The sequence below is a fragment of the Petromyzon marinus genome, chromosome 68, assembly GCF_048934315.1.
Source record: "Petromyzon marinus isolate PM22_M1 ecotype Great Lakes invasive population chromosome 68, UKy_Petmar_22M1.pri1.0, whole genome shotgun sequence".
Classification (NCBI taxonomy): Eukaryota; Metazoa; Chordata; class Hyperoartia; order Petromyzontiformes; family Petromyzontidae; genus Petromyzon; species Petromyzon marinus.
In genome coordinates, this window is record NC_133734.1 from 2,584,688 (window position 1) to 2,649,282 (window position 64,595).

The 64,595-nt window shown below is 45.1% G+C and overlaps 1 protein-coding gene across 2 annotated transcripts; it reads left to right on the forward strand.

The window, feature by feature from the left end:
- The first annotated feature begins 15,117 nt into the window (after positions 1-15,117).
- Positions 15,118-60,295, forward strand: LOC116937962 (uncharacterized). Of its 2 annotated transcripts, none has more exons than XM_076054752.1 (4): positions 15,118-21,172; positions 52,043-52,281; positions 55,343-55,431; positions 59,077-60,295. In XM_076054752.1, the coding sequence occupies exons 1-4, from the start codon at positions 19,339-19,341 to the stop codon at positions 59,201-59,203; spliced, it is 2,289 nt and encodes a 762-aa protein (XP_075910867.1). In that variant the 5' UTR covers positions 15,118-19,338; the 3' UTR covers positions 59,204-60,295. The 2 variants fall into 2 exon arrangements, with proteins under 2 accessions (XP_075910867.1, XP_075910866.1); XM_076054751.1 differs by having other exon boundaries at positions 52,040-52,281; positions 59,077-59,571.
- Positions 60,296-64,595: the final 4,300 nt, after the last annotated feature.

Sequence of the window (64,595 nt, forward strand, 5' to 3'; positions counted from 1 at the left end):
AAAGTCGCCACCACGTAAAAGGGAAACAATAAAATAATAAAAATATAAAACAATAAAATTGTTGTAAAACAATACAATTATTAATCTTGGTTATTTGGGTAAAGCCACCACCACGTAGAAGGGAAACAATAAAATAATAAAAATATAAAACAATAAAATGATTGTAAAACAATACAATTATTAATGTTGGTTATTTCGGTAAAGTCACCACCACGTAGAAGGGAAACAATAAAATAATAAAAATATAAAACAATAAAATTGTTGTAAAACAATACAATTAATAATCATGGTTATTTGGGTAAAGCTACCACGTAGAAGGGAAACAATAAAATAATAAAAATCTAAAACAATAAAATTATTGTAAAACAATACAATTATTAATCTTGGTTATTTGGGTAAAGCCACCACGTAGAAGGGAAACAATGAAATAAAAAAATATAAAACAATAACATTATTGTAATACAATACAATTATTAATGTTGGTTATTTCGGTAAAGTCACCACCACGTAGAAGGGAAACAAGAAAATAATAAAAATATAAAACAATAAAATTGTTGTAAAACAATACAATTAATAATCTTGGTTATTTGGATAAAGCCACCACGTAGAAGGGAAACAATGAAATAATAAAAATATAAAACAATAACATTATTGTAAAACAATACAATCATTAATCTTGGTTATTTTGGTAAAGTCACCACCACGTAGAAGGGAAACAATAAAATAATAAAAATATAAAACAATAAAATTATTGTAAAACAGTAAAATTATTATTCTTGGTTCTTTCGGTAAAGTCACCACCACGTAGAAGGGAAACAATGAAATAATAAAAATATAAAACAATAACATTATTGTAAAACAATACAATCATTAATCTTGGTTATTTTGGTAAAGTCACCACCACGTAGAAGGGAAACAATAAAATAATAAAAATATAAAACAATAAAATTGTTGTAAAACAATACAATTAATAATCTTGGTTATTTGGGTAAAGCCACCACCACGTAGAAGGGAAACAATAAAATAATAAAAATATAAAACAATAAAATGATTGTAAAACAATACAATTATTAATATTGGTTATTTGGGTAAAGTCACCACCACGTAGAAGAAGGGAAACAATAAAATAATAAAATTTTAAAACAATAAAATTCTCACGACGTTTCGACTGCAACACGAGAAGCAATCATCATCATCATCAAGGTGTGAAAACCACAGCAAGAAAATTTGAAAGAAAAATAATATTGTTGTGGTTTTCACACCTTGACGATGATTGCTTCTCGTGTTGCAGTCGAAACGTCGTGAGAATTTTATCGTTTTATATTTTTTATTATTTTATTGTTTCCCTTCTCCTACGTGGTGGTGATTTTACCGAAAGAACCAAAGATTAATAATTGTATTGTTTTACAATAATTTTATTGTTTTATATTTTTATTATTTTATTGTTTCCCTTCTCCTACGTGGTGGTGACTTTACCGAAAGAACCAAAGATTAATAATTGTATTGTTTTACAATAATTTTATCGTTTTATATTTTTTTATTATTTTATTGTTTCCCTTCTCCTACGTGGTGGTGACTTTACCGAAATAACCAATATTAATAATTGTATTGTTTTACAATAATTTTATCGTTTTATATTTTTTTATTATTTTATTGTTTCCCTTCTCCTACGTGGTGGTGACTTTACCGAAAGAACCAAAGATTAATAATTGTATTGTTTTACAATAATTTTATCGCTTTATATTTTTTTATTATTTTATTGTTTCCCTTCTCCTACGTGGTGGTGACTTTACCGAAAGAACCAAAGATTAATAATTGTATTGTTTTACAATAATTTTATTGTTTTATATTTTTATTATTTTATTGTTTCCCTTCTCCTACGTGGTGGTGACTTTACCGAAATAACCAAAGATTAATAATTGTATTGTTTTACAATAATTTTATTGTTTTATATTTTTTATTATTTCATTGTTTCCCTTCTCCTACGTGGTGGTGACTTTACCGAAATAACCAATATTAATAATTGTATTGTTTTACAATAATTTTATCGTTTTATATTTTTATTATTTTATTGTTTCCCTTCTCCTACGTGGTGGTGACTTTACCGAAATAACCAATATTAATAATTGTATTGTTTTACAATAATTTTATCGTTTTATATTTTTTTATTATTTTATTGTTTCCCTTCTTCTACGTGGTGGTTGTTCGCATTGTTTTTTGCCATGTTTCTTGCGGAAGTGCGGAGTTGGCGTGAACACTGCGCTAAGCTTGGCAGCGTCTTTTGAAGCTCTAAAACGGTGTGGATTCTAAACGTGGAATGGGAAAATCGCAGGAACGCGGGGAAAAAAAACCTCCCACGCGACCACGTGAATAGAGAGAGAGAGAGAGAGACGCGGACTCCCAAGTATAGAGCAGACGTCAGGATCAGAATCGAAACCACGACCTCCTCCTGTAGCACCAGGCGAGGTCGTTAATATCTACCGAGACACCCTTTCGAAGAACACGTTTCCTCAACGCCCTGAGCCACGCACCCACACCCACGGTGGGACTGCTGTTGGCACCCACACGCACGCAACCCGAATGCTGAAACAGGAGCAGCAGTAGCACAAGGAACAGCAGCAACAGGAATAGCTGCAACAGCAGCAGCAGGAGTAGCACCAGCAACAGCAGCAGCAGTAACAGTAGCAGCAACAGCAGCAGGAGTAGCAGCAGTAGCAGCAGTAGCAGCAGCAGTAGCAGCAGCAGCAGTAGCAGCAGCAGTAGAAACAGCAGTAGCAGCAGTAGAAGCCCCCGTTACATCGATATAAGCCCCCGTTATATCGATATAAGCCCCCATTACATCGATATAAGCCCCCGTTACATCAATATAAGCCCCCGTTACATCGATATAAGCCCCCGTTATATCGATATAAGCCCCCATTACATCGATATAAGCCCTTGTTACATCAATATAAGCCCCCATTACATCGATATAAGCCCCCGTTACATGGATATAAGCCCCCGTTATATCGATATAAGCCCCCATTACATCGATATAAGCCCCCGTTACATCAATATAAGCCCCCGTTACATCGATATAAGCCCCCGTTATATCGATTTAAGCCCCCGTTACATCGATATAAGCCCCCGTTATATCGATATACTCCCCCGTTACACCGAAATAATCCCCCATTACATTGATATTAGCCCCCGTTACATCGATATAAGCCCCCGTTACTCGCAGCTCTTGTGCCCACCTCAGCAATTCTTGCTGTGGTTGTCCCACCTGATGATGGAAGCTTGGCGTGTTGCGTCCGAAACGTCGTGATTTTAAAATTGTTATTATTTAATTTTGTCTACGTGACTTTACCTGAAATAACCAAAGCGAGTGGATATCCAGAGACTCATATTGAACCATAAACACCCACAGAAAACCACACAGAAACCCATAGAGACCCATACTCATGGAGTCTCACAGAGATCCACAAACCCACGGAACCATAAACAAACACAGAAACCCATACAGAAACCCATAGAGACCCATACTCATGGAGTCTCACAGAGATCCACAAACCCACAGAACCATAAACACCCACAGAAACTCACACAGACCCATAGAGACCCATACTCATGGAGTCTCACAGAGATCCACAAACCCACAGAACCATGAACACCCACAGAAACCCATACAGAAACCCATAGAGACCCATACTCATGGAGTCTCACAGAGATCCACAAACCCACGGAACCATAAACAAACACAGAAACCCATACAGAAACCCATAGAGACCCATACTCATGGAGTCTCACAGAGATCCACAAACCCACAGAACCATAAACACCCATAGAAACCCACACACACCCATAGAGACCCATAGTCATTGAGTCTCACAGAGATCACAAACCCACAGAACCATAAACACCCACAGAAACCCACACAGACCCATAGAGACCCATACTCATGGAGTCTCACAGAGATCCACAAACCCATAGAACCATAAACACCCACAGAAACCCATACAGAAACCCATAGAAACCCATACTCATGGAGTCTCACAGAGATAGACAAACCCACAGAACCATAAACATCCACAGAAACCCATACAGAAACCCATAGAGACCCATACTCATGGAGTCTCACCGAGATCCACAAACCCACAGAACCATAGACACCCACAGAAACCCACACAGACCCATAGAGACCCATACTCATGGAGTCTCACAGAGATCCACAAACCCATAGAACCATAAACACCCACAGAAACCCATACAGAAACCCATAGAAACCCATACTCATGGAGTCTCACAGAGATAGACAAACCCACAGAACCATAAACATCCACAGAAACCCATACAGAAACCCATAGAAACCCATGCTCATGGAGTCTCACAGAGATAGACAAACCCACAGAACCATAAACATCCACAGAAACCCATACAGAAACCCATAGAAACCCATACTCATGGAGTCTCACAGAGATAGACAAACCCACAGAACCATAAACATCCACAGAAACCCATACAGAAACCCATAGAGACCCATACTCATGGAGTCTCACAGAGATGCACAAACCCACAGAACCATAAACACCCACAGAAACCCACACAGAAGCCCATAGAGACCCATAATCATGGAGTCTCACAGAGATCCACAAACCCATAGAGCCGTAAATACCCATAGATGCTCATTCTCATCGAGACCCATACTAAAACTAAACTATGACACTGACGGTGAATTAGAGGGGGGTGAGGGGGGAGGGGCTAGAGGAGTGAGGTATTCATCCAGCGGTGGAGTGACCCTGGCTGATGACACTGATGGTGAATTAGAGGGGGGTGAAGGGGTAGGGGCTAAGGTGAGTGAGGTATTCATCCAGCGGTGGAGTGACCCTGGCTGATGACACTGATGGTGAATTAGAGGTGGTGGTGGGGGGGGGGAGGGACTAGGGGAGTGAGGTATTCATCCAGCAGCGGATTGACAAAAGACCTCTGGGTTATTATTTATTCATGCGAAGAACCACATCCGTTTTGTATGCTCACAATCAATGTGAATATGCGATCGGGACAAGGGAACAGCAGCACTGTTTTAGCATGTGCTCGTTGAATCAGGGATTGATATGAACACGGATATCATGCAACGATCGCCGTTAATATATTTAAAAAGAAAAAGGGCGTAAAGTTGGAATCACCATAAAAATATATATATGTATATACCGGGTTCATCGTAATTCGCGAGTTAATCGCTGTGTCGATTCATTTGCCGTCGATCCATGGATCGAGTGATTACTTGACCTTCCCCTTCATTCGATTGGTTAACATCAGCAAGATCGGCGATTCCATAAGCAGGCCGCTTCCGTTCGCCGCGACGCGACCAGAGGCTGAGACGTAAAATCAAAGCGGACACTCGGAAGTGGGCGTGTCTTTGCCTATGTATGGGCGTCAAAAAACGGCACCTTAGCCAATCAAAGACGGGGAAATCAAGGGGACACGTGCCACTTGACCGTGACGTGACCATCTCGATCACGCCCCGCGCCGCACATCTGCCTGTCGCCTGATGAAGCTGGTTGTAATTACCGGCGATTTGTCACGGTACTCAGATTGTAAATGTTGTGGCTTGGCTCTCCAACACACCGGTGTGCTGCACTAGTACACTACACTATACACGACACTACTATACACTACTACACTATACACTACACTATACACTACACTACTATACACTATACACCACACTACTATACACCACACTACTATACACCACACTACTATACACTACACTACTATACACTTCTACACTACTATATACTACACTACTATACACTACACTACTATACACTACACTACTATACACTACACTACTATACACTATACTACTATACACTACACTACACACTACACTACTATATACTACACTACTATACACTACACTATACACTACACTACACTATACACTACTATACCCTACACTATACACTACACTACTATACACTACACTACTATACACTACACTATACACGACACTATACACTACACACTACACTACTATACACTTCACTATACACTACACACTACACTACTATACACTACACTATACACTACTATACACTACACTACACACTACTATACACCACACTACACCATACATGAGTGCTATGCTAGTAACTCATTGGGCCACGTTCTGTTCACGTGACAAACCTTCCCAATTGGCTCTGTCGGGTGGTGGGGGTTTAACGACACATTTATATATTTACGCAATCTTACCCAAAAAAAACCTCTATTATGGATGATATTTGTCGCCAAAGCCTGCTACATGTCAATCAGAAACGGCAAAGCCTATTCTTGATTTGTCATACGTTGATCCTGGCAAAAAGTCCCCATGTTGTAGCTGCTCAACGCGAGCGATGAATGATCTGATAGTGGAATTGTCGTTGTGCTGTTTCGCCTTTGAGCGCTGTTCTCTGCTCTGACACTGCCGGTGAGACTCGGCACAAAGGAAGGCTGTTGTCTCTGGTAGAGGCCGACCGAAACTGAATTTCTGGTGTCGGCCGATTCAGAAAGTTACAAATTTACTTTCGGCTGAAAGTTACTGCAGTCACGAAAGCTTTAAATCAAAATTTGGGCTGAAAGTTCAGAATTTACTTTCGGCTGAAAGTTCAAAATTTACTTTCGGCTGAAAGTTAAAAATTTACTTTCAGCTGAAAGTTCTAAATTTACTTTTGGCTGAAAGTTAAAAATTTACTTTCGGCTGAAAGTTAAAAATTTACTTTCGGCTGAAAGTTAAAAATTTACTTTCGGCTGAAAGTTAAAAATTTACTTTCGGCTGAAAGTTAAAAATTTACTTTCGGCTGAAAGTTAAAAATTTACTTTCGTCCGAAACCGAAAGTTAAAAAATTACTTTTGGCTGAAAGTTAAAAATTTACTTTCGGCTGAAAGTAAAAAAAAATACTTTCGGCTGAAAGTTAAAAATTTACTTTGGGCCGAAAGTAAAAAAAAATACTTTGACCGAAACCGAAAGTTAAAAATGTACTTTTGGCTGAAAGTTTAAAATTTACTTTCTGCTGAAAGTTTAAAATTTACTTTCGGCTGAAAGTTAAAAATTCACTTTGGGCCAAAAGTAAAAAAAATTACTTTGACCGAACCCAAAGTTAAAAATTTACTTTTGGATGAAAGTTAAAAATGTACTTTCGGCTGAAAGTTACAAATTTACTTTTGGCTGAAAGTTAAAAATGTACTTTCTGCTGAAAGTTAAAAATTTACTTTTGGCTGAAAGTTAAAAATTCACTTTGGGCCGAAAGTAAAAAATTTACTTTGACCGAACCCAAAGTTAAAAATTTACTTTTGGATGAAAGTTAAAAATTTACTTTCGGCTGAAAGTTACAAATTTACTTTTGGATGAAAGTAAAATTTACTTTAGTCCGAAACCGAAAGTAAAACAATTACTTTTGGCTGAAAGTTTAAAATTTACTTTCTGCTGAAAGTTAAAAATTTACTTTCGGCTGAAAGTTAAAAATTCACTTTGGGCCGAAAGTAAAAACATTTACTTTGACCGAGCCCAAAGTTAAAAATTTACTTTTGGATGAAAGTTAAAAATTTACTTTCGGCTGCAAGTTAAAAATTTACTTTCGGCTGAAAGTAAAAAATTTACTTTCGGCTGAAAGTTAAAAATTTACTTTCATCCAAAACCGAAAGTAAAAAATTTACTTTCGGCTGAAAGTTAAAAATTTACTTTTTTCCGAAACCGAAAGTTAAAAATTTACTTTTGGCTGAAGGTTAAAAATTTATTTTCTGCTGTAAGTTAAAAATGTACTTTCGTCCGAAACCGAAAGTTTAAAATTTACTTTCTGCTGAAAGTTTAAAATTTACTTTGGGCTGAAAGTTAAAAATTTACTTTCGGCTGAAAGTTAAAAAAATACTTTCGGTTGAAAGTTAAAAATTTACTTTCGTCCGAAACCGAAAGTTAAAAATTACTTTTGGCTGAAAGTTAAAAATTTACTTTCTTCCGAAACCGAATCTATGCCGAACGAGGCCATTTGCCAACTTTCGGCGCCGAAGCCGAAACCGAAATTTCGCTCGGCCTCTCGCCTCTGCTGTGGGCCAATCAGTTTCAAAACACAATGCCCATTTAATCATCAGAGCCATTTTGATTTAAAGCTTTCGTGACTGCAGAAAATTCATATTCTTAGCTATTTCGGCAAAGTCACGTTGAAGGGAAACAATAAAATAATAAAATAATAAATATATATAAAACAATAACAAAAAATTTCACGACGTTTCGACCATAACGCAAACGGTCATCATCAGGTGTGAAAAACCCTTCAACGTGACTTTACCGAAAGAGTTAAGAATACATCAGAGCCATGTTCGTTTGCATGTTCACCACAACACGCCGCGTGTGGTTAATGCAGCAATTTGATTCCTTGTAAAAAAATAAAATTACTTGGTGTTTGAACATCATAACGCAACTCCTGTTGCAGTACACTTTAAAGTTTAAAGACTTGCTTGCTCTTACACTGGTACCAATTATGGCGATCCCAAACACCTAAAACACTCACTCTTTGTCTTTTTTTCGGTAAAGTCATGTGGGTGAAAAATAAAATAAAATGAAAACAACATATACATATACAAACACAGAGGCAATTTCAACTGAGAAGATGGATTCTGGCTTAGCACTCATTGGAAGGATTTGATAAACCATTTCGGGTCTTAATTGATTGTTCACGCTTACGGTGGATTTCAGACAGCATACATTAATTTTTCGTCTCCCCCCCCTCCTCTTTTCCGAACATAGATGGACTCGTCCATCTAAACAAATTGTCAAATCGCTCTCCGTGGTGCTAACGTTAAAAATAAATAAATACAAACACCGTTAATAAATAAATAAATACAAACCGCCACTTCTTTCAAATGTTTCTTGCCGTTGGTTTTCACACCTGATGATGACTGCTTGTGTTGCAGTAGAAACGTCATGAAAATTTTATTGATTCATAATTATTGTATTATTTTATTGTTTCCCTTCTACGTGGTGACTTTACCGAAAGAACAAAGAATATGAATCACTGCAGTCACGAAAGCTTTAAATCAAAATTGTTTTAGTTGTTTTCCATGAAATAAATGGAAACAAACGAAATGTTTTAATTGTTTTTCATTTATTTTATTTTTCAAACCTACGTGACTTTACCGAAAAAACCAAAGAGTGTGAATCCTCGCAGTCACGAAAACTTAAAATCTAAAATCTAAAAGCACGCTCCTTGACACCGGGCATGTGGGCAGAGACACACGTACGTGTCTACCCACAAGGTTTACCCCGTATCCTTGTACGGGGAAATTGAGCATTCAGGTCGATACGGTGTACAGCCGTTTGAATGCGGGCAAAAACCAAATGTCTATTTTGTGTTTCTCTCCCTTGTGATGGGACTTTGTAGGATTAACGTTGAGATCTGAAAGGGCGCGGAGTGACCAAATATCGTCTGAATTGGTCTGTAATAAAGTTGGCACTGGTGTAGAAGAGGTAGGTGTAGTGGTGAGTGTGCTTGTGGTGAGCATACTAGCGGTGATGGTCTATTTTGTGTTTCTCTCCCTTGTGATGGGACTTTGTAGGATGAACGTTGAGATCTGAAAGGGCGCGGAGTGACCAAATATCGTCTGAATTGGTCTGTAATAAGGTATGGCACTGACACGGGGCTGACAGGTATTGTAAAGTGTAGTATATAGTGTATAGTGTAGTGTATAGTGTGGTGTGTAGTGTATAGTGGTGTGGTGTATAGTGGTGTAGTGTATAGTGTAGTGTATAGTGTAGTGTATAGTGTAGTGTATAGTAGTGTATAGTGTATAGTAGTGTAGTGTATAGTAGTGTAGTGTATAGAAGTGTATAGTAGTGTAGTGTATAGTGTAGTGTATAGTGTAGTGTATAGTAGTGTATAGTAGTGTAGTGTATAGTGTAGTGTATAGTGTAGTGTATAGTGTAGTGTATAGTAGTGTAGTGTATAGTAGTGTAGTATGGTGTATAGTAGTGAAGTATGGTGTATAGTAGTGTCGTGTATAGTAGTGTATAGTGTAGTGTATAGTGTAGTGTATAGTGAAGTGTAGTGTATAGCGTAGTGTATAGTATAGTGTATAGTGTGGTGTATAGTGGTGTGGTGTATAGTGTAGTGTATTGTGCAGTGTATAGTGTATAGTAGTGTAGTGTATAGTCTAGTGTATAGTAGTGTAGTGTAGTGTATAGGGTAGTGTATAGTAGTGTAGTGTATAGTAGTGTAGTGTATAGTAGTGTATAGTGTAGTGTATAGAAGTGCAGTGTATAGTAGTGTATAGTGTAGTGTATAGTAGTGTAGTGTATAGTAGTGTAGTGTATAGTAGTGTATAGTGTGTAGTGTATAGTAGTGTAGTGTATAGTGTAGTGTATAGTGTAGTGTATCGTGCAGTGTATAGTTGTGTAGTGTATAGTAGTATATAGTGTAGTGTATAGTAGTGTAGTGTATAGTGTAGTGTATAGTGTAGTGTATAGTAGCGTAGTGTATAGTAGTGTAGTATAAAGTGTAGTGTATAATAGTGTAGTGTATAGTAGTGTAGTGTATAGTGTAGTGTATAGTAGTGTAGTGTATTGTAGTGTAGTGTATAGTCTAGTGTATAGTGTGGTGTATAGTGTAGTGTATAGTAGTGAAGTGTATAGTGTAGTGTGTAGTGTAGTGTATAGTAGTGTAGTGTATTGTAGTGTAGTGTATAGTCTAGTGTATAGTGTGGTGTATAGTGTATAGTAGTGAAGTGTATTGTAGTGTAGTGTATAGTCTAGTGTATAGTGTGGTGTATAGTGTAGTGTATAGTAGTGTAGTGTATTGTAGTGTAGTGTATAGTCTAGTGTATAGTATGGTGTATAGTGTAGTGTATAGTAGTGAAGTGTATAGTAGTGTAGTGTATAGTGTTGTGTATAGTAGTGTAGTGTATAGTAGTGTAGTGTATAGTGTAGTGTATAGTAGTGTAGTGTATTGTAGTGTAGTGTATAGTAGTGTATAGTGTGGTGTATAGTGTAGTGTATAGTAGTTTAGTGTATTGTAGTGTAGTGTATAGTCTAGTGTATAGTGTGGTGTATAGTGTAGTGTATAGTAGTGAAGTGTATCGTCACTGTTGATGGTATCACTGCCTCCCTGTCCACGTTCTAGCCCGGCCAAGTAAACAAGAAAGATTAAATTAATAATTAAATAGCACCCCGCGGTGGGGGAGGGGAGGCGGCGGGGTGGGCAGTTTCGCGGGGTGCATGCTCGCACTCGCGGGCTTGCGCGTGCGGAACTTATTAATGCGCGGTGCATGTCCACGCTCCCGCACACCCCCTCCCTACCCTACTGCGTGACGCAGCGAGTGAGACTCTCACTTTGAACTCTCCCTTAAACTCTCCCTTAAACTCTCCCTTTGAACTCTCCCCCCTCATACTCCCTCTCGCTCTAGCGCCCCCACCCCGACTAACCTCTCTCACCTCTATCCTTAACTTTATTTTAATTTTTTTTCTAAGTCTCTCCTAACCTCCCCCACCCACCCCTCTTTAACTCTCTCCCGTATAACTCTAATTATTTGTTTTCTAACCCTTAACTCTCTTTAACTCTTTCCACTATAACTCTAATTGTTATTTTTCATACCCTTATCTCTCTTTACCTCTCTCCCCTATAACTCTAATTATTTGTTTTCTAACCCTTAACTCTCTTTAACTCTTTCCACTATAACTCTAATTGTTATTTTTCTTACCCTTATCTCTCTTTACCTCTCTACCCTATAACTCTAATTATTTGTTTTCTAACTCTTAACTCTCTTTAGCTCTTTCCCCTATAACTCTAATTGTTATTTTTCTAACCCTTATCTCTCTTTACCTCTCTCCCCTATAACTCTAATTATTTATTTTCTAACCCTTAACTCTCTTTAACTGTTTCCACTATAACTCTAATTGTTATTTTTCTAACCCTTATCTCTCTTTATCTCTCTCCCCTAGAACTCCAATTGTTATTTTTCTAATCCTTAATTCTCTTTAGCTCTTTCCCCTATAACTCTATTTGTTTGTGTTCTAACTCTTAACTCTCTTTAACTCTCTCCATTATAACTCTAATTATTTGTTGTCTAACCCTTAACTCTCTTTAACTCTCTCCCCTATAACTCTAATTATTTGTGTTCTAACCCTTAACTCTCTTTAACGCTCTCCCCTATAACTCTAATTGTTTGTGTTCTAACCCTTAACTCTCTTTAACGCTTTCCCCTATAACTCTAATTGTTTGTGTTCTAACCCTTAACTCTCTTTAACGCTTTCCCCTATAACTCTAATTGTTATTTTTCTAACCCTTAACTCTCTTCAACTCTCTCCTGTATAACTCTAATTGTTTGTGTTCTAACCCTTAACTCTCTTTAACTCTCTCCACTATAACTCAATTTTTTTCTAACCCTTAACGCTCCTTAACTCTCTCCCCTATAACTCTAATTGTTATTTTTCTAACTCTTAACTCTCTTTAACTCTCTCCATTATAACTCTAATTATTTGTTGTCTAACCCTTAACTCTCTTTAACTCTTTCCACTATAACTCTAATTGTTATTTTTCTAACCCTTATCTCTCTTTATCTCTCTCCCCTAGAACTCTAATTGTTATTTTTCTAATCCTTAATTCTCTTTAGCTCTTTCCACTATAACTCTAATTATTTGTTGTCTAACCCTTAACTCTCTTTAACTCTCTCCCCTATAACTCTAATTGTTATTTTTTTCTAACCCTTAACGCTCTTTAACTCTTTCCCCCTATAAGTCTGTTATTTTTTTCTAACCCTTAACTCCCCTCCAACTCCATCGTCTCTCTCTCTCCCATAACGGTAACCGCTCTAAACTCTCTCCGAACTCTCCCTTAACGCTCTCCTCCGCCTCTTAACTCGGGCAATAAAAAAAACCTCTCCCTGTAGACCTATTTTCACTCCCTTCCAACTAAACTCTCCCCTTTAGCCCTCGCTCTCTCTCTCAAGCCCTCTCTTGTTTTTTACGATCACAGGAAACAAGAAAGATGCTCGGTGTAGTCGGCACTTTGCTTCGTTCATCATTTCGGTTTTTTCCAATGCTTTGCTTCATGTAAACCTCCCCTCCTTTTTTAAATGAATGATTTCACGAAATATTTCTCGCTCTCACCCTCCCTCTCTACCCCCTCTCTCTCACCCTCTCTCTCACCCCCTCTCTCTCTCTACCCCCTCTCTCTCCACCCCCTCTCTCTCCCCCTCTCTCTAACCCCCTCTCTCTCTCTACCCTTCTCTCTCTACCCCTCTCTCTCTACCCCCTCTCTCTCACCCCCCTTCTCTACCCCCTCTCTCACTCTACCACCTCTCTCTACCCCCTCTCTCTACCCCTTCTCTCTCCACCCCTCTCTCTCTCTACCCCCCTCTCTCATCCCCTCTCACTCTCTACCCCCTCTCTCTCTCTACCCCTCTCTCTCTTCCCCCTCTCTCTCTACCCTTCTCTCTCTACCCCCTCTCTCTCCACCCCCTCTCTCTACACCCTCTCTCTACCCTCTCTCTCTCTACCCTTCTCTCTCTACCCCCTCTCTCTCTACCCCCTCTCTCTTTTTACCCCCCTCTCTCTACCCCCTCTCTCTCTACCCCTCTCTCTACCCCCTCTCTCTACCCCCTCTCTCTACCCCCTCTCTCTCCACCCCTCTCTCTCTACCCCCTCTCTCTCTACCCCCTCTCTCTCAACCCCCTTCTCTCTACCCCCTCTCTCTCTACCCCTCTCTCTCTACCCCCTCTCTCTCTACCCCCTCTCTCTCTCTACCCCCTCTCTCTCTACCCCTCTCTCTCTTCCCCCTCTCTCTACCCCTCTCTCTCTCTACCCCCCTCTCTCTCTCTACCCCCTCTCTCTCTACCCCTCTCTCTCTACCCCCTTTCTCTCTACCCCTCTCTCTACCCCCTCTCTCTACCCCCTCTCTCTCTACCCCCTCTCTCTCTACCCCCTCTCTCTCTACCCCCTTTCTCTTTACCCCCCTTCCTCTCTACCCCCTTTCTCTCTACCCCCCTCTCTCTACCCCCTCTCTCTACCCCCTCTCTCTACCCCCCTCTCTCTCTACCCCCTCTCTCTCTACCCCCTCTGTGTCTACCCCCTCTCTCTCTACCCCCTCTCTCTCTACCCTCTCTCTCTCTCTCTACCCTCTCTCTACCCCCTCTCTTTCTACCCCCTCTCTCTCTCTACCCCCCTCTCTCTACTCCCTCTCTCTCTACCCCCCCTCTCTCTCTCTCTCCCCCTCTCTCTCTCTATCCCCTCTCTCTCTACCCCCCCCCTCTCTCCCTATCCCCTCTCTCTCTACCCCCTCTCTCTCTATCCCCTCTCTCTCTACCTCCTCTCTTCCTACTCCATGTCGCTCTCTCTCGCTCACACTCTCTCTTAAGCCCTCTCCGCTGTCACCCCTCTCTTAGCTCTCCCCTAACTCTCTCTCCCAATATTCTCTCTCGGATGACACGCACATTCGTGATATTCTCTCTCGTTCGCACTCGCTCGTTCTCCACACAACCTCCCCCTTCTCTGTCCTTTCTTCCCCTCTGTACTCTCCCTCTCTCTCTCTCTCCCCTCTCCTATCCTCTCTCTTTCTCTCCTCCGTCTCTCTCTCTCTCTCTCCCATTCTCTCTCCCTCCCCTCTCTTGTCCTGTTTTTGTACGATCAGAGGAAAGAAGAAGTTGCTCGGTGTAGTCGCAACTTTGCTCCGTTCATCATTTCGTTTTTTTGTTTTTTTTTATGCTTTGCTTTATGTAACCCCCCCCCCCCCCCCTTTAAATTAAAGACCCAACAACAAAATATTATTTTCTTTTTTTACTGCTCTCCTTACCCCTTCCCTCTCTCACTACCCCCCTCTCTGCCCCTCCTCTCTCTCTCTCTCTTTGCCCCCTCTCTTCCTACTCCATTCGCTCTTCATGCATCTCGAGTCAGAAATTTTGTGACGCAGATAACGAAATGGATTCGCATCTCTCTCCCTCTCTTAACTCTCCTGAACTCTCTCCACCCTTTCTCCGTCAACCCCGCCCCCCTCTCTCTCCGTCTCCACCTCGAACTCTCCACCCCTCCCTCCCCTCCCTCCCTCCTTCCCTCCCCCTCTCTCTCCGCCCGCCCCCCTCTCGCTCCACTCTGCACCGCACGTGTTTCATAAAACATTGTGGGGAGAGGCGCGCAGACGCAGAGAGGAGAGAGAGACTCTGAGAGATACTGAGAGAGAGAGAGACTCAGAGAGACACTGAGAGAGAGAGACTCAGAGAGAGACTCTGAGAGACACTGAGAGAGAGAGACTCAGAGAGATACTGAGAGAGAGACTCAGAGAGACACTGAGAGAGAGAGAGACTCAGAGAGAGAGACTCAGAGAGACACTGAGAGAGAGAGAGAGACTCAGAGAGATACTGAGAGAGAGAGACTCAGAGAGACACTGAGAGAGAGAGAGACTCAGAGAGAGACTCAGAGAGACACTGAGAGAGAGAGAGAGACTTAGAGAGAGACTCAGAGAGACACTGAGAGAGAGAGAGACTCAGAGAGAGACTCTGAGAGACACTGAGAGAGAGAGAGACTCAGAGAGATACTGAGAGAGAGACTCAGAGAGACACTGAGAGAGAGAGAGACTCAGAGAGAGACTCTGAGAGACACTGAGAGAGTGAGAGAGACTCTGAGAGACACTGAGAGAGAGAGACTCTGAGAGACACTGAGAGAGAGAGACTCTGAGAGACACTGAGAGAGAGAGAGAGACTCAGAGAGACACTGAGAGAAAGAGACTCTGAGAGACACTGAGAGAGAGAGACTTAGAGACACTGAGAGAGAGAACGAGACTCTGAGAGACACTGAGAGAGAGACACAGAGAGACACTGAGAGACTCTGAGAGACACTGAGAGAGAGAGAGAGACTCTAAGAGACACTGAGAGAGAGAGACTCTGAGAGAGACTCTGAGAGAGACACTGAGAGAGAGAGATACTCTGAGAGAGACTCTGAGAGACGCGGAGACGCAAAGAGACTCATAGAGAGACAGACGCAGAGAGAAGAGCGAGACTCTGAGAGACACTGAGAGAGACGCAGAGAGACTCACTGAGAGACAGACGCAGAGAGAAGAGCGAGACTCTGAGAGACACTGAGAGACACAGAGTGAGATACACTGACAGAGAGACAGATTCTCTAAGAGACACTGAGAGAGAGACACACTCAGAGAGAGACTCAGTGAGAGACTCAGAGAGACACAGAGAGAGACACAGAGAGAGACTCAGAGAGAGACTCAGAGAGACAGAGATAGACTCAGAGAGCCTCTCTTGAGGGACACGGAGAGACAGAGATAGTCTCAGAGAGATAGACTCATATATCCAGAGAGAGACAGCGAGAGGAGGGACAGGCAGAGAGAACGACATAAATAATCGTAGACACAGGCTCAGAGACTCATTTAGAGACACAGAGAGACACACAGAGATATAGAGCATCAGAGTTCGTACATAGACACAGAGAGATTCATTGAGAGACAGAGAGAAAGCTGGACACTGAGAGCCACAGACAAACATAGAGAGACTCGGAGACACGGAGAGACACACACAGACACAGAGACATACAGACACAGAGACACACAGACACATAGAGACTCGGAGACACGGAGAGACACACAGACACAGAGACACACAGACACAGAGAGACTCGGAGACACGGAGAGACACACAGACACAGAGACACACAGACACAGAGAGACTCGGAGACACGGAGAGACACACACAGACACATATACACACAGACACAGAGACACACAGACACCCAGAGAGAGACTGAACGACACACACAGACACACAGACACAGAGAGACTCGGAGACACGGAGAGACACACACAGACACAGAGACACACAGACACACAGAGAGAGACTGAACGGCACACACAGACACACACGGAGACTTCTCTGAGTCCACTGATCATTAACGCAGCGGTGCGCAATAGCGATGGAGCTGCACTGGATACGATCTAAGGGGGAGAGAGAGAGCTAAGGGAGAGTTAAGCGAGCGTTAAAATCTTTAAATCGAGTTGGAGAGAGAGAGAGAGCTAAGGGAGAGTTAAGCGAGCGTTAAAATCTTAAACTCGAGTTGGAGAGAGAGAGAGCTAAGCGAGAGTTAAGCGAGCGTTAAAATCTTAAAATCGAGTTGGAGAGAGAGCTAAGCGAGAGTTAAGCGAGCGTTAAAATCTTAAAATCGAGTTGGAGAGAGAGCTAAGCGAGAGTTAAGCGAGCGTTAAAATCTTAAAATCGAGTTGGAGAGAGAGAGAGAGCTTAGGGAGAGTTAAGCGAGCGTTAAAATCTTAAAATCGAGTTGTAGAGAGAGAGAGAGCTAAGGGAGAGTTAAGCGAGCGTTAAAATCGAGTTGGAGAGAGCGAGAGAGCGAGTTAATGGCGCCGAATGAGAGTTCAGAGAGTGAGCTGATGGAGATGGATAGTTTAGAGAGGGATAAAGAGATGTTAGGGAGAGTTTATAGATAGCGTAGGCCAAGTTGGGAGCGCCAAAGGAGGACTTGGAGAGAGTTAGCAGAGATTAGCGATATTTAATATAAAGGTAATATCAAAGACTAACATATTAACTGGCATTGCTGATCAATGTTGACATTAACTACTACACTTACTAATCAACGATAATATACTAACGAGTACTACTAACTAAGGTTAACATATTGACGCGCGTTGGAAATCAATGGTCAAAATCGTTACTCGGATTTCTAATAATGGCACATATGTTAGCGGGCATTTCTCACCAACGTTAACAATAACTAGCGGTTCTAATCAATTGTAATATATCATTGAGCATTTAACAATACGGGATGGGATAAGCTGTGCTCTGTCAAGGTAACTTCAATAACTATCATTAACTACCACTATAACCAATGTTATCAATAACTACTACAAACTACCACTAACCAGTGGTGACTATCACTAACTACCACTATAACCAATGTTATCGTCAATAACTACTACAAACAATCACTAACCAGTGGTAACTATCACTAACTACCACTATAACCAATGTTATCGTCAATAACTACTGGAAACTTCCACTAACCAGTGGTAACTATCACTAACTACCACTATAACCAATGTTATCGTCAATAACTACTGCAAACTACCACTAACCAGTGGTAACTATCACTAACTACCACTATAACCAATGTTATCATCAATAACTACTGCAAACTACCACTAACCAGTGGTAACTATCACTAACTACCACTGTAACCAGCGTAAGCATCACAAACTACCACTACCACTGTAACTACAACTTTAAATACCACTATAACTCAACACAACTATTAACCTAAACTATTTACCAGGATCTGCAAGCCCGACCCCTATTCCTATCAAGCCTGGTATGTACTCACGAGCATAACTACCACTTAACTAGTACCCTAACAACCCTAACTTGCATTACTTATTAACACTATACTTTAAAAAAACTGGTAAACGTATCAATACTATTATTATTAGCAAACTAGCGTTTAAACTACCATACTAATTAGCGATACTATTATATCTCGCCTTGCTAAGACAAGCCTACCCGTACTGACGAGCATTACCTAACGACCATTGCCATTCGCATCCAATTCGTTCGCTCGCGCCGCTCATCAATGCCACCGTTTCTATAAACGGCGAAAGCTCCTTAAACTCGTCTGTACTCGAGTTTCCGCGCTCAAACTTTGTGCCGGTTTTTTTTTTTATGCAGCCCGATGGGCTGACCCGGGGCTTCATTCATTTCGCCGATTGTCTTCTTTGGCCGTGCATGAGCTTCAGCGGATTTCGAAAAGAGAGAGGTTGGGAGGGGAAGGGGGGAGTTGAGATGTGGGCGACTATGTTGAGTGGGGCGGGGTCAGGGGGCAGGGGCCAGGTCACGTGTGCACTTACCTGTTGTACACACCAGCATATTCCTTAACGCTGCACACGTATAATCACCCACCCACTTCCCGCAGTTGCTCATCCACTCTCCTATCCATTGCTTCGCTCACACAACGATACGCTCGTTCAACGACCCATTCACTCAATCGCTCTCTCACCTATTCAATTACCAATACGCCTGCCCACTAATTCACTCAAATACTCACCACTCGTTCAGCCAATCGCGTACACGGTCACCCACTCACTCACTCACTAACACAACCACTCACTCATTCACCCAATCGCACACTCACTCACTCACCTACCCACACACTTACCCATTCACTCATTCACCCCATTCGCGCGCACAGCCACCCACTTAATTGCTCACTCGGCCGCTCATTCACCCGCCAACGCAACCCGCTCGCCCGCCCACACGTCCACCCAATCACCCAAGCATCCACGCGCCTACTTGCCCACTCGCTCACCACCCATGAGCCCCTAACGAGTCATGGATGCTGCCCGGGTGATGATGATGTTTGTCACGGTCGCCGCGTTCCTCGCCCATGTCTCCACAGTGGCCCAGGGGGAATGTCTGAGATTCAGGCTCAAATCCTCGTCCCCTCCTCCTCTCCCCGATGCTGGGCTGAGAGTAGCAGAGTCCCTGGGCGTAGAGAACTCTGAGCAACTGGGGGAGAGGTCCAAGAGACTGAAGATCGCCGGGGGATTAAGAGAGAGGGTTGAGTCTAAGATGTTCAGAGAAGGTCCTATTGGACCAGGAGAAGGGTCTGCTGAGGTCTCTAGGGAATTGAGAGCGAGTAGCGAGTCTAAGATGTTCGGAGAAGGTCCTATTGAACTGAGAGAGGAGTCTGTGGGGTTTGAGATCTCTAGGGGATCGAGAGACACGATAAAGATATTAGAAAGGAACTCTACAAGATTGGAGAACCATTCATCATCATCATCATCTCCTTATTCTACTACTGGACTAATCGAGGACCCTGAGGGATTAACAGATAGAGGACCGCAAGAAGCTCCCTGGCAATCGAAGAAAGTGTCGGTGGGGCCAAGGGCATCCCCGCGGACGATTCGGCGAGATTTCCCGGGGTTGCGAGGGTTGTCCAGGCCATTGGGGGAAGGGTTCGGGGCGCTGTGGACCGGACGTCGGAAGGGCATCACAGAACTTCGCGACAGACCCGTGGGGGGGCCTGCGATGTTCCCGAAGGTACCAACAGTGGGGAGGTGGAGGACGAGGACGAGGACGAGGAGGAGGCCATGCGGGAAACCGTGGAGGGGAACCTGGGGCAGCAGACGTGAGCGATCAACCCAACGGTGGTCGCGCAAATCCCCTCCTGCTCCTCCTCCTGCGGTGGCGGCAGCCGCTGCCGGTTCCGCGGGGACAACGCCCTCGGCGTCTGTTTCCGGAGGATCTGGAGACTCCGCCGGCCTGGCGAATCCTTCCCCAACCGGTCCGAGGAGCCCTCCCACCGGCGCGCCAGGCGGTGGAGGGCCGGGGCCGAGGCCGCCGCCGGCGACGGGGCGAGCGTCGGCACGAGTGGGGGGCGAATGCTCCCCCGAGGGACTGGGGAGGAGGCCGAGAGGATGCGGAAGCGGGGGGTTGACGGGAGAGGACCGGGGCGTGGACGGCCGCCCCGCCGCGGGACTGACGGGAGCCGCGGACGGACCGACGGACTCCACGGCAGGATCGGCGGAGGAACCTGCGGCGTTGGAAACGTCCTGGCGGAACTTCTTCAAGGGGATTGCGCGATGGAGGGAGTGGAGGAGGAGGATGGGACTAACCGGGGAATGGAGGAGGGTTGCGGATAACTCCACTTCGAAAGGATTAAAGGAAGACTCCGCGGTGTCAACGAACTCCTCGGAGAGACTGCCGCACGAGGCTGTGGGATTGGGAATACCTTCCCGGAACTTTTTCAAGGAAATTAAGAGATCGAGAGGAAACACGACGGGATTAACGGAAGAACGGATGGTTGCGGATAACTCTTCTTTGGAAGGATTAATGGAAGTCGCCGAGGGGTCAACGAACTCCTCGGAGAGACTGCCGCACGAGGCTGTGGGATTGGGAATACCTTCCCGGAACTTTTTCAAGGAAACTAAGAGCTCGAAAGGAAACACGACGGGATTGACGGAAGACGCCATGGGATCGACAAACACCACTGAGGGATTGAGAGAGGAGCGTAGGGGATTGGCCGAATCATCACGTGACGTCTTGAAGGTACTCAGGCGGCCTCGGAATCCCGCCGAGCGAGGGAAGACTTCCGCCGAGGGATTACTGCACGAGCAAGAGGAGTCGGGAGATGAACGGGAACGGCAACGGAGGAGTCCAAAAGGTGAGTAACGTAGAGGTATAACGGAGCCACACACTCATACCTCAAACATTACTAATACCCTACCACTCTAGCCCTGCCACTCTACCCCTACCACTCTACACCTACCACTCTACCCCTACCACTCTACACCTACCACTCAACCCTATCAATCTACCCCTACCACTCTACCCCTATCACTGCACCCCTACCACTCTACCCCTACCACTCTACCCCTACCCCTCTACACCTACCACTCTACACCTACCACTCGACACCTACCACTCTACACCTACCACTCTACACCTACCACTCTAACCCTACCACTCTACCCCTACCACTCTACCCCTACCACTCTATCCCTACCAATCTACCACTACCACTCAACCCTACCACGCCACCCCTACCACTCCACCCCTACCACTCCACCCCTACCAATCTACCCCTACCACTCCAACCCTACCACTATACCCCTACCACTCTACCCCTGCAACACTACCACTCTACACCTACCACTCTACCCCTACCACTCTATCCCTACCACTCTACAACTACCACTCTACCCCTACTACTCTACCCCTACCACTCCACCCCTACCACTCTACCCCTACCACTCTACCCCTACCACTCTACCCCTACCACTCTACACCTTCCACTCTACCCTTACCACTCTACCCCTACCAATATACACCTACCACTCTACACCTACCACTCTACCCCTACCACTCTACACCTACCACTCCACCCCTACCACTCTACCCCTACCACTCTACACCTACCACTCTACCCCTACCACTCTACTCCTACCACTCCACCCCTACCACTCTACCCCTACCACTCTACCCCAGCCACTCTACACCTACCACTCTACACCTACCACTCTACACCTTCCACTCCACCCCTACCACTCTACCCCTACCACTCCACCCCTACCACTCAACCTCTACCACTCTACCCCTACAACTCTACCCCTACCACTCCACGCCTACCACTCTACCCCGACCACTCTACACCTACCACTCTACCCCTACCACTCTACACATACCACTCTACACCTACCACTCTACCCCTACCACTCTACACTTACCACTCCACCCCTACCACTCTACCCCTACCACTCCACCCCTACCACTCTACACCTACCATTCCACCCCAGCCACTCTACACCTACCACTCTACACATACTACTCTACACCTACCACTCCACCCCTACCACTCTACCCCTACCACTCTACCCCAACCATCCCACCCCTACCACTCTACACCTACCACTCCACCCCTACCACTCTACCCCTACCACTCTACCCCTACCACTCTACCCCTACCACTTTACCCCTACCACTCTACCCCAGCCACTCTACACCTACCACTCTACACCTACCACTCTACACCTTCCACTCTACCCTTACCACTCTACACCTACCACTCTACATCTACCACTCTACCCCTACCACTCTACCCCAGCCACTCTACACCTACCACTCTACACATACCACTCTACACCTACCACTCCACCCCTACCACTCTACACCTACCATTCCACCCCTACCACTCTACACCTACCACTCTACACCTACCACTCCACCCCTACCACTCTACCCCTACCACTCTACCCATACCACTCTACCCCTACCACTCTACACCTTCCACTCTACCCTTACCACTGTACCCCTACCACTATACACCTACCACTCTACACCTACCACTCTACCCCTACCACTCTACACCTACCACTCCACCCCTACCACTCTACCCCTACCACTCTACACCTACCACTCTACCCCTAACACTATACACCTACCACTCTACACCTACCACTCCACCCCTACCACTCTACCCCTACCACTCTACACCTACCACTCTACCCCTACCACTTCACCCCTACCACTCCACCCCTATCACTCCACCCCTACCACTCTACACCTACCACTCTACCCCTACTACTCTACCCCTACCACTCTAAACCTACCACTGCACCTACCACTCTACCCCTATCACTTTACCCCTACCATTCTACCACTACCAACTACCCCTACCACCACCGCAACGACTACTAACAATCTGCCCCCAGAACTACCCCTACAACTACCAATACCTCTATCACTACCACGAACCACCCTATCCCTGTGGAAGACTATGAGGTGAATCTGTGTCTTATATGGGGAGACAAAGGCAGCCGGGAAGGGTTGTATCTGGTCAAACCACCACCCGCCCCCCCCCTTTTCAATCACTCACAGGGTTCAGTGTTAATCAGTGAGACTCCCACAGGGTTCAGTGTTAATCACTGAGACTCCCACAGGGTTCAGTGTTAATCACTGAGACTCCCACAGGGTTTAGTGTTAATCACTGTGGCTCTTTAAGTCAGGCTAAGACTCCCATAGGGTTCCGTGTTAATCACTGAGGCTCACAAAGCCGGACTAAGACTCCCATAGGGTTCAGTGTTCATCACTGAGGCTCCCATAGGGTTCAGTGTTAATCACTGAGGCTCAGAGAGCCAGACTAAGGCTCCCACAGGGTTCAGTGTGAATCACTGAGACTCACAGAGCCAGACTAAGGCTCCCATAGGGTTCGGTATTAATCACTGAGACCCAGAGAGCCAGACCAAGGCTCCCACAGGGTTCAGTGTTCATCACTGAGACTCACAGAGCCAGACTATTGTTTCAGCAGGGTCCAGTGTTAATGACTGAGGATCACTGAGCCAGACTAAGGCTCCCATAGGGTTCAGTGCTAATCACCGACACCCAAAGTGCCCGACCGAGGCTCCCATAGGGTTGAATTAATCACTGTGTCTCACAGAGCCTCAGTGATTAACACTCTCTCGCCACCTGGTGGATCGTAATGGTGCGTTCACGGTATATTCACTCAGAAGGTGTCTTACCCACCAAGTGATGTGAAATATTCTGATATTCTCTCAGGGTTCGAGAGATTGGTCACTTTACACGAAGCCTGAGTGAGTGGGTGAATGGGTGAGTGGGTGTGTGTGTGCGTGGGTGATTGGGTTATTGCGTGGTTGAGTGAGTATGTGGATGAGTAGGTGGGTGGGTGAGTGGTTTTAAGTGGGTGAATGGGTGGATGGGCTGTTGAGTGAGTGGACGAGTGGGTGTGTGAGTGGGTGGTAGAGTGTGTGGGTGGGTGATTGTGTGACAGGGTACGTTAGTGAGTTCGTGAGTGGGTGAGTGAGTGAGTGGGTTGGTATGTGGGTGGATAGGTAAATGATTGGGTGAGTGCGTCTATGAGTAATTGGGTCAGTGTGTGAGTGAGTGGGCGAGTGAGTGGGTGAGTGCGTGAATGTGTGTGTGAGTGGGTGAACGAGTGAGGGAGTGAGCGGGTGAGTGGGTTAGTGAGTGAGTGGGTTGAGTGCGTGAATGGGTGGATTGGTGAGTGGGTGAGGAGGTGAAGTGAGATTATGGGTGAGTGGGTGGGTGAGTGTGTGGTTGGGTAAGTGGATGAATGAGTGGGTGAGTTGGTGGGTGGGTGAGTGAGTCGGTTAGTGAGTTAGTGTGTGAATGGGTGAAAGAGTGAACGGGTGAGTATGTGAGTGGGTGAAAATCAAGGAGTGACTAGCTGAGTGAGTAGGTGAGTGGGTAATTGAGTGCGTAAGTGGGTGGTTAATTGGGCGAGTGGTTGGGTGAGTTGGTGAATAAGTGGGTGATCGAGTGGGTGTGTGAATGGGTTGATGAGTGAGTTAGTGGGTGAATTATTGGATGAGTAAGTGGGTGAGTTAGTAAGTAAGTGGATGTGTGTGTGAGTGTGTGAATGACTGGGTGAGTGGGTTGATGGTTGAGTTAGTGGGTGAGGTGAGTGTGCCTATGAGTGGGTTACTGATTGAGTTAGTGGGTGAGTTATTGCGTTCGCGTAGCTGCGCGTGTGGGAACATGAATGTATGAGTGTGTGTGTGTGTGCGTATGGGTCCACCCTAACCCGCATCATCCCTCTGCACAAACCGTGGCAGCGTCAGCAACATTTAGCGGAACATACCCAGATGATGATGCACAAATGGAACTGATAACAAAACTCTCCAGGAGAAGTGGGGGTGTGACTGTGGTTTATCCCGAACAGAGACCGTACAATGCATAAGGACGCAATGCCCCGATCCACAAATACGAAGGAGGAGACATCACAGCGATGATGATGATGATGATTCACTACTCTGCTACTAATCTGCCATCTACATCAGCAGCCGTACGAGAAGAAGAGACTTAGAGACACCCATAGAGACTCACAGAGACTCAGACATACCCATAGAGACTCACAGAGAATTAGAGATACCCATAGAGACTCACAGAGACTCAGAGATACCCATAGAGACTCACATAGACTCAGAGATACCCATAGAGACTCACAGAGACTTAGAGATACCCATAGAGATCCAGACTCGTCGAGACGCACAGAGACTCAGAGACCCATAGAGACTCACAGAGACTCAGAGACCCCTAGAGACTCACAGAAACTCAGATACCAATAGAGACTCACAGAGACACTGAGATACCCATAGAGACTCACAGAGACTTAGAGACACCCATAGAGAATAACAGAGACTCAGAGATACCCATTGAGACTCACAGAGACTCAGAGATACCCATAGAGACTCACAGAGACTCAGAGATACCCATAGAGATTCACAGAGACTCAGAGATACCCATAGAGTCTCACAGAGACTCAGGGACCCAGAGAGACTCACAGAGACTCAAAAATACTCATAGAGACTCACAGAGACTCAGATACCCATGGAGACTCACAGAGACTCAGAGATACCCATAGAGACTCACAGAGACACAGAGACACCCATAGAGATTCACACAGACTCAGAGACACCCATAGAGACTCACAGAGACTCAGAGTTACCCATAGAGACTCACAGAGACTCAGAGTTACCCATAGGGACTCACAGAGACTCAGAGATACCAATAGAGATTCAGACTCGTAGAGACGCACATGGACTCAGAGACACCCATAGAGACTGACAGACACTCAGAGATGCCCACAGAGACTCACATAGACTTAGAGACACCCATAGAGATCCAGACTCGTAGAGACGCACAGGGACTCAGAGATACCACCCATAGAGACTCACAGAGACTCAGAGATACCCATAGAGTCTAACAGAGACTCAGAAATACCCATGGAGACTCAAAGAGACTTAGAGACCCATAGAGACTCACAGAGGCTCACAGAAACTTACACATCCTCACGGAGACTCACAGAGACTCACACCCATAGACTAATAGAGACATCGCTGTGATGATGATGATGATGATTCCTTACTCAGCTACTGCTCCTTTTTGAGGATATATGGCTTTGCCCACCTGAATGTGGCATTGTTAGTTGTTGCTCTACATCCACATCAGCCGAACGGAAGACGAGACTCATAGATACTCACAGAGACCCATAGAGACTCACAGAGACTCAGGGATACCCATAGACACTCACAGAGACTCACAGAGACCCATAGAGACTCACAGAGACTCAGACACCCATAGACACTCACGGTGAATCAGATACTCTCAGAGACCCATATAGACTCAGAGACCCATAGACACTCACAGAGACTCACAGAGACTCAGAAACCCAAAGAGACTCAGAGAACCATAGAGACTCACAGAGACTCAGAGATACCCATAGAGACTCACAGAGACTCAGTGATACCCATAGAGACTTACAGAGACTCAGAGACACCCATAGAGACTCACAGAGACTCAGAGACACACATAGAGTCTCACAGAGACTTAGATATACCCATAGAGTCTCACAGAGACTCAGAGACACCCATAGAGAATCACAAAGACTTAGAAATATCCATAGACACTCACAGAGATTCAAAGACCCATAGAGACTCACAGAAACTCAGAGATACCCATAGCGATCCAGACTTGTAGAGAGGCACAGAGACTCAGAGACCCATAGAGACTCACAGAGACTCAGAGACCCATAGAGACTCACAGAGACTAAGAGATACCATAGAGACTCACAGAGACTCAGAGATACCCATAGAGACTCACAGAGAATCAGTGATACCCATAGAGACTTACAGAGACTCAGAGACACCCATAGAGACTCACAGAGACTCAGAGACACACATCGAGACTCACAGAGACTTAGATATACCCATAGAGTCTCACAGAGACTCAGAAACACCCATAGAGACTCACAAAGCCTTAGAAATATCCATAGACACTCACAGAGACTCAAAGATCCATAGAGACTCACAGAGACTCAGAGACCAATAGAGACTCACAGAGACTCAGATATAATCATAGAGACACACAGAGACTCAGAGATACCCATTGAGAATCACAGAGATTCAGAGTTACCCATAGAGACTCACAGAGACTCAGAGATACTCATAAAGATTCAGACTCGTAGAGACGCACATGGACTCAGAGACACCCATAGAGACTCACATACACTCAGAGATACCCACAGAGACTCACAGAGACTTAGAGACACCCATAGAGATCCAGACTCCTAGAGACGCACAGGGACTCAGAGATACCCATAGAGACTCACAGAGACTCAGAGATACCCATAGCGTCTCACAGAGACTCAGAAATACCCATGGAGACTCACAAAGACTTAGAGACCCATAGAGACTCACAGAGACTCAGATACCCATAGAGACTCATAGAGACTCACAGAAACTTACAGATCCTCACGGAGACTGACAGAGACTCACACCCATTGACTAATAGAGACATCGCCGTGATTATGATGATTCCTTACTCAGCTACTGCTCCTTTTTGCGGATATATGGCTTTGCCCACCTGAATGTGACATTGTTAGTTGTTGCTCTACATCCACATCAGCCGTACGGAAGACGAGACTCATAGATACTCACAGAGACCCATAGAGACTCACAGAGACTCAGAGATACCCGTAGACACTCACAGAGACTCACAGAGACCCATAGAGACTCACAGAGACTCAGACACCTATAGACACTCACGGTGAATCAGAAACTCTCAGAGACCCATAGAGACTCATAGACTCTCACTGAGACTCAGAGACGTACAGAGACTCACATAGACTCACAGAGACTCAGAGAAGCATAAACACTCACAGAGACTCACAGAGACCCATAGAGCCTCACAGAGACTCAGACACCCATAGACACTCACGGTGAATCAGATACTCTCAGAGATTCATAGAGACTCAGAGACCCATAGACACTCACAGAGAGTCAGAGACCCACAGACACTCACAGAGAACCATAGAGACTCACAGCGACTCAGAGATCCCTAGACACTCACAGACACTCAGAGAACCATAGAGACTCACAGAGACATAGAGAACCATAGAGACTCACAGAGACTCAGAGAACCATATAGACTCACAGAGACAGAGAGAACCATAGAGACTCGCAGAGACTCAGAGATACCATCAGAGACTCACAGAGACTTAGAGACACCCATAGAGATCCAGACTTGTAGAGACGCACAGGGACTCATAGATACCCATAGAGACTCACAGAGACTCAGAGATACCCATAGAGACTCACAGAGATTCAGAGAGCCAAGGAGACTAGAGATACGCCTAGATACCCATAGAGGCTCACAGAGACACAGCGATACCCATAGAGTCTCACAGAGACTCAGGGAGCCAGAGAGACACATAGAGACTCAGACACCCATAGACACTCACGGTGAATCAGATACTCTCAGAGATTCATAGAGACTCAGAGACCCACAGACACTCACAGAGAACCATAGAGACTCACAGCGACTCAGAGATCCCTAGACACTCACAGACACTCAGAGAACCATAGAGACTCACAGAGACATAGAGAACCATAGAGACTCACAGAGACTCATAGAACTCTATAGACTCACAGAGACTGAGAGAACCATAGAGACTCACAGAGACTCAGAGATACCCACAGAGACTCACAGAGACTTAGAGACACCCATAGAGATCCAGACTCGTAGAGACGCACAGGGACTCAGAGATACCCATAGAGACTCAAAGAAACTCAGAGATACCCATAGAGACCCACAGAGACTCAGAGACCCATCGAGACTCACAGAGACTCAGAGATACCCATAGAGACGCACAGACACTCAGAGATACCCATGGAGACTCACAGAGACTCAGAGACCCATAGAGACTCACAGAGACTCAGAGATACTCATGGAGACTCACAGAGAGTCAGAGACCCATTGAGACTCACAGAGACTCAGAGATACCCATAGAGACTCCCAAAGACTCAGAGACCCATAAAGACTCACAGAGACTCAGAGAGACCCATAGAGACTCACAGAGACTCAGAGACACATAGAGACTCACAGAGACTCAGAGATACTCGTAGAGACTCACAGAGACTTAGAGATACCCATAGAGAATCACAGAGACTCAGAGATACCCATGGAGACTCACAGAGACTCAGAGACCCATAGAGACTTACAGATACTCAGAGATACACATTGAGACTCACAGAGACTCAGAGAGATCCATAGAGACTCACAGAGACTCATAGATACCCATAGAGAATCACAGAGACTCAGACACCTATAGACACTCACGGTGAATCAGAAACTCTCAGAGACCCATAGAGACTCAGAGATACCCATATAGACGCACAGACACTCAGAGATACCCATGGAGACTCACAGAGACTCAGAGACCCATAGAGACTCACAGAGACTCAGAGATACCCATATAGACGCACAGACACTCAGAGATACCCATGGAGACTCACAGAGACTCAGAGACCCATAGAGACTCACAGAGACTCAGAGATACTCATAGAGACTCACAGAGACTCAGAGACCCATAGAGATTCACAGAGACTCAGAGATACCCATAGAGACTCGCAAACACTCAGAGACCCATAGAGACTCACAGAGACTCAGAGAGACCCATAGAGACTCACAGAGACTCAGAGACACATAGAGACTCACAGAGACTCAGAGATACTCGTAGAGACTCACATAGACTTAGAGATACCCATAGAGAATCACAGAGACTCAGAGATACCCATGGAGACTCACAGAGACTCAGAGACCCATAGAGACTCACAGATACTCAGCGATACACATTGAGACTCACAGAGACTCAGAGAGATCCATAGAGACTCACAGAGACTCATAGATACCCATAGAGACTCACAGAGACTCAGAGATACCCATAGAGACTCACAGAGACTCAGATACCCATGGAGACTCACAGATACTCAGCGATACACATTGAGACTCACAGAGACTCAGAGAGATCCATAGAGACTCACAGAGACTCATAGATACCCATAGAGACTCACAGAGACTCAGAGATATCCATAGAGACTCACAAAGACTCAGAGATACCCATAGAGACTCACAGAGACTCAGAGATACCCATAGAGACTCACAGAGACTTAGAGATACACATAGAGAATCACAGAGACTCAGAGATACCCATGGAGACTCACAGAGACTCAGAGATACCCATAGAGACTCACAGAGACTCAGAGATACCCATAGAGACTCACAGAGACTCAGAGATACCCATAGAGACTCACAGAGACTTAGATATACCCATAGAGAATCACAGAGACTCAGAGATACACATGCATGAAGACTCACAGAGACTCAGAGATACCCATAGAGACTCACAGAGATTCAGAGATACCCATAGAGACTCACAGAGACTCAGAGATACCCATAGAGACTCACAGAGACTCAGAGATACCCATAGAGACTCACAGAGACTCAGAGATACCCATAGAGACGCACAGACACTCAGAGATACCCATGGAGACTCACAGAGACTCAGAGACCCATAGAGACTCACAGAGACTCAGAGATACCCATATAGACGCACAGACACTCAGAGATACCCATGGAGACTCACAGAGACTCAGAGACCCATAGAGACTCACAGAGACTCAGAGATACTCATAGAGACTCACAGAGACTCAGAGACCCATAGAGACTCACAGAGACTCAGAGATACCCATAGATACTCGCAAACACTCAGAGACCCATAGAGACTCACAGAGACTCAGAGAGACCCATAGAGACTCACAGAGACTCAGAGACACATAGAGACTCACAGAGACTCAGAGATACTCGTAGAGACTCACATAGACTTAGAGATACCCATAGAGAATCACAGAGACTCAGAGATACCCATGGAGACTCACAGAGACTCAGAGACCCATAGAGACTCACAGATACTCAGCGATACACATTGAGACTCACAGAGACTCAGAGAGATCCATAGAGACTCACAGAGACTCATAGATACCCATAGAGACTCACAGAGACTCAGAGATACCCATAGAGACTCACAGAGACTCAGAGATACCCATAAAGACTCACAGAGACTCAGAGATACCCATAGAGACTCACAGAGACTTAGAGATACACATAGAGAATCACAGAGACTCAGAGATACCCATGGAGACTCACAGAGACTCAGAGATACCCATAGAGACTCACAGAGACTCAGAGATACCCATAGAGACTCACAGAGACTCAGAGATACCCATAGAGACTCACAGAGACTTAGATATACCCATAGAGAATCACAGAGACTCAGAGATACACATGCATGAAGACTCACAGAGACTCAGAGATACCCATAGAGACTCACAGAGACTCAGAGATACCCATAGAGACTCACAGAGACTCAGAGATACCCATAGAGACTCACAGAGACTCAGAGATACCCATAGAGACTCACAGAGACTCAGAGATACCCATAGAGACGCACAGACACTCAGAGATACCCATGGAGACTCACAGAGACTCAGAGACCCATAGAGACTCACAGAGACTCAGAGATACCCATATAGACGCACAGACACTCAGAGATACCCATGGAGACTCACAGAGACTCAGAGACCCATAGAGACTCACAGAGACTCAGAGATACTCATAGAGACTCACAGAGACTCAGAGACCCATAGAGACTCACAGAGACTCAGAGATACCCATAGAGACTCCCAAACACTCAGAGACCCATAGAGACTCACAGAGACTCAGAGAGACCCATAGAGACTCACAGAGACTCAGAGACACATAGAGACTCACAGAGACTCAGAGATACTCGTAGAGACTCACAGAGACTTAGAGATACCCAGAGAGAATCACAGAGATTCAGAGATACCCATGGAGACTCACAGAGACTCAGAGACCCATAGAGACTCACAGATACTCAGAGATACACATTGAGACTCACAGAGACTCAGAGAGATCCATAGAGACTCACAGAGACTCATAGAAACCCATAGAGACTCACAGAGACTCAGAGATACCCATAGAGACTCACAGAGACTTAGATATACCCATAGAGAATCACAGAGACTCAGAGATACACATGGAGACTCACAGAGACTCAGATATACCCATAGAGACTCACAGAGACTCAGAGATACCCATAGAGACTCACAGAGACTCAGAGATACCCATAGAGACTCACAGAGACTTAGAGATACCCATAGAGAATCACAGAGACTCAGAGATACCCATGGAGACTCACAGAGACTCAGACATACCCATAGAGACTCACAGAGACTCAGAGATACCCATAGAGACTCACAGAGACTTAGATATACCCATAGAGAATCACAGAGACTCAGAGATACACATGCATTAAGACTCACAGACACTCAGAGATACCCATAGAGACTCACAGAGACTCAGAGATACCCATAGAGACTCACAGAGACTTAGATATACCCATAGAGAATCACAGAGACTCAGAGATACACATGCATGAAGACTCACAGAGACTCAGAGATACTCATAGAGACTCACAGAGACTCAGAGACCCATAGAGACTCACAGAGACTCAGAGATACCCATAGAGACTCCCAAACACTCAGAGACCCATAGAGACTCACAGAGACTCAGAGAGACCCATAGAGACTCACAGAGACTCAGAGACACATAGAGACTCACAGAGACTCAGAGATACTCGTAGAGACTCACAGAGACTTAGAGATACCCATAGAGAATCACAGAGACTCAGAGATACCCATGGAGACTCACAGAGACTCAGAGACCCATAGAGACTCACAGATACTCAGAGATACACATTGAGACTCACAGAGACTCAGAGAGATCCATAGAGACTCACAGAGACTCATAGATACCCATAGAGACTCACAGAGACTCAGAGATACCCATAGAGACTCACAGAGACTTAGATATACCCATAGAGAATCACAGAGACTCAGAGATACACATGGAGACTCACAGAGACTCAGAGATACCCATAGAGACTCACAGAGACTCAGAGATACCCATAGAGACTCACAGAGACTCAGAGATACCCATAGAGACTCACAGAGACTTAGAGATACCCATAGAGAATCACAGAGACTCAGAGATACCCATGGAGACTCACAGAGACTCAGAGATACCCATAGAGACTCACAGAGACTCAGAGATACCCATAGAGACTCACAGAGACTTAGATATACCCATAGAGAATCACAGAGACTCAGAGATACACATGCATGAAGACTCACAGAGACTCAGAGATACCCATAGAGACTCACAGAGACTCAGAGATACCCATAGAGACTCACAGAGACTCAGAGATACCCATAGAGACTCACAGAGACTCAGAGATACCCATAGAGACTCACAGAGACTCAGAGATACCCATAGAGACTCACAGAGACTTAGAGATACCCATAGAGAATCACAGAGACTCAGAGATACCCATGGAGACTCACAGAGACTCAGAGATACCCATAGAGACTCACAGAGACTCAGAGATGCCCATAGAGACTCACAGAGACTCAGAAACTCAGGGACTCAGAGACCCATAGATGCCTTCATAGAGATTCGTTGTCACCCACAGAGAGACTCTCACATAGACATAGAGACTCAGACCCAGAGACTCTTGTAGACCCAGGCTCAGAGGCCCATCGAGATCCATAAACTCATAGAGACCCATAGACTAATTGAGACATCACAGCGATGATGATACACTAGTCCGCTACTCATCGTGCGGTTATTTGGCCTGACCAACCTGGATGTGACGTTGTTAGTTGCTGATCCGCATCTACATCAGCAGACATACGACATGCAGAAGATGAACACATTCAGAAATGTAAACATTCGTTCCCACCCATCCCCTTGTGGGCCTTCACAGGCGCTGATTACTCGCTAACAGCACTATCTTTGCACACGTGTGTGTCTGTGTGTGTGTATCTGTGTGTGTGTGTATCTGTGTGTGTCTGTGTGTGTGTTTCTGTGTGTGTGTCTGTGTGTGTGTGTCTGTGTGTGTCTGTGTGTGTGTGTGTCTGTGTGTGTGTGTCTGTGTGTCTGTGTCTGTGTGTGTGTGTCTGTGTGTGTGTCTGTGTGTGTGTCTGTCTGTGTGTGTGTCTCTCTGGATGTGTGTCTGTGTGTGTGTCTATGTGTTTGTGTCTGTGTGTGTGTCTGTGTGTTTGTCTGTGTGTGTGTGTCTGTGTGTGTGTCTGTGTGTGTGTCTGTGTATGTGTCTGTGTGTGTCTATGTGTGTGTGTCTATGTGTGTGTGTCTGTGTGTGTGTGTCTGTGTGTGTGTGTGTATCTGTGTATCTGTGTGTGTGTGTGTTTCTGTGTGTGTGTCTGTGTGTGTGTGTCTGTGTGTGTCTGTCTGTGTGTGTGTCTGTCTGGATGTGTGTCTGTGTGTGTGTGTCTGTGTGTGTCTGTGTGTGTGTCTGTGTGTGTGTCTGTGTGTGTGTGTCTGTGTGTGTGTCTTTGTGTGTGTCTGTCTGTGTGTGTGTCTGTCTGGATGTGTGTCTGTGTGTGTGTCTGTGTGTTTGTGTCTGTGTGTGTGTCTGTGTCTGTGTGTGTGTGTGTCTGTGTGTTTGTCTGTTTGTGTGTGTCTCTGTGTGTGTGTGTCTGTGTGTGTGTGTCTGTGTGTGTCTATGTGTGTGTGTCTGTGTGTGTGTGTGTCTGTGTGTGTGTGTCTGTGTGTATCCGTGTGTGTGTCTGTGTGTATCTGTGTGTGTGTGTTTCTGTGTGTGTGTGTCTGTGTGTGTGTCTGTGTGTCTCTGTCTGTGTGTGTGTCTGTCTGGATGTGTGTCTGTGTGTGTGTCTGTGTGTGTGTCTGTGTGTGTGTCTGTGTGTGTGTGTCTGTTTGTGTGTGTCTCTGTGTGTGTGTTTGCGTGTGTGTGTGTCTGTGTGTGTCTGTGTGTGTGTGTCTGTGTGTGTGCGTGTGTCTGTGTGTGTGTCTGTGTGTGTGTGTTTCTGTGTGTGTGTGTCTGTGTGTGTCTGTGTGTGTCTGTCTGTGTGTGTGTCTGTCTGGATGTGTGTCTGTGTGTGTGTCTGTGTGTGCCTATGTGTGTGTCTATGTGTGTGTGTCTGTGTGTGTGTCTGTGTGTGTGTCTGTGTGTGTGTCTGTGTGTGTCTGTGTCTGTGTGTGTGTCTGTGTGTGTGTCTGTGTGCGGTGGTGTAGTGGTTAGCCCGACGCCGCGCTCCAAATCCGGCGACCCAGATTCGATTCGCGCTCACGGCCAACACCACTGACGATTATCTGAACCGGTCCTGGGCCTCCCCTAGGTCGACTCAGCCTCAAATGAGTACCTGGTGCAGTGTGTAAACATCGCCACTGGGGATATAAAGGCGGTCGGGCGTGGTGCTGACCACCCACGCCCCTGTGTACCGTTCCGGCCTTCATAGGTGCTCGCTAACAGCACTTGCACGGGGGATCTTTGTCTTTTTGTGTGTTTGTAGGGTGGCGTGTGTGTGTGTGGTGGTTGTGAATGTGGGTGTATTTGGGCGCTACGGTGGCGAGATATAAACTACCTCGCCTGGTATGCAGGAGTTCGTGGGTTCGATCCCGACTCTGACGCCTGCTGCATATTTATAATCAACGTCACGCGTTTAGAGCGTTCATCTGCTGCTATAAATGTCCACGTGATGATGACGACGATGATGATATCAGCTACTTCGTTGAGATATCATTTGTGATAGCCAGGTCAGAGCTTCTGTCAGAGAGCTACATAGCTGCCTTATCATTGACAAGATCCTCCCGTGTAGTTCTGGTCTGATTCCTCACCGTTCTCATGATCATTGCAACTCCACGAGGTGAGATCTTGCATGGAGCCCCAGGCCGAGGGAGATTGACAGTTATTTTGTGTTTCTTCCATTTGCGAATAATCGCACCAACTCTTCTCACCTTCTCACCAAGCTGCTTGGCAATGGTCTTGTAGCCCATTCCAGCCTTGTGTAGGTCTACAATCTTGTCCCTGACATCCTTGGAGAGCTCTTTGGTCTTGGCCATGGTGGAGAGTTTGGAATCTGATTGATTGCTTCTGTGGACAGGTGTCTTTTATACAGGTAACACGCTGAGATTAGGAGCACTCCCTTTAAGAGTGTGCTCCTATTCTCAGCTCGTTACCTGTATAAACGACACCTGGGAGCCAGAAATCTTTCTGATTGAGAGGGGGTCAAATACTTATTTCCCTCATTAATATGCAAATCAATTTATAACATTGTTGACATGCGTTTTTCTGGATTTTGTTTGTTGTCGTTATTCTGTCTCTCACTGTTCAAATAAACCTACCATTAAAATTATAGACTAATCATTTCTTTGTCAGTGGGCAAACCGTACAGAATCAGCAGGGGATCAAATACTTTTATCCCTCACTGTAGCTCAATGGGACCTTCTTACACCCGGTAAAATAAAATTTTAAAAAATCAGTAACGTTGAACGCCCGTGTCATAAATTCTGTCTAATCGCCCTGATGAAGCTCGTTGCTGCTGTTGCAATCACCAGCGAAACGATCACAGTCACTGGAATTGCAAATGCTGGGTTCGTGGGTTTAACTCTCCGACACACTCACACACAACCGGTTTAGTGGCGAAATAGCAACATGATCCATTGTAACTTACTACATTAAGCCCTCTCTTCCCTCTCTCTCTCTCTCTGTGTAGTCTTCGCCCCTTTGCTTGATAGGCCCACTCGTGATGCCAATCACCGTTAACTCTCCCCAACGTCTGTTTAAGACGGAAAAACAGGACGAAGGAATGATTGTCAACTCTGGGCTCATCGCCAGAGGAGGCTTTTTTTCTTTGTTTTAATCTTCCGGCAGAACTGTCACAGTTACTCGAATTGTCCATGATACAGGGGGATTTTTGGAGGGGTTACATCGCGCAAATATTTAAATGTTGTGTCGTTAAACCCGCCACCACCCGGCAGGGCCAATTGGTAAGGTTTGTTACTGGTACGGCACAAATCACAACATTCTCCAACACACAACCGGTGTGCTGGACTAGTAATGAATTGGCTACGTTCTGTTTACGTGATAAATTAGCTGTGTCGGGTGGTGGCGGGTTTAACGACACAACGTGCATATATTTCCGCGATCCAACCCCAAAAATTCCCTGTATCATGGATGATATTGGTCGCGAAAGGCCACGTGTTATACTCGAATTGTAAATGTTGCGATGTGGGTATAACTCTCCAACACACACACACACAACAACAACCAGTTTGGTAGCTGAAGTAGCAACATTGTGACGTACATTGACTGCATTCAGCCCTCTGTGCGGTCTTCGCACGGTGATTGGCCCACTCGTGATGACAATCACCTTGAACTCTCCCCACCGTCTCTGTGAAATCGACACGCAGGAGGACGATTTCCCCGCAGTTCTGGGCTCATCGCCGGCAGTGCCGGATGATCCCAGTAGCAAAAGTAGCGACATCAGATGTAGTAGCTACTACACATGTAGTAGCTACTACATATGTAGTAGCTACTACATGTGTAGTAGCTACTACATATCTAGTAGTAGCTATTACATGTAGCTGATACTACATCTGATGTAGTAGCTACATCATATGTAGTAGCTACTACACATGTAGTGTAGTAGCTACTACTACTACACATGTAGTAGCTACATCATATGTAGTAGCTACACATGTAGTAGCTACTACACATGCAGTAGCTACTACACATCGCCGGCAGTGCCGGATGATCCCAGTAGCAAAAGTAGCGACATCATATGTAGTAGCTACTACATGTAGCTGCTACATATGTAGTAGCTACTACTACATATGATCATATGTAGCTACTACACACAGATAGTAGCTACATCATATGTAGTAGCTACTATACATGTAGTAGCTACACTTGTAGTAGCTACTACACATGTAGTACACATGTAGTAGCTACATCATATGATGTAGCTACTACATGTGTAGTAGCTACATCATATGTAGTAGCTACTACATATGATGTAGCTACTAGATGTGTAGTAGCTACTACACATGTAGTAGCTACTACACATGTAGTAGCTACATCATATGTAGTAGCTACATCATATGATGTAGCTACTACATCATATGATGTAGCTACTACATATGATGTAGCTACTAGATGTGTAGTAAGGGCCCCGCATCAACTTAGTCCGGCACTGATAGCCGGAGTAGGCTGGTTGTCGTAATCACTAGCGGAGCGTCGTTCTCGGATTGTAACTATTGCGAGTTGAACTCCTCCAACATATTCTAGATTTGAAGCTCTCGTGACTGCAAGGATTCATACTCTTTGGTTTTTTCAGTAAAGTCACGTAGATGAAAAATAACTTATTGTTAGAGCTTTTAACAGACAACGAGATAAGAAGTTTTTTTACCTACGTGACTTTACCGAAAAAAAAACGAAAGAATATACTCCAACATACTTGATCTGATTTTTTTTACAAGCTTTATCGACGATCAGATACACACAGCTACTCCAACCATTTGTAATTTTTTGAGTAAAAAAAAACTAAAAATGTTGACAACTTGATTCAACTTCTTCTTTGGTTCTTTCGGTAAAGTCACGTAGAATGAGAATAAAATAATAAAATGATAAAATAAAATAACACAATAATATTCTCACGACGTTTCGGCCACAACACAAGCGGCCTTCATCAGGTGAAGGGACGAGACTGTCTGGTAGGACAGCGCTGGAGTGAAAAAAGCCACGTTCAGATCACGACCTTTAAGCTGTGTCAGAAGAAACAAAGCGCCTTGACAAAGGAATTAGCATATAATTTAGCATTTAAATGGCCGAGTGATTAGCTTGTGACTGGTCACAGAAATGGCTATGTTAAAGTTAAAGCATACACAAAGGGGTGCCTCTGCGGATGTGTATGCTTTAACTTTAACATAGCCATTTCTGTGACCAGTCACAAGCTAATCACTCGGCCATTTTAATGCTAAATTATATGCTAATTCCTTTGTCAAGGCGCTTTGTTTCCTCTCACACAGCTTAAAGGTCGTGATCTGAACGTGGCTCTTTCACTCCAGCGCTGTCCTACCAGACAGTCTCGTCCCTTCACCTGATGAAGGCCGCTTGTGTTGTGGCCGAAACGTTGTGAGAATATTATTGTGTTATTTTATTTTATCAATTTATTATTTTATTCTCATTCTACGTGACTTTACCGAAAGAACCAAAGAAGATGAATCCTTGCAGTCACAAAAGCTTTAAATCGAAATTTGATTCAACTTCTCATATTTGAATACGCACCCATCAGAAAAACCGCTCAATTTAAAGACTAAGTTCTTCTTGTTATTAGAAAGAACAATAATGAACGAGGGGAAGCTCTGCTACCTTTGACCGTTTTTGAATTATTCAGAAGTGAACATCAGAAAATGCAGAATTTTTGTTTTCATCCAAAAACCGCTTGAATCTGAAATATCTACAAAAAAAAACAATAAAAGATAAAAACCCAACCAGTGGTTCATACTCTTTGGTTCTATTCGGTAAAGTCACGTAGGTAAAAAATAAAACAACAAAAATCACGACGTTTCGGCCACAACACAAGTGACCTTCTTCAGGTGAAGGATCAGAACTGTCGGGACGACAGAGCTTCAATGAACGCTGCTAAGATTCGTGGCGTCTTTTTAAGCTGGGTGAGAGAAGTGAGGCACCATGACAAAGGAGTTTACATATCAAACAGGAGAATTTAGCATTGAAATATCTGAGGGATTAGCTTGTGACTGGTCGCAGAAATAGCTATGTTAAGCTTAAAAAGACGCCACGAATCTCAGCAGCGTTCATTGAAGCTCTGTCGTCCCGACAGTTCTGTTCCTTCACCTGAAGAAGGCCACTTGTGTTGTGGCCGAAACGTCGTGATTTTGGTTGTTTTATTTATTTACCTACGTGACTTTACCGAATAGAACCAAAGAGTATGGATCCTTGCAGTCACGAAATCTTGAAATCAAAACCCAACCGGCGGTTCTTGCTTTCATTTTACTTGCCGTCTAAAGCTCTATCAAAGAAAACAATAACGCAATCTTATATGTTGAACTGTTTCTGAATGACAAACATGTTTACGGGGCACTTAAAAAATCGAGATTTGGAGGACTTAAACTTTAAAAAAATATATATCGAATTTTCAGATGTTCCATGTTGTCCCAAATGTCAGCTTTGGGCAAGTACCCTCGAGATTTTTGAGACGTACAGATTCAGGTCTTTATTTATATAGAAGAGCATTTTACATGTCGAGTGGCTGCTGCTGCTGCTGTTGCATTCTGTACTAGATCATCGATGAAAAGCCGCGATATACATGGAATAATTATCATCATGATGATTATTATTAGTATTATGACTTTTGATTTAAAGCTTTCGTGACTGCAGGGATTCATATAATAAATAATAAAAAAATATAAAACAATTGCTTTATATATTTTTTTTTACTAATTCATCGTTTCCCTTCTACGCGACTTTACCGAAAGAACCAGGAACATTATTACGACTGTTAAACTAATTGGCTACGCTTTGTTTTCGCGTGACAGAAACCCCCTCAACGGATTTGATTGCGTGTCGGATGTCGTGGTGGCGGTGGCGGGTTTAGCGACGACGCTTCGTTTAAATTTCGCTCCGATCGAACCGAAACGTACACGAAAAAATGTACAAAACCATTTTTTTTTTTTACGTTTAACTTGGTCTGCAACGGCGAATTAAGACGTCAAGCAACTGACGTTATGCGTCTAACAGATGCGGTTTTTTTTTGGTTGGGTTAAATCGAGTAAACGTGAATGCGTCGTTAACAGGTCCCCTGCAGGGTGCGGGCTGGTAGGGACATTGGAATGTTGCGCAATTTTATTTTATACACCCCAACAGCACGAGATTTCACTTCGTTAAAGTATTGAAAGGGGACGGACGGACGGACACATTGATCTATTGCAGGCTGGTACACTCAGTTTACAAACTTCGTGCCTACCAGTATAAAGGATGTCAGTGACAAGAGACTTACTCTCAATGACGTCACTCGCGTGGTTAAATAAAGGATGTCAGCGACAAGAGAGCGACTCTCAATGACGTCACCCACGTGGTTAAATAAAGGATGTCAGCGACAAGAGAGTGACTCTCAATGACGTCACTCACGTGGTTAAATAAAGGATGACAGTCACACGAGATTTCACTTCGTTAAAGTATTGAAAGGGGACGGACGGACGGACACATTAATCTATTGCAGGCTGGTACACTCAGTTTACAACCTCGTGCCTACCAGTATAAAGGATGACAGTGACAAGAGAGTGACTCTCATTGACGTCACCCACGTGGTTAAATAAAGGATGTCAGTGACAAGAGAGTGACTCTCAATGACGTCACCCACGTGGTTAAATAAAGGATGACAGTGACAAGAGAGTGACTCTCAATGACGTCACTCACGTGGTTATATAAAGGATGACAGTCACACGAGATTTCACTTCGTTAAAGTATTTAAAGGGGACGGACGGACGGACACATTAATCTATTGCAGGCTGGTACACTCAGTTTACAATCTTCCTGCCTACCAGTATAAAGGATGTCAGTGACAAGAGAGTGACTCTCAATGACGTCACTCACGTGGTTAAATAAAGAATGCCAGTGACAAGAGAGTGACTCTCAATGACGTCACTCACGTGGCTAAACAAAGCATGACAGTGACAAGAGAGTGACTCTCAATGACGTCACTCACGTGGTTAAACAAAGGATGACAGTGACAAGAGAGTGACTCTCAATGACGTCACTCGCGTGGTTAAATAAAGGATGTCAGCGACAAGAGAGCGACTCTCAATGACGTCACCCACGTGGTTAAATAAAGGATGTCAGCGACAAGAGAGTGACTCTCAATGACGTCACTCACGTGGTTAAATAAAGGATGACAGTCACACGAGATTTCACTTCGTTAAAGTATTGAAAGGGGACGGACGGACGGACACATTAATCTATTGCAGGCTGGTACACTCAGTTTACAACCTCGTGCCTACCAGTATAAAGGATGACAGTGACAAGAGAGTGACTCTCATTGACGTCACCCACGTGGTTAAATAAAGGATGTCAGTGACAAGAGAGTGACTCTCAATGACGTCACCCACGTGGTTAAATAAAGGATGACAGTGACAAGAGAGTGACTCTCAATGACGTCACTCACGTGGTTAAATAAAGGATGACAGCGACAAGAGAGTGACTCTCAATGACGTCACCCACGTGGTTAAACAAAGGATGTCAGTGACAAGAGAGTGACTCTCAATGACGTCACTCACGTGGTTAAATAAAGGATGTCAGTGACAAGAGAGTGACTCTCAATGACGTCACTCAGGTGGCTAAATAAAGGATTACAGTGACAAGAGAGTGACTCTCAATGACGTCACTCACGTGGTTATATAAAGTATGTCAGTCACACGAGATTTCACTTCGTTAAAGTATTGAAAGTGACGGACGGACGGACACATTAATCTATTGCAGGCTGGTACACTCAGTTTACAATCTTCGTGCCTACCAGTATAAAGGATGTCAGTGACAAGAGACTTACTCTCAATGACGTCACTCACGTGGTTAAATAAAGGTAGTCAGTGACAAGAGAGTGACTCTCAATGACGTCACTCAGGTGGTTAAATAAAGGATTACAGTGACAAGAGAGTGACTCTCAATGACGTCACTCACGTGGTTATATAAAGTATGTCAGTCACACGAGATTTCACTTCGTTAAAGTATTGAAAGGGGACGGACGGACGGACACATTAATCTATTGCAGGCTGGTAAACTCAGTTTACAATCTTCGTGCCTACCAGTATAAAGGATGTCAGTGACAAGAGAGTGACTCTCAATGACGTCACTCAGGTGGTTAAATAAAGGATGACAGTGACAAGAGAGTGACTCTCAATGACGTCACTCGGGTGGTTAAATAAAGGATTACAGTGACAAGAGAGTGACTCTCAATGACGTCACTCACGTGGTTATATAAAGGATGTCAGTCACACGAGATTTCACTTCGTTAAAGTATTGAAAGGGGACGGGCGGACGGACACATTAATCTATTGCAGGCTGGTACACTCAGTTTACAATCTTCGTGCCTACCAGTATAAAGGATGTCAGTGACAAGAGAGTGACTCTCAATGACGTCACCCACGTGGTTAAATAAAGGATGTCAGTGACAAGAGAGTGATTCTCAATGACGTCACTCAGGTGGTTAAATAAAGGATGTCAGTGACAAGAGAGTGACTCTCAATGACGTCACTCACGTGGTTAAATAAAGGATGACACTGACAAGAGAGTGACTCTCAATGACGTCACTCACGTGGTTAAATAAAGGATGTCAGTCACACGAGATTTCACTTCGTTAAAGTATTGAAAGGGGACGGACGGACGGACACATTAATCTACTGGTACACTCAGTTTACAACTTCGTTCCTACCAGTAAAAACCTGCCACTGCCCGACACAGCCAATTGGTCAGCTGGTTTGTCACGTCAACGAATCGTGCCAATTGGTTACTAGCGCAGCGCTAAACAGGTTGTTGCGCGTTGGAGAGCAAACCTACTGCGACATTGATAATTGGATGGGCCATGACATTCACCAGCGCGGTAAAACCTTGGATTGCGAAGCGTAATTCGTTCCGGAAAGAAAAAAAAAACGTGTTTGTAATCCAAAGCACACTCGTACGTCAAATCACACTCGTACGTCAAATCACTCGGTCGTACATCAGCCGTGATCACGTGACGCTCGGCAGTACAAAAGCGTTGTTACACGTACGTACTGCCGCTCGCATTGCCAAGACCCTCGCTCGTTTATCAAATTAATATTCATTTGTAATTTTTTTTGCCCGTCTTGCAAAACACTCGCAGACCAAGTTACGTCGCGATCCACAAGGTTTTACTGTGAAGTACAGCCAGCAGCATCATCAGGCAAGAGTGATGTCATCACTCGTGAGCCAATCAGGTGCGAAGGTCAAAGGCGGGAGGGGGGTTAATCTGTTCGTATAAATTATGAATGGGTGCCCATTACAGTTTGGGTTAATCATACCTAATAATAATAGGGGGCTTTTCCCCTTTTTTCTGGCAACAAAACTGCAACCTTTTTTTTACAAGGATTCATGGCTACTGCATTAACCACAATACCTGCAGTCAAAATGCAAACAAAAAACAGACTATGATAATATATGATGATGCATAGTCTTTGAAACTGATTGGTCCACACCAAGGGACGGCTTTCTTTTGAGCCTCGACCCAATTGGTGCTCCACCAGATGACGCCAAAAGGCGTCACACGGCTCAAAGACAATGCCGCTATCAAAGTAATGAGGGCTCGGGGTGAGGATCTACATCATTAGACCTCCTTTGCCAGTACCAAAATGCAATAATAGGGTTTTTCCCCTTATTTTCTGGCTACAAAACTGAAACTTAATCATATCTGTCAAACCTTTATCAGTGCCTACCTTATTACAGACCAATGCAGACCTTATTGGTCAACCCAAGGCCTTACAAAATCTACAAAGTCCCATCACAAGAGACAAAAACACGAACAAATAGGAACTGTTTTTTTTTTTCTAATCGATGTCTTTGCCCATCTTGAATCGGCTGTACGCCGTATGGACCCGACTTCTCGACTTCCATGTACGAGAATACGGGGTAAACCGTATGGGTTGACAGGTTTTGCCTATGCAAAGGGCAATCAAGAGACATTATGCATGCAATAATATCTGTTGTTTGCTCGCAGCTTTTTTTTTTGACGTCGTGAACTCGAGGCCTAGGCCTCAGACGTCAGTCCCTGGCATTGGCCCTATGCCTCAGTTTGCACGCAGACGTTAAACGTTAATTCAATGCAATCGTAAAATTACGCGTGAAATTATGTACATTTTTACGCCGTTAATTACTGAGCACGTTGATTGGCTCAGTACTTTAATCGTGGACGGCTTATTGTAGCTACGTTTAAAATGGTGCAGGTTGTGGTGGCGTGGACGTTTTTAAGTTGAATGTTGAGTTACATTAACTTAAATCAGTTGCATTAACTTTCACTCAAAAAGTAAACTATGATTGAGTTACATTAACTTACATCAGTTGCATTAACTTTCACTAAAAAGTAAACTATGATTGAGTTACATTAACTAACATCAGTTGCAATAACTTTCACTAAAAAGTAAACTATGATTGTGTTACATTAACTTACAACAGTTACATTAACTTACATCAGTTACATTAACTTCACTAAAAAGTAAACTATGATTGAGTTACATTAACTTACATCAGTTACATTAACTTCACTAAAAAGTAAACTATGATTGAGTTACATTAACTTACATCATTTACATTAACTTCACTAAAGAGTAAATTATGATTGAGTTACATTAACTTACATCAGTTACATTAACTTTCACTAAAAAGTAAACTATGATTGAGTTACATTAACTTACATCAGTTACATTAACTTCACTAAAGAGTAAACTATGATTGAGTTACATTAACTTCACTAAAAAGTAAACTAAGATTGAGTTACATTAACTTACATCAGTTTCATTAACTTCACTAAAAAGCAAACTATGATTGAGTTACATTAACTTACATCAATTACATTAACTTCACTAAAGAGTAAACTATGATTGAGTTACATTAACTTACATCAATTACATTAACTTCACTAAAGAGTAAACTATGATTGAGTTACATTAACTTACATCAGGTACATTAACTTTCACTAAAAATTAAACTATGATTGTGTTACATTAACTTACATCAGTTACATTAACTTTCACTAAAAAGTAAACTATGATTGAGTTACATTAACTTACAGAAGTGACATTAACTTCACTAAAAAGTAAACTATGATTGAGTTACATTAACTTACATCAGGTACATTAACTTCACTAAAAAGTAAACTATGATTGAGTTACATTAACTTACATCAGTTACATTAACTTTCAATAAAAAGTAAACTATGATTGAGTTACATTATCTGACATCATTTACATTAACTTCACTAAAAAGTAAACTATGATTGAGTTACATTAACTTACATCAGTTACATTAACTTCACTAAAGAGTAAACTATGATTGAGTTACATTAACTTACATCAGGTACATTAACTTCACTAAAAAGTAAACTATGATTGAGTTACATTAACTTACATCAGTTACATTAACTTTCAATAAAAAGTAAACTATGATTGAGTTACATTATCTGACATCATTTACATTAACTTCACTAAAAAGAAAACTATGATTGAGTTACATTAACTAACATCAGTTGCAATTACTTTCACTAAAAAGTAAACTATTATTGAGTTACATTAACTTACATTAGTTACATTAACTTCATTAAAAAGTAAACTATGATTGAGTTACATTAACTTACATCAGTTACATTAACTTCACTAAAGAGTAAACTATGATTGAGTTACATTAACTTACATCATTTACATTAACTTCACTAAAGAGTAAACTATGATTGAGTTACATTAACTTACATCAGTTACATTAACTTTCACTAAAAAGTAAACTATGATTGAGTTACATTAACTTACACCAGTTGCATTAACTTCACTAAAGAGTAAACTATGATTCAGTTACATTAACTTCACTAACATTAACTTCACTAAAAAGTAAACTATGATTGAGTTACATTAACTTACATCAGTTACATTAACTTTCACTAAAAAGTAAACTATGATTGAGTTACATTAACTTACACCAGTTGCATTAACTTCACTAAAGAGTAAACTATGATTGAGTTACATTAACTTCACTAACATTAACTTCACTAAAAAGTAAACTATGATTGAGTCACGTTGACTTACATCAGTTACATTAACTTTCACTAAAAAGTAAACTATGATTGAGTTACATTAACTTACATCAGTTACATTAACTTTCACTAAAAAGTAAACTATGATTGAGTTACATTAACTTACATCAGTTACATTAACTTCACTTAAAAGTAAACTATTATTGCGTTACATTAACTTACATCAATTGCATTAACTTCACTAAAAAGTAAACTATGATTGAGTTACATTAACTTACATCAGTTACATTAACTTTCACTAAAAAGTAAACTATGATTGAGTTGCATTAACTTCACTAAAGAGTAAACTATGATTGAGTTACGTTAACTTACATAAGTTAAATTAACTTCACTAAAGAGTAAACTATGATTGAGTTGCATTAACTTCACTAAAGAGTAAACTATGATTGAGTTACATTAACTTACATCAGTAACATTAACTTTCACTAAAAAGTAAACTATGATTGAGTTACATTAACTTACATCAGTTACATTAACTTTCACTAAAGAGTAAACTATGATTGAGTTACATTAACTTACATCAGTTACATTAACTTTCACTAAAAAGAAAACTATGATTGAGTTACATTAACTAACATCAGTTGCAATAACTTTCACTAAAAAGTAAACTATGATTGAGTTACATTAACTTACATTAGTTACATTAACTTCACTAAAGAGTAAACTATGATTGAGTTACATTAACTTACATCATTTACATTAACTTCACTAAAGAGTAAACTATGATTGAGTTACATTAACTTACATCAGTTACATTAACTTTCACTAAAAAGTAAACTATGATTGAGCTACATTAACTTACACCAGTTGCATTAATTTCACTAAAGAGTAAACTATGATTGAGTTACATTAACTTCACTAACATTAACTTCACTAAAAAGTAAACTATGATTGAGTTACATTAACTTACATCAGTTACATTAACTTCATTAAAAAGTAAACTATGATTGCGTTACATTAACTTACATCAGTTGCATTAACTTCACTAAAGAGTAAACTATGATTGAGTTACATTAACTTACATCATTTACATTAACTTCAGTAAAAAGTAAACTATGATTGAGTTACATTAACTTACATCAGTTGCATTAACTTTCACTAAAGAGTAAACTATGATTGAGTTACATTAACTTACATCAGTTACATTAACTTCACTAAAAAGTAAACTATGATTGAGTTACATTAACTTACATCAGGTACATTAACTTCACTAAAGAGTAAACTATGATTGCGTTACATTAACTTACATCAGTTACATTAACTTCACTAAAAAGTAAACTATGATTAAGTTTCATTAACTTACATTAGTTACATTAACTTCACTAAAAAGTAAACTATGATTGAGTTACATTAACTTACATCAGTTACAATAACTTTCACTAAAAAGTAAACTATGATTGAGTTACATTAACTTATATAAGTTACATTAACTTTCACTAAAGAGTAAACTATGATTGAGTTACATTATCTTACATCAGGTACATTAACTTCACTAAAAAGTAAACTATGATTGAGTTACATTAACTTACATCATTCCCATTAACTTCACTAAAAAGTAAACTATGATTGAGTTACATTAACTTACATCAGTTACATTAACTTCACTAAAGAGTAAACTAGGATTGAGTTACATTAACTTACATCAGGTACATTAACTTCACTAAAAAGTAAACTATGATTGAGTTACATTAACTTACATCAGTTTCATTAACTTGCACTAAAAAGTAAACTATGATTGAGTTACATTAACTTACATCAGTTACATTAACTTCACTAAAAAGTAAACTATGATTGAGTTACATTAACTTACATCAGTTACATTAACTTCACTAAAAAGTAAACTATGATTGAGTTACATTATCTTACATCAGTTACCTTCCCCGCATGATATGCACGAGGTCGTGGGTTCGGTCCAAATCCAGACGATGCCTGCTGCCAGGGGCGGAGCCAGGATTTTGACTTTGGGTTGGGGGCTGACTTCAATATTCTGAGATATCTCAGTGTGATAATTGGTTTCCAATGGTGTAAATATCTCAGTGTGTTTATGCTTTCCAAAGGGCGCTACAAATGGCATGACACACATTTTATTGGATTTGAACGCGGAGTTTTATTAGTAGGTCGGAGCCGCCGACGCGTCTAAGAAGTTCGATAAGTTCCAAAGGCTGCCGCTAAAGCAGCCTGCAGGGCAGCACAAGGTGGCAGCCTGCAGGGCAGCACAAGGTGGCAGCCTGCAGCATTTTGCATCAGACGGATATCCGCTTATCCCGATTACCGACTTTCCCAACATTTCAGGGGGGGCTGAGCCCCCCACAGCCCCCCCCCCCAGCCCCCCCCCCTGTGGCTCCACTCCTGCCTGCTGCTGCTGCGGTATATTTGGGGTGCTTGCCTGGACTCCCCATGAGTGACGGTGCAGTTGTGGAGAGAGCTGAGAAGTTTCTGTACCTGGGCAGTGTGCTTATGTCCAACTCCGTTTTGGCAGGTGAGGCCTCACTCTGAATCAGTCGAGCGGCATTATATTCTCATCAGCAGCGCAGCGCTGTATTGAAGCTACCAGGTCTGTCGCTCCACGTGAAGGGTCAGGTCTTCTCAGCCAAAGTTATGCCCACCCTTCTCTATGTTTGCGAAACGTGGACCCTTCTGATGGAACATCTGCGCCTACAATCCGTCCTGGTTGAAGCCAGCCTAGATTTTTTTTTTATATATATATCTGGGCACATTCCCATCGGTGAGCTCCTCCGGCGGGCAAGGTTGCGTTGGCTGGGTCATGTAGCCCGCATGCCCAGCCACCGCATGCTGTGAAACAGCTTTTGCTCGGCCGGATCGAGGGGGCTAAGCGGGCGCGGCACGGGCTAGAGAAGAGATGGAGTGATGTGGTACAGGAGGCACGGGGCTAGAGAAGAGATGGAGTGATGTGGTACAGGAGGCACGGGGCTAGAGAAGAGAAGGAGTGATGTGGTACAGGAGGCACGGGGCTAGAGAAGAGATGGAGTGATGTGGTACAGGAGGCACGGGGCTAGAGAAGAGATGGAGTGATGTGGTACAGGAGGCACGGGGCTAGAGAAGAGATGGAGTGATGTGGTACAGGAGGCACGGGGCTAGAGAAGAGATGGAGTGATGTGGTACAGGAGGCACGGGGCTAGAGAAGAGATGGAGTGATGTGGTACAGGAGGCACGGGGCTAGAGAAGAGATGGAGTGATGTGGTACAGGAGGCACGGGGCTAGAGAAGAGATGGAGTGATGTGGTACAGGAGGCACGGGGCTAGAGAAGAGATGGAGTGATGTGGTACAGGAGGACGTGGAGCTGAGCGGACTTGCCGATGACCGGTACCAGCGGTGTCAAGATCGGCCTCTGTGGAGGAGGCTCGTGAAGGACGACTGCTACTGGGCAGTCGGAGGCAGTCGCCCTCCAACAACAACGGAGGGCCGGAGGAGCGACGCTCACAACAACGAGCGGAGCGCCGGGCAGATACAGTTATGCAAGTTGTTATCTGGGCGCCATGGTGGCGAGATGTTGACTACCTCACTTGGTGTACAGGTGGTCGTGAGCTCCATCCCGACCCTGACGCCTGCAATATATTTGGAGTGTGCATCTCAATCTCTCTCTCTCTCTCTTCTTCTATCCCTATTGCCACGTGGCTTCTTCTCCAGGTCCTCGGGATTGTCCCTCCACGTTCAGAATCAATGGCAAGCGTCTGGAGTATTTAACTGCTATACATTTCCACGTGATTATCCACTTTGTTGAGATGCACAGGCTAGTGCGGCCTGTACCTGGTAAAATAACAAATGTTAGTTTTTAGTTTATCTCATTCAGTCAACCCATGGCACCTAGGGACCACTGCACGTCGCCTCGGAGTGCGCCTAGCCTGGCACAAGTGCCGCGGTGATGTCACAGACAGTGATGAATGGACGGCTGTTGTTGTTGAGTGGGTGATTGAGTGTGGAGCGGTCGTTGAGTGGTTAGCGTGCTGTACTACGAACCTGGATGAGTAGGTGGGTGGACAGGTGAGTTGAGGAGTGAGTAGGTGGGTGAGTGGGTGGGTGGGTGAATGAGTGAGTGGTTAAATGATTGAGTTGATTGGATGAGTGGGAGGGTGAATGAGTGGGCGAATGAGTGTGTGAATTAGTGGGTGAGTGAGTGATTGGTTGAATGAATGGTCGGTGAGTGGGTGAATGAGTGGTTGGGTGAGTGAGTAAGCAAGTGGGTGGGTGAATGAGTGAGCAGGGTGGATGAGCGGGTGGGTCTTTGACTGAGTGACTGGGTGATTGAATGAGTGAGGGAGTGGTTGAGTGAGTGGGTGAATAAGTGAGTGCTTGCATGACTGAGTGAGTAAGTGGGTGGATGGGTTTGTGAATGAGTGGGTGAGTGTGTGGGTGCTTGAATGAGTCAGTGGATGAGTGAGTGAATGGGTTGGTGAATGAATGAGTGGTTTAGTGAGTGGGTGAATTAATGAATAAGTAGGTGAGTGGGTGAGTGGTTTGCTTGAGTGAGCTGGTGAGTGAGTGGATGGGTTCGTAAATGAGTGAGAGGGTGAATGAGTGAGTGAGTGGGTGGGTGAATGATTGAGTGGATGAATGAGTGATTGAGTGGGTGAATGAATGTGTGAGAGAGTGAGTGTGTGGGTGAATGAGTGTGTGAGTGGGTGAATGAGTGAGTGGATGAATGAGTGAGTGGGTGAATGAGTGAATGATTGGGTGAATGAGTGAGTGGATGAATGAGTGAGTGAGTGAGTGAATGAGTGAGTGGATGAAGGAGTGAGTGAGTGAATGAGTCAGTGGATGAATGAGTGAGTGAATGAGTGAGTGGATGAATGAGTGAGTGTGTTGGTGAATGAGTGCGTGAATGAGTTGGTGATCCCATCTCTCTCTCTCTCCTCTGACTCTTTCCTCCCTTCCTGCCCATGCCTCCGCAACCCACCTTCCCCCGTCAGAAGAAGACAAAGACGGTCGAAAGAAGCCGGGGGGGAAGGGGGGTCGAGGCAACAACAACAACAACAACAACGAGAACAACAACAACAACAACAGGAAGAGGAAGAAGGGGAAGACAACGGGGAGGGGCCTGGGGGTGGTCCCCGAGGAGTCCCCCACGGGACCGCCCACCTCGGCCCCGGCCATGAGAGCCAAGTGGCGGCCCCTGGTGGCCGTGCTGGAGGGTGAGAAGTTGGTGCTCAAGGTGGGACAACTACACTATACACTACACTACATTATACACTGCACTACATTATACACTACATTATACACTACACTACATTATACACTACATTATACACTACACTACATTATACACTACACTACATTATACACTACACTACATTATACACTACACTACATTAAACACTACACTACATTATACACTACACTACATTATACACTACATTATACACTACACTACATTATACACTACACTATACACTACATTATACACTACACTACATTATACACTACACTACATTATACACTACATTATACACTACACTACATTATACATTACACTACATTATACACTACATTATACACTACACTACATTATACACTACATTATACACTACATTATACACTACACTACATTATACACTACACTACATTATACACTACATTATACACTACACTACATTATACACTACGCTACATTATACACTACATTATACACTACATTATACACTACACTACATTATACACTACATTATACACTACACTACATTATACACTACGCTACATTATACACTACATTATACACTACACTACATTATACACTACACCATACACTACACTACATTATACACTACGCTACATTATACACTACATTATACACTACAATACATTATACACTACACACTACACTATACACTACATTATACACTACACTACATTATACACTACACTACATTATACACTACACTACATTATACACTACACTACATTATACATTACACTACATTATACACTTCACTACATTATACAATACACTACATTATACACTACACTACATTATACACTACACTACATTATACATTACAACATACAGTGCACTACACACTAAACAATACACTACATTATACACTACATTATACACTACACTACATTATACACTACACTATACACTACACAATACACTACATTATACACTACACTACATTATACACTACACTACATTTTACACTACACTACATTATACACTACATTATACACTACCTTATACACTACACTATATACTACACAACACACTACACTATACACTACATTATACACTACACTACATTATACACTACACTACATTATACACTACACTACATTATACACTACATTATACACTACATTATACACTACTATACACTACTATACACTTAACTATACACTACATTATACACTACACTATACACTACACTATACACTACATTATACACTATACACTAGACTATACACTACACTATACACTACATTATACACGACACTATACACTACACTATACGCTATATTATACACTACACTATACACTACATTATACACTACACTATACACTACACTATACACTACATTATACACTACATTATACAAAACATTATACACTACATTATACACTACATTATACACTACACTATACACTTCACTATGCACTACATTATACACTACATTATACACTACACTATACACTTCACTATACACTACATTATACACTACTATACACTACATTATACACTACTATACACTAATATACACTACATTATACACTACTATACACTACACTATACACTACATTAGACACTACACCATACACTACATTATACACTACATTATACACTACCCTACTATACATTACACTATACACTACATTATACACTACACCATACACTACATTATACACTACATTATACACTACACTACTATACATTACATTATACACTACATTATACACTACTATACACTACACTATACACTACACTATACACTACACTATACACTACACTATACACTACACTACTATAGACTACACTATACACTACACTATGCACTACACTATAAACTACACTATACACTACATTATACACTACACTACTCTACATTACACTATACACTGCACTATACACTACACTATACACCACACTACTATAAACTACACTATACACTACATTATACACTACATTATACACTACACTATACACTACATTATACACTACACTATACACTACACTACTATACACTACACTACTATACACTACACTATACACTACACTATACACTACACACTACACTACTATACACTACATTATACACTAAATTATACACTACACTACTATACATTACACTATACACTACACTATACACTACATTACACAATACACTATACACTACACTATACACTACACTATACACTACACTATACACTACACTATACACTACTATACACTACACTATAGACTACACTATACACCACACTATACACTACACTACAATACACTACACTATACACTACTATACATTACACTATACACTATACACTACACTATACACTACACTATACACTATACACCACACTATACACTACACTATACACTACTATACACTACTATACACTACACTATATACACTACACTACACTATTCACTTCAATATATACTACTATACACTAATATACACTACACTATACACTACACTACTATACACTACACTATACACTACACTACACACTACACCATACACTACACTACACACTACACTATACACTACACTGCTATACACTACACTGCTATACACTACACTATACACTACACTATACACTACACTGCTATACACTACACTATACACTACACTACTAAACACTCCACTGCTATACACTACACTATACACTACACTTACCACTACGCTATACAATACACTACTATACACTACACTGCTATACACTACGCTATACACTACACTATACACTATACTATACACTACTATACACTATACACTACACTACTATACACTACACTACTATACACTACACTATACACTACACTGCTATACATTACACTGCTATACACTACACTATACACTGCTATACACTACACTGCTATACACTACACTATACACTACACTATACACTGCCTCCGATTATCACGGGTGGCTACATGAGGTGCATTGTATGTACTGCATAGGTAGTACATACAACGCACGCTTCTAAATGCACTTGTCCCTACAGGCTGCATGGGCTACACGGGGAAGCTTTGTCTGTGCCTGTGTCTCCGTGTCAGTGCGAGGCATCGGGAAGCGCTGAGTACGCGTGGCTCCTGAATGGAGTGCGCCTGAAGAAGGGGAAGGGAGTGCGGATCACAACCAAGAAGTGAGTGAGTGAGTGGGGAGTGACTGAGTGGGTGAGTGAGTGGGTGGGTGAGTGAGTGAGTGGGTGAGTGGGTGGGTGAGTGAGTGGGTGGGTGGGTGGATGGGTTGGTGAGTGGGTGAGTGAGTGAGTGAGTAGGTGAGTGAGTGAGTGGGTGAGTGGGTGAGTGGGTGAGTGAGTGGGTGGGTGAGTGAGTGAGTGGGTGGGTGAGTGGGTGGGTGAGTGGGTGGGTGGGTGAGTGGGTGAGTGAGTGAGTGAGTGGGTGGGTGAGTGAGTGGGTGAGTGGGTGGGTGAGTGAGTGGGTGGGTGGGTGGGTGAGTGGGTGAGTGGGTGAGTGGGTGGGTGGGTGGTCGAGTGAGTGAGTGAGTGGGTGAGTGGGTGGGTGAGTGGGTGGGTGAGTGAGTGGGTGGGTGGGTGGGTGAGTGAGTGAGTGGGTGGGTGGGTGAGTGGGTGGGTGGGTGGGTGAGTGGGTGGGTGGGTGGGTGAGTGAGTGGGTGGGTGGGTGAGTGGTGAGTGAGTAGGTGAGTGAGTGGGTGGGTTGGTGAGTGGGTGGGTGGGTGGGTGAGTGAGTGAGTGGGTGGGTGGGTGGGTGAGTGGGTGAGTGAGTGAGTGGGTGAGTGGGTGGGTGGGTGAGTGGTGAGTGAGTGAGTGGGTGGGTGAGTGGGTGGGTGGGTGAGTGAGTGGATGGGTGGGTGAGTGAGTGGGTGAGTGAGTTGGTGGGTGAGTGAGTGAGTGGGTGAGTGGGTGAGTGGGTGGGTGAGTGGGTGAGTGAGTGAGTGGGTGAGTGAGTGGGTGAGTGGGTGGGTGAGTGGGTGAGTGGGTGAGTGGGTGGGTGAGTGGGTGAGTGAGTTGGATGGTGAGTGGGTGGGTGAGTGGGTGAGTGAGTGAGTGGGTGAGTGAGTGAGTGAGTGGGCGAGTGGGTGAATGAGTGAGTTGGTGGGTGGGTGAGTGGGTGGGTGGGTGAGTGGGTGGGTGAGTGAGTGAGTGAGTGGGTGAGTAAGTGGGTGAGTAAGTGGGTGGGTGAGCGGGTGAGTGGATGAGTGGGTGAGTGGGTGAGTGGGTGGGTGAGGGAGTGCGTGGGTGAGTGGGTGGGTGAGTGGGTGGGTGAGTGAGTGGGTGGGTGGGTGAGTGAGTGGGTGAGTGAGTCAGTGGGTGAGTGGGTGGTTGAGTGGTGAGTGAGTGAGTGAGTGGGTGGGTGGGTGAGTGGTGAGTGAGTGGGTGGGTGAGTGGGGGGGTGAGTGAGTGGGTGAGTGAGTCGGTGGGTGAGTCGGTGAGTATGTCGGTGGGTGAGTGGGTGAGTGAGTGAGTAGGTGGATGAGTGAGTGAGTGAGTGGGTGAGTGGTTGAGTGGATGAGTGTGTGAGTGGGTGAGTGGGTGGGTGGGTGAGTGGTGAGTGAGTGGGTGGGTGAGTGGGTGGGTGAGTGGGTGGGTGAGTGGGTGGGTGGGTGAGTGGGTGGGTGAGTGAGTGAGTGAGTGGGTGAGTAAGTGGGTGAGTAAGTGGGTGGGTGAGCGGGTGAGTGGATGAGTGGGTGAGTGGGTGAGTGGGTGGGTGAGGGAGTGCGTGGGTGAGTGGGTGGGTGAGTGGGTGGGTGAGTGAGTGGGTGGGTGGGTGAGTGAGTGGGTGAGTGAGTCAGTGGGTGAGTGGGTGGTTGAGTGGTGAGTGAGTGAGTGAGTGGGTGGGTGGGTGAGTGGTGAGTGAGTGGGTGGGTGAGTGGGGGGGTGAGTGAGTGGGTGAGTGAGTCGGTGGGTGAGTCGGTGAGTATGTCGGTGGGTGAGTGGGTGAGTGAGTGAGTAGGTGGATGAGTGAGTGAGTGAGTGGGTGAGTGGTTGAGTGGATGAGTGTGTGAGTGGGTGAGTGGGTGGGTGGGTGAGTGGTGAGTGAGTGGGTGGGTGAGTGGGTGGGTGAGTGGGTGGGTGAGTGGGTGAGTGACTGAGTGGGTGAGTGAGTGAGTGAGTGGGTGGGTGAGTGGGTGGGTGGGTGGGTGAGGGAGTGAGTGGGTGAGTGGGTGGGTGAGTGGGTGGGTGAGTGAGTGGGTGGGTGGGTGAGTGAGTGGGTGAGTGAGTGAGTGGGTGAGTGGGTGAGTGGGTGGGTGAGTGGTGAGTGAGTGAGTGGGTGGGTGAGTGGTGAGTGAGTGGGTGGGTGAGTGGGGGGGTGAGTGAGTGGGTGAGTGAGTCGGTGGGTGAGTGGGTGAGTAAGTCGGTGGGTGAGTGGGTGAGTGAGTGAGTGGGTGGGTGAGTGAGTGAGTGAGTGGGTGAGTGGGTGAGTGAGTGAGTGGGTGAGTGAGTGAGTGAGTGCGTGGGTGGGTGGGTGAGTGGGTGAGTGATTGAGTGGGTGAGTGAGTGAGTGAGTGGGTGGGTGGGTGGTGAGTGAGTGAGTGGGTGAGTGAGTGAGTGAGTGACTGGGTGGGTGAGTGAGTGGGTGGGTGAGTGAGTGGGTCAGTGAGTGAGTGAGTGGGTGAGTGAGTGGGTGGGTGATTATGTGGGTGAGTGGGTGGGTGAGTGGGTGAGTGAGTGGGTGAGTGGGTGAGTGGGTGTGAGTGGGTGAGTGGGTGAGTGGTTGAGTGAGTGGGTGGGTGGGTGAGTGGGTTGGTGGGTGAGTGGGTGGGTGAGTGAGTGAGTGGGTGAGTGAGTGGGTGAGTGAGTGGGTGAGTGGGTGAGTGGGTGGGTGAGTGGGTGAGTTAGTGGGTGAGGGAGTGAGTGTTTGAATGGGTGAGTGGGTAGGTGAGTGAGTGAGTGAGTGGGTGAGTGAGTGAGTGGGTGAGTGAGTGAGTGGGTGAGTGGGTGGGTGTGTGGATGAGTGGGTGGGGTGAGTGGGTGGGTGAGTCGGTGGATCACTGGGTGGGTGAGTGGGTGGCTGGTTGGATGGGTGAGTGAGTGATTGAGTGAGTGTGTGGGTAAGTTGGTGAGTGGCTGGTTGGGTGGGTGAGTGGGTGGGTAAGTGAGTGGCTGGTTGGGTGGATGAGTGAGTGAACAAGCCAGTGGGTGGGTGAGTGGCTGGGTGGGTGGGTGAGTAGCTGGGTTGGTGAGTAGCTGGGTGGGTCGGTGGATGAGTAAGTGAACAACCAGTGGGTTGATGAGTGGCTGGTGGGTGAGTAAGTGGGTGGGTGAGTGGGCGGATGAGTGGGTGGGTGAGTGGGTGGGTAAGTGAGTTGCTTGTTGGGTGGATGAGTGAGTGAACAAGCCAGTGGGTTGGTGAGTAGCTGGGTGGATGAGTAGCTGGGTGGGTGAGTAGCTGGGTGGGTGAGTGGGTGAGTGGGTGGGTAAGTGAGTGGCTGGTTGGGTGGATGAGTGAGTGAACAAGCAAGTGGGTTGGTGAGTAGCTGGGTGGATGAGTAGCTGGGTGGGTGAGTAGCTGGGTGGGTGAGTGGGTGGATGAGTGGGTGGGTGAGTGGGTGGGTAAGTGAGTTGCTGGTTGGGTGGATGAGTGAGTGAACAAGCCAGTGGGTTGGTGAGTAGCTGGGTGGGTGAGTAGCTGGGTGGGTGAGTAGCTGGGTGGGTGAGTGGGTGAGTGAGTGGCTAAGTGAGTGGCTGGTTGGGTGGACGAGTGAGTGAACAAGCCAGCGGGTTTTGCGAGTCGCTGGATTCCTCCTCAACAGCCACTTGCCCCCAGTCGCCTGCGTGGTGCCGAGCTGTGTCCTTGCCCTGCAGGGGGATTTCCCGACTCACGATCTCCCGGGTCGGCAGCCTGCACTCGGGACCGCTGTCCTGCCAAGCATCCAACAGCCTGGGAATCACCGCCATCACCACCACCGTCAGCGTGACGAGTAAGCCATGACGCCCACTCTTAACCCCCAACATCACCACCACCACCACCACCACGTGACTCGCCTGCCAATCACAGGTTCACGCTGCCGCGACGGGAGATAGAAGGCCGAGCGCCCAGTGTGCGTTCGTGCGGCGGGGGGGGGTTGGGAGCGGTGGTGCCGCTACGAACCCGACCGTGACACCCGGTTCAGTTCCCGCTCACGAACGACGCCGCCGCCGCCAGCGATGATCTGAGACGGTCCTGGGCCTCCCCCCCGAGGTCGACTCAGCCTCAAATGAGTCAGCTGGGGCTGCGGTGTGCAGCGAGCATCGCCACTGGGGAGACAAAGGCGGCCGGGCGTGGTGGTTTTGCTGGTCAACCCACCCACCCCCTCCCCCCCCCCACCGTCGTGTGTCCCACAGTTGTCCGGTAGCCTTCATAGGCGCTGCTGCTGCTGTTGCTGCTGCTGCTACTCGCTAACAGCACTTGCCCCCGCAGCCTGTTAAGGCTATATGGGGGATCTGTGTCTTTGTGCGTGTGAGTCTGTTACAGGCTATACGGGGGATCTTTGTCTTTGTCTTTGTATGTAGGTTGACTCTGACTAAAGTTAGTTACCTGCTGTATATGTTTGTGCGTGCTAATATGATAACCAGGTAACCTTTATTTAGACTGGAGGAATCCGATAAGCTGTGAAGCTCTTGTTCACACATCTCCAGAGAGACAAAGGCGGTCTTGCGGGGTGCTTCTTACCACTCCACTCCCCCCACACCCCCGCTCAGCCAGCGGGGGGCTGCTGCTCGCTGACAGCACTTGCCCCAATGGTGCGTTTGGGCTATACGTGGGAGCTTTATCTTTGTGTGTATGGGTGGTAGGTAAATGGTTGAGTGAGTGGATGGGAGGGTGAGTGAGTGAGTGAGTCGGTGGATAGGTGAGTGAGTTGTGGGTGAGTGGGTCATTGGGTAGATGAGTGGGTGCGTGGGTGAGTTAGCGGGTCATTTGGTGAGTGAGTGATTGAGTGAATGGGTGAGTGGGTGGGTGAGTGCGTTGTGGGTGAGTGAGTGGGTCAGTGAGTGGGTGGGTGAGTTATAGGGTCATTGGGTGAGTGAGTGTTTGAATGGGTGAGTGGGTGGGTGAGTGAGTGGGTGGGTCAGTGAGTGGGTAGGTGAGTTATAGGGTATTTGGGTGGGTGAGTTATAGGGTCATTGGGTGAGTGAGTGTTTGAATGGGTGAGTGGGTGGGTGAGTGAGTGGGTGGGTCAGTGAGTGGGTGGGTGAGTTATCGGGTCAAAGGGTGAGTGAGTTATAGGGTCATTGGGTGGTTGAGTGAGTGTTTGAATGGGTGAGTGGGTGGGTGAGTGAATGGGTGGGTCAGTGAGTGGGTGAGTTATGGGGTCATTGGGTGAGTGAGTGAGTGAGTGAATGCGTGAGTGGATGGGTGAGTGGGAAAGAGACAGGAGGATAGAGGAAGAATATAGATTGAGGGAGAGAGAGAGAGAGTGTGTGTGGATGTGAGAGAGGGAGAGTGAGAGTGTGTGTGTGTGGATGTGAGAGAATGTGTGTGTGCGTGGATGTGATAGAGAGTGTGTGTGTGTGGATGTGAGAGTGTGTGTGTGGATGTGAGAGAGAGAGAGAGTGTGTGTGTGTGAGAGTGTGTGTGTGTGGATGTGAGAGAGAGAGTGTGTGTGTGTGAGAGTGTGTGTGTGTGGCCTCACGGTGCACATAGCCTGGCACAAGCGTCGTGGTGACGTCACCGCCACTTAGTGGCGAATGGCGGTTGTTGTTGTGTGTGGATGTGAGAGAGAGAGTGTGTGTGTGCGTGTGTGTGAGAGTGTGTGTGTGTAGGTGTGTGTAGGTGGGGAGCGATAGTGTAGCGGTTAGCGCTACGCTGCGCTATGAACCTGGCGACCCGGGTTCGATTCCCGCTCACGGCCAACACCAGTGACGATTATGTGAACCGGTCCCGGGCCTCCCCTAGGTCGACTCAGCCTCAACTGAGTACCTGGTGCGGTGTGTAAACATCGCCACTAGGGAGACAAAGGCGGTCGGGCGTGGTGCTGGCCACCCACCCCCTCGTGTACCGTTCTGGCCTTCATAGGTGCTCGCTAACAGCACTTGCCCCTACAGGCTACACGGGGGATCTTTGTCTTTGTCTTTTTGTGTGTGTGGATGTGAGAGAGAGAGAGAGACAGGTGAGAGAAAGGCGAAGGGGAGAGGTTGAAGAGAGGGAGATAAGGGGAGAGCCAGAACACTGATTGAGATAGAGATGAGGAGAGAGGGAGGAGAGTGAGTGTGTGTGTGTGGATGTGATAGAGAGTGTGTGTGTGGATGTGAGAGAGAGAGTAGAGAGAGAGGGTATAGAGAAGGGGGGGGGGGGAGAGAGAGAGGGGTAGAGAGAGAGGGGGTAGAGAGAGAGGGGGTAGAGAGAGAGGGGGGGTAGAGATAGAGGGGGTAGAGAGAGAGAGGGGGTAGAGAGAGAGGGGGTAGAGAGAGAGGGGGTAGAGAGAGAGGGGGTAGAGAGAGAGGGGGAAGAGAGAGAGGGGTAGAGAGAGGGGGTAGAGTGAGAGAGGGGGTAGAGAGAGAGGGGGTAGAGAGAGGGGATAGAGAGAGGGGGGTAGAGAGAGAGGGGGTAGAGAGAGGGGGTAGAGAGAGAGGGGTAGGGAGAGAGAGGGGGTAGAGAGAGAGAGGGGGTAGAGAGAGGGGGTAGAGAGAGAGAGGGGGTAGAGAGAGAGGGGGTAGAGAGAGAGGGGGTAGAGAGAGAGAGGGGTTAGAGAGAGAGGGGGTAGAGAGAGAGGGGGTAGAGAGAGAGAGGGGGTAGAGAGAGGGGGTAGAGAGAGAGGGTAGAGAGAGAGGGGATAGAGAGAGGGGGGTAGAGAGAGAGAGGGGTAGAGAGAGAGGTGATAGAGAGAGGGGGGTATAGAGAGAGAGGGGGTAGAGAGAGGGGGTAGAGAGAGAGGGGTAGAGAGAGAGAGAGGGGGTAGAGAGAGGGTAGAGAGAGGGGGTAGAGAGAGGGGGTAGAGAGAGAGAGAGGGAAGGGGTAAAAAGGAGATCACATAAAGCAAAAAAATGATAAAATAAAACACTAAAAAACCTGAAATGATGAACGAAACAAAGTGCCGACTACACCGAGCATCTTTCTTGTTTCCTGTGAGCGTAAAAAAATATAAAAGAGAGAGGACAGAGAAGAGAGGGGGGGGAGGGAGAGAGAGAATATAGATTGAGATAGAGAGAGGGAGACTTTGACTTTTAAAACAACTTTTATTGCCGCCAGTAGCAACAGCATTGGACGCGATTCCGATATGAAACACACAAAGTCACCAGCGACACAAATAACAAAGTCACCAGCAACACAAATACACAAAGTCACCAGCAACACAAATACTCAAAGTCACCAGCAACACAAATACACAAAGTCACCAGCAACACAAATACACAAAGTCACCAGCAACACAAATACACAAAGTCACCAGCAACACAAATACACAAAGTCACCAGCAACACAAATACACAAAGTCACCAGCAACACAAATACACAAAGTCACCAGCAACACAAATACACAAAGTCACCAGCAACACAAATAACAAAGTCACCAGCAACACAAATACACAAAGTCACCAGCAACACAAATACACAAAGTCACCAGCAACACAAACACACAAAGTCACCAGCAACACGAATACACAAAATCACCAGCAACACAAATACACAAAGTCACCAGCAACACAAATACACAAAGTCACCATCAACACAAATACACAAAGTCACCAGCAACACAAATAATAAACGCTACAAATCCACGCGCTGTGGCGCTAAATGCACCACGCACGACACGGAAGAAAAGTCACGTGGTGGTGGTGGTGGTTGTGGTGGTTGTGGTGGTGGTGGTGGTTGTGGTGGTGGTGGTGGGGGTGGTGGTGGTGGTTGTGGGGGTTGTTGTGGTTGTGGTGGTGGGGGTGGTGGTGGTGGTGGTGGTTGTGTTGGTGGTGGTGATGGTAGTGGCGGTGGTGGTGGTGGTTGTGGTGGTGATGGTGGTAGTGGTGGTGATGATGGTAGTGGCGGTGGTTGTGGTGGTAGTATTGGTGGTGGTGGGGGTGGTTGTGGTGGTGGTTGTGGTGGTGTTGGTGGTTGTGGTGATGGTGGTGGTGGCGGTGGTGGTGGTGATGGTGTGGTGATGGTGGTGGTGGCGGTGGTGGTGGTGGTGGTTGTGGTGGTGGTGGTTGTGGTGGTGGTGGTAGTGGTTGTGGTGGTGGTGGTTGTGGTGATGGTGGTGGTGGCGGTGGTGGTGGTTGTGGTTGTGGTGGTTGTGGTGGTTGTGGTGGTTGTGGTAGTGATGGTGGTGGTGGTGTTCACCGCGCACGCCACGTTGACGAGCTGAGCGCTTCAGAAGGTGAACACGTGGGGTGGTGCCGTCCACGCCGGTACAGAGAGGGGCTCGCTAACAGCACTTGCCCCTACAGTCTGTTAAGGCTATATGGGGGATCTTTGTCTTTGTGTCACGTGGCGTGCTCCAGCCCCGGTAGCCGCGCCTTGAGCACGCCTCTGAACACCGGGGGAACAGCCGCCCACCGCTGAGCAGCCGTCCAGTGTCACCTTACAGCATCCTTGTTTTCCTCGTTCTGTAACACCGCTGTTGTAGAAGTTCATTCCTGAAGATGCCCCCCAACCACCAAAAGGCGGAACGTCGGGTTTGAGCCGCTAGCAGCTTCGGCACCGGTTCGGGGCAAGGTCCTCCCTGGCACCGCGGGAGACGCTCCGAGTCTCTTACCCACACCCCCGGCGAGATTCGGCTGCGGGCCGCACGGCCGATTGGCAACGTGCCGCTCGCCAGCCTCCGCCCGAGGCCCTCACCGCGGCGTCTGGATAACGGGGGAGATCCAACTCCTCCTGTGGTCTAAATTATCGATTCAAAGCTTTCGTGACCGCAAGGATTCACCTTCTGCGGTTCTTTTCGGTAAAGTCGCCGCCGCGTGGAATGAGAATAAAATAATGAATTGATAAAATAAAATAACGCAATAATAATAATATTCTCACGACGTTTCGGCCACAACACAAGCGGCCTTCATCAGGTGAAGGGACGAGACTGTCTGGTAGGACAGCGCTGGAGTGAAAAAGCCACGCTCAGATCACGACCTTTAAGCTGTGTATATACAAATGCTAATTCCTATGTCAAGGGGCTTGGTGTTTTTTCTTCTCGCACAGCTTAAAGGTCGTGATCTGAACGTGGCTTCTCCCACTCCAGCGCTGTCCTCCAGACAGTCTCGTCCCTTCACCTGATGAAGGCCGCCTGTGTTGTGGCCGAAACGTCGTGAGAATATTATTATTGTGTTATTTTATTTTATCAATTTATTATTTTATTCGCATTCTACGTGGTGGTGACTTTAGCGAAAGGACCAAGGAAGATTCTTCTTTGGTCCTTTCGGTAAAG

What these genes read in the sequence shown, in the direction of transcription:
- LOC116937962 (XM_076054751.1), top strand. Translation starts at nt 19,339, where the DNA reads ATGGATGCTGCCCGGGTGATGATGATGTTTGTCACGGTCGCCGCGTTC. An exon ending in GTGAGAAGTTGGTGCTCAAG is followed by an intron (nt 52,282 to 55,342) that starts GTGGGACAACTA and finishes TCTCCGTGTCAG; the next exon opens with TGCGAGGCATCGGGAAGCGC. An exon ending in GTGCGGATCACAACCAAGAA is followed by an intron (nt 55,432 to 59,076) that starts GTGAGTGAGTGA and finishes CTTGCCCTGCAG; the next exon opens with GGGGATTTCCCGACTCACGA.